At 39.3% G+C, this 55,228-nt stretch overlaps 4 protein-coding genes and 4 long non-coding RNA genes across 12 annotated transcripts; 6 read left to right on the top strand and 2 right to left on the bottom strand.

Moving 5' to 3' along the window:
- Nucleotides 1-57: 57 nt before the first annotated feature.
- On the bottom strand, nt 58-2,227 carry LOC147751855 (uncharacterized). The gene is made up of 3 exons (XR_015315748.1): nt 2,055-2,227; nt 1,168-1,294; nt 58-469 (listed from the first exon to the last, which is right to left on the bottom strand). It is a non-coding gene; the product is annotated as an uncharacterized LOC147751855 (long non-coding RNA).
- A 9,924-nt stretch (nt 2,228-12,151) lies between these two features.
- Nucleotides 12,152-27,059, top strand: LOC111272475 (uncharacterized). Of its 3 annotated transcripts, none has more exons than XM_022853943.2 (5): nt 12,152-13,149; nt 16,595-16,773; nt 20,166-20,390; nt 21,991-22,217; nt 25,656-27,059. In XM_022853943.2, the coding sequence occupies exons 1-5, from the start codon at nt 12,860-12,862 to the stop codon at nt 25,902-25,904; spliced, it is 1,170 nt and encodes a 389-aa protein (XP_022709678.1). In that variant the 5' UTR covers nt 12,152-12,859; the 3' UTR covers nt 25,905-27,059. The 3 variants fall into 3 exon arrangements, with proteins under 3 accessions (XP_022709678.1, XP_022709679.1, XP_022709680.1); XM_022853944.1 differs by having other exon boundaries at nt 13,056-13,437; XM_022853945.1 differs by lacking the exon at nt 12,152-13,149 and adding an exon at nt 13,352-13,873.
- Nucleotides 27,060-32,424: 5,365 nt separating this feature from the next.
- Nucleotides 32,425-36,104, top strand: LOC111272476 (uncharacterized). Of its 3 annotated transcripts, XM_086973295.1 has the most exons (4): nt 32,425-32,641; nt 33,025-33,324; nt 33,968-34,190; nt 34,461-36,104. In XM_086973295.1, the coding sequence occupies exons 2-4, from the start codon at nt 33,300-33,302 to the stop codon at nt 34,633-34,635; spliced, it is 423 nt and encodes a 140-aa protein (XP_086829421.1). In that variant the 5' UTR covers nt 32,425-32,641; nt 33,025-33,299; the 3' UTR covers nt 34,636-36,104. The 3 variants fall into 3 exon arrangements, with proteins under 3 accessions (XP_086829421.1, XP_022709684.1, XP_022709683.1); XM_022853949.2 differs by having other exon boundaries at nt 32,425-33,324; nt 34,577-36,104; XM_022853948.2 differs by having other exon boundaries at nt 32,425-33,324.
- Nucleotides 36,105-37,508: 1,404 nt separating this feature from the next.
- LOC111272474 (uncharacterized) lies at nt 37,509-41,311 on the bottom strand. Its single transcript, XR_002687530.2, has 2 exons — nt 41,095-41,311; nt 37,509-38,243 (listed from the first exon to the last, which is right to left on the bottom strand). It is a non-coding gene; the product is annotated as an uncharacterized LOC111272474 (long non-coding RNA).
- Nucleotides 39,430-39,947, top strand: LOC147751854 (uncharacterized). Its single transcript, XM_086973294.1, has one exon. The coding sequence runs from the start codon at nt 39,693-39,695 to the stop codon at nt 39,945-39,947; it is 255 nt and encodes an 84-aa protein (XP_086829420.1). The 5' UTR covers nt 39,430-39,692.
- Nucleotides 39,901-43,185, top strand: Mocs2B (Molybdenum cofactor synthesis 2B). The gene is made up of 3 exons (XM_022853942.2): nt 39,901-40,041; nt 41,318-41,508; nt 41,729-43,185. The coding sequence occupies exons 1-3, from the start codon at nt 40,038-40,040 to the stop codon at nt 41,987-41,989; spliced, it is 456 nt and encodes a 151-aa protein (XP_022709677.1). The 5' UTR covers nt 39,901-40,037; the 3' UTR covers nt 41,990-43,185.
- A 2,192-nt stretch (nt 43,186-45,377) lies between these two features.
- Nucleotides 45,378-49,827, top strand: LOC111272472 (uncharacterized). The gene is made up of 2 exons (XR_002687529.2): nt 45,378-47,264; nt 47,651-49,827. It is a non-coding gene; the product is annotated as an uncharacterized LOC111272472 (long non-coding RNA).
- Nucleotides 49,828-53,124: 3,297 nt separating this feature from the next.
- Nucleotides 53,125-54,900, top strand: LOC111272471 (uncharacterized). Its single transcript, XR_002687528.2, has 2 exons — nt 53,125-53,567; nt 54,590-54,900. It is a non-coding gene; the product is annotated as an uncharacterized LOC111272471 (long non-coding RNA).
- Nucleotides 54,901-55,228: the final 328 nt, after the last annotated feature.

Below are 55,228 nucleotides of genomic sequence, written 5' to 3'. Positions count from 1 at the left end.
CAGAAATTCTGTGCATGACTCCCATTTATTTGGTTTGAGAGCGCTAATAATCTTCTGGGTTTGCCATAACTATCCGATGAAAATAAATAGGTCGCTTTAGTCGGGCCACGTGATTTTTCAGCCTTTTTTAGCCAAGGCCATGTGCCTTGAAGGATACCTAAAAAAAAGGGAGTGCTATGACAGTCATAAGAGTGACAGGAACAAGGTTTACGCAAGATCGGCACGTTTATAAACCGAAGCCAGATTTCCTTTTTGGAATTAAATATAACAAGAACCGTGTGTTAAACTAATGTTGACGATTTTGTGGAGCGGTGCGGAATCCACGACAGCGTCGAATCAATGAGAAGTGCCCATCGTGCTGCCTGCTCTGTAAGATACGTCTACGTACATGCGCCTGATTTCCAGCAAGCCTACGATATCGGCTACGCGAGCGCCCATGCACGATGACTGAATGGTAAAATTGTAGCGGCTTTTTGAAACACACAGACAGAAAGAATCGAAATTGGTTAGTTAGTTTTATAATCAGATCGTATGAAGACATGCCTTAACTTAGTTCAGCTTGGATTCAAACCAATCAATTAGTATGGGTTGATCACAAACCTGATTATGATTACGCATGCCTTCACCTAATCAGTGCCAATCTGAAGTTAGAAAAACATGGCTGAAGGTAGATAGATGTACATTTTCCGTAGGCACGATGAGCGAAAATTATTTTCCGTATAGTATAAAACAAAAAGCATCGAAATCATCATGGCCGATGGGTTAAGCCAGCTGCTCTCTCATAGTCATATATTGAAGAGCTAACCTTTAATTAAGACCTCTCACGTAATAAAGCTACTAATTCCATCATAAAACTACGAAGACTATCGCTTTAACGATCCCTCTTACACACGAGGGCTAGTGACTACCTATAACTGTGAATTTCGAGCAATCTACTACAGCTGCTTCCTATCAGTGTGGATAGTAGTAGGCTATTTCTAGTGCTATTCCATCACGAATTAAAAAAAAAAAAAGCTATCTATCAATTACGTTCATCTAATATCTCTAGTAAAAAAAACAGAGAATGTGTGAAGATGACGCACTTTATACCTGATCCACGCCAGATCAAATATATTTACGATAGCTGGGCTACACTTTGAACGAATTCAATACCGAGATTATACAAACACAGGGGATCAGACGAATTCATCCGCTTCCTAACGATCTCGTTAATGACTACATTGACCGTAACGTTTAATGCTGCCCCTCGTGGAAGTCCACGATCGTAGACCAAATCTTGTCGAAACAAGAACACCTAGAAACCACAGTTCAACGGGCGATAAGCAAATAAACTAGCGTGCACCTTTACATTGGATTCACAACTTTGCTCTTACATGTATATATATATGTGTATATATACACATGTGTATATATATACATGTACATATATATCTATCGAGTGTGGTCAACATCTCGAATAAGATCGCTCGACATTGTCGAGAGGTTGTATTTTGCACCTGCTAGAGTAGCAAAAAGTAACATGTAGTAACAGCACGAGCACGATTAAAAGGATACAAAGGGATGCTTCAAATTGTCGAGGTCAGCAGAACTGCTGTGCTTGTATAATCAGGTCGGCGCGAAAGGGCAAATTCAAAGCTGGACGCCGAATAACATACTACGTGTCGTCGAGTTATGGAACGCTCGAATTAGTTATAAACGGCGTCTCTTACGTATCTCGAGGACAGTGGACAAATGGAAGTGATCTGGCTGATACGTACGCCCGTACGTATCACCACTTGTCTAGAAACCATCGTCTGCAAAGCCCTGATTGTGTTGTGACAACGATACAAATCTTCCTTTTATTTTTATTATCGTCCGTAAAGAGGGCGTTTAAGAATAACTCGATTCTATGATGTGATTCAAATCCAAATCATATTGTAGTTCCAGAACATTTGGGGAACAGAAGGCTAAAAAACGTTGTTTTTTTTCCAGTTTTACGCCATAGCATGCTTTAACGAAATATGTCTACGCCCAGATTTGTGTCTCTAAGTATAGCAAGCAAACGCGTTACCTACAACGACTTTGTCGAATCCTAACGAGCGCTTCTTATAGAGGCGCCAGCAGGGATTTCAACGGTTGTTAAACAAACGGCAGCAAAGACGTTCGTCGTTTCGGCTTCTATACGTAGAACTGCGTCTTACGGGCGAACAGCTTACACACGAACACATCGTTATTTCGTGTTGTATGTGTAAACAAACGAGACTTTGCAGGGAATAAGGTCGAGGTATAATTTCGTTGTATCATGCGATTTTTTTTAACGAAAAGCGAACGACTTTGCCTTTTGCGACAGTGCCGATATGTGACCGCCAATTGTCAGTAATAAAAACGAAGGTGAACTAATATAGCTACAGCTAGATAAACGTAAGTTATAAAGAGTACTAAACTGCGGCACCCCGTGAATTGCTGGGTTACTCAGTCCGATCGCCAGCTCGGACCCCACTGGGCTTGTGGCGTTAGCATAATGAACATTTTCCAGGCGCTAAGTTTGTACGAAACGTGTTGTCAGACATTAAAATCAATCGGACATGGAAAGTCAATGAAATACTTCAAGCCGTTTCATTAGTCAAATACTTGTTAGTATATTGTCTTCGAATGCTACGTAGGCAGGTTCCTCAGCGACCTAACCAGGTCAGCTACTGCTGTTATTTATTAATTTCTAAATCGAGAGGAACCTAGGAGAAATTAAGGCTCTTCGACATTGGAATTTTTCGATGCATATTTTTAAAAATTAGAAACTGGAAAATTTCCTCATCAGACCTTCGTGAGCTCGCCTTCGTTCGTTAAGGCAAGGAGGGGGCGGTTAAGGGTTCGCGTTGCCAGGCGCGGTACAATATACGATAACAGGATTTTTTTATACGGGCTGACACGTCTCGCCACCTTTTCAATGGACCCTTTCATATGAAGTGATGGAGACTTACTCTTGATACATTACAGACTACGATTTGTTCTATTTATGAGTCTGTCGTCATATCAGAGTGTCCTGAAGATGCTTACTATACACGTCCATTGATCTATTTACATTGTTAGGCTACAATTTAGCTGCACAACCACTACCCTTTGTCAGAAAATCGATACGAATGGCCGACATTATGGACGGTAAACGTAGTCTATTATACTGCACTATAATAGAGCTATGATTGTATGTACATTTAAAGTTATGACACGATGTAGATTTGCCAATAAAGTTAGTTTATTAGAAATAGTAAGGGAACATGCTTTTGACTTTTTTTTTGCCTTGGAACAGGAGAATCAAATAAAAAAAGAGGCGTCCCGTATGATTTGCGAGTACATGGTCCGCTTGATTTTTTTTTGCGACTTCATTCAACACCAGATCTGTTGAATATTCCTCTATAATCGCAATACTATAAAAAAACCGACTAGGCGGATCAAGTCACAAAAGACTGTTTCCGAATTATGTTGCACGCACGCTTGCCGCTTTGACAACCCTTTAGGTTCGCGTATTATTATTAGGAGATTTATATGTTTGCCCTCAGTCTGTCTGCTTGATATTGAAACGTATGCTAACCATGCATTTTTACGACATTTCATTTCGTTTTCGTACGTTTTTTTGCCCGTTCATAGTCAGCGCTTCAGAAAACATGTTCAGCATGAGTTTACCGAAAATCTCACCCCGAATAAGAAGACGTCGGGTTGCCCCACACAATACCTTATGAACACTTCTTATAAGCACTAGTACATCTCCACTTTTGCGATTTCCTCTTTACATATATATCGTCTAGTACTTTTGTTATTATCGCAAATGACTATGGCATCAAGTATTCATATGTATGTTAGTACCCGTCGCACAGATGCTTTGTAATGGTCGTCAATGGCCGTGTCGAACAATCGCCGGTCAGCTCGAAGTGCAATATGGCGAAACACGATTGTTCTGAGCTGAATTTTCTAATTGGAGAAGTGTGAAGCAATAAATGCTATTGATTTCTAGCAAAGCGGTCACTCACTCAATCCCTCCCAAAAACCAGTAGTCGGTACGACATTCTAAGTCGATAGAGCGCAACCATTAGACAGACTGAAATATGGTTTAGTGCCTATTCCTAGAACAGTTGGCCGTAAGGTAGGCCTCTGACGATAAACCTTGGTAGCGGTATTTGGCACTGTCTTTGAACCTATCGGTGTACGGGGGTTTAATGCAAGCAATCTGAAAAAAATGAAAAGTAAAAGGACTACTATCGACATCGTGTTTGCTTAGTTTACAACTCTGAGATAAATATCTATCTCAAATTCGTACACACACCGCTTCTGCATCGTTTCTATTGATGAACAAACATATTTCCACTACGAATTCAATGGCCGACAATTATAACTACCTCCTTAGAAAAACTATCGATATATCTAAACTATCGACTTGAAATACAGGCAGAATAAGATGCGTGTTTTATGCTCAGTACTGAAACAAGAAAATTAAACATTAAAAAGGCAGTATGTTAATCCATCATCCCCATTGCCTTAGCTATAAAACAAAATATATGTTTGATAATATGAGAGCTCGGTGCAAAGTTTTCTGGATCAGCGCTAGTTGCACAATCGATATACCATGATGTTATCAAACGTGGGAAAAAGTACCCCAGGGAATGGTACTATGAAGTTATATGCTTTGCCATTTTTTAGAGCCTTTTTGGGCTGGGACTGGACACTGGGCATATTACGTTATTTGTTTGTGTGACCGCGTAACACATTCGCTCGTACATTTGGCAAACTAACCATGTTCAAAGGCCGGCCATCCTGCTTAGTTCATAAAGCTCCACAACTCAATTCTAATAAAAAAGCGGAGCATGTCTAAGGAAACTCATCTATATCATGAGCTAACAGATAACAGCCCGGTATAGATGCACTAGATGTCTTGCTGCTTCTTTTTTTTTTGCTAAATCAAAATTTCGACTATGGCGTAATTGAGACATCCATTCATTAATATGAAATACAATTTATTTAACTGTATAACTAATTGGTATTCTGTGTTATATTGCTTGTGCAGTACGTCGACGAATGGGGCAAGGCCCACTGAACTAACAGGGCAAACCAACTTGATTTAGCCGCGCATGCAACTTTGTATAAGCTTAATTTTGTCCTATATATCTAAGATCATTTGATTTTCCAAGCTTCATGTACGCCTTACGTAAAAATGTTTTTCTAGTTCTACTCTGCTCCGTCTCCATTTTATGTTCGTTGCGGGCAATTCTGCAGTGTCCAAGCAAAGTTAGTCAGCCGGTCACGCTTTCATTCGTTTGTGATGAGAAAATTGCGTTCAAATTTCTAGAACGTGACGGTTATAGGCAAACGCCGATGATGATAATAATAATAATAATAATGACAGGGACGGCCAGCGACCCATCAGTGATATCAGCTGCGTATACATACATCCGTCTAGAGCGTTCGGCCGCGTCACTGGGTTTGCCGCAGCCGGCAATTTCTCAAGCAAACGCATCTTTTGACGTGCAGGATGCCGAGACGGGCAGATAGGCAGATTTGTCGACGGGTAAAGAGTTTAATGGACGGTGTAGATGTTTCGTCTTGAGCCACCAATAGCTTCGGACACGCAATGAATAATAATAGTAACAAGGTCCACAGCATGTCCTAGGCACGGTATCGACAGGCACGATGATGTCATGCTATAAGACAATCGCGGATGAAAGATAGCAACAACCTCTAGGTTCACTCAGAGAGCTGATTGAGTTATAAGATTTACTTTTTGAGCTTCATAAACGGGAACAAAGGCGTAACGACTTGCATTCGTTGACGTTCGTCCTTTACCAAAAAAATAGACAATCCAATTTGATAACGTTACAAAATCGAAAACGTTCACTGTTTCACGAAGCCTGAACAACGCAAACTCTCCAGCCGAAAAAAAAAAAAAGCCTTATTACATTGTTTCTAATTCTGCATCAGACACATAAATACCCTAATGTTGTTTTATTTAGTCATCCTGTATAAATCGATAAATTAGTTTATCCACATTCGCAGTGACCTTCTTTAAAAAAATATGTTTGCTTTAACAACAACAACTCAGCCGACTTTGGTCTTCTGCTTCGCTTGAAGAAGTTACACAAATACTACCGTTCTGAGTGTACTTTTTCCAACAACAACAACAAAATACTTACGTATAAGTTATTTTCATACCTCTTGCTAAACTACGTGCAGTGAAGCTGGGCTCTAACTAGTTCAGTTGACCAAAGCCAGACGGCACAAAAATGGCCGCGGACACAGCTGTCATTTCAATCTGCAAATCACTTCTAGAATACGATGGAATTTTCTTCAATTTTACATCACTGTCATGCCCGTGGTGGACATTGCCATCCATAAGTTTCGCTACCGTAATTATAAAAAAAAAAAAAACTACTCAATAGCATCTCCTTAATAGTTTACCACAACACTCGACTGATCATAACATGAAAAGAGCTACAAATGCACACAGGCAATGAGACTCCTTATTTATACCTTTCTATTGAAAAAATGTTGTTCGTTCGCTTCAAAAGCCATTTTTTAGTAGTGGCCATGAGAAGATATCAGGTTTTTTTTTTGTTTGTTTACACTGGTCCATTTGGAAAGCGTTCGTCAAAGGTGTATTTGAGCCTCATGCAGAGCCAGAGGGTGAATCCGTAAAATATCTGTTTATGCCCGTGTTGTTTTCCAAGCTCAATTTATTTATCTAACAATAATGTTTCTATGGAAAGTCTAATCGCACAAAACCAATAAGATACACGTAAATAAGGATAAGTAACCTTTAACCAGGATAGTTAGCGTTTGTGCCTCCTTCACTAGAGCTGCGGTATAGCGTGGGTACTGTTGTGCTCTAACATTGTAATCAAAGTCCAGCAGTACTATAGAAAAACCGAAGCACAAACTTACGACTTTTATCATAATCCAATAAGATCCTTTTCTCTATCGGAATTCAGCTGGCTATTGATCGTTACTCTATTCAAACTACTGGAGATCGCTAATCTATTTGGTGACATATAACGATAAATTGAACATTGGTTCGAATAGCGCGAGAAATAACTTAATAAGTAATAAGCTAACGCTATCCGTTGAGGCTCATCTGCATTTGAGGCGCAGATTGGGCATCGTGACAACAGCAAGCATTCACTCAGCTCTCTATAAACTACTTCGATTCTACTACTTGTCTATATCCTTCATACGTATGCACGTTTCAATAAGGACTTGGGCTCGATGTTATACTAGCTATGGGTCTCCGAATCGTCTTTGCCGCCTCAGCCGCTTATGGCGTAGGCGTCTGTTGACGAACGCGACGGAGCCATTTGTTCTGTCTTATCCTCTCGTGTGAGTCAAGGTTTTCTTGTATCGTTCTTCTTATCTTGAGTTATTTGCCACGGGGGCTGACGTCCGACGAAGCTGCCCGTACATCAATCGGTCTACCTTTTCGTTCATATCATTTCTGCCGTAGACTTTCATTTTTTTCGACAGTCGACGTTTTCTAGCTCCTGCGGATCACTCCGTCAACTGAAAATGGCATAATATTGGCACACTTTTTGCGCAATGTTTACACCCTCTTCTCCGCTCGTCGGGCCCCAGAACCTCAAAATGACACTACCCCAAAATAACGACAGCCATCAACTTGTCTCGGATAGCGTATGCCATAGCGAGAAATTAGTAGGTCACTGTAAAAGGTATCTTAAGGCGCTGGCGATGGGACTAGTTTCAGAATGAGTAAACAAGTACAATCCTAGCAACATTAAACATTGTCTTTTGTTGGCATTGATCCGCAGGACACTTTTGAATCGGCCATATTTACAGGGGTCTAGTTGCACGGCGGGCATTTAATGTTCCAACTGGAATACTAATCAGTAAACGAATAGCTACGACAGCGTACATCGAAGCAGCAACGACCGACGGCACCATGGTGCCCGGGTGCACCTGTGGGGTTTGGGCCCGTTGTGTCTGAAGCGGTGAAGTTCATGTCCATTTTCCGTCATTGCTCGTCAGTGTTTTTGTCGTTTTAGGGCTTTGTAGGCGAATCCCGTTGAACGCGCAACCTTCTCTTTGTCGGCCGCAGGACAATTTCTGGAAGCGTTGGCGAACACAGCGATAGCGGCAACGACAGGTCTGATGCCGGTACAGTGATTTATTTTTTTGTTTTGCCCAATCCGCTGCCTGCTAAACGTGCTACCTAAAACACAGGTAAGTAACAGATAGTCGTAATAGTCTAGTAAGGAAGGTGCGACCTTGTTTGAACATAATAGTAGTGGATGTTGTTTGTTGCGCAGTCAAGAAAATCTAGCCGTTAGTTTATCATTATATAACTGCTTTTCAACCGCTTTGGGCAGAATGGCGCTTTTTTTTGCCGTATTTATTCTAGAATTGGTAACCACATCAGCTCAAATATTGAGGCTGATAGAAAAAAGAATAAACGCGTTATTATCAAATGAACTACACCGAACAGTTCCTTGTCTCTTGGAGGCACAGTAAAAAGGCGTGGTTCAGTGTATTATACAATGTTAAAATTCAAGATTTTCTACAGGTATAATATTCTACAGTATAATACACGCCGCAACAGTAGACTGAATTAGCTACAATGAGCAACCACCAGTTTTTCTTCCCGAAAATTTCGCTTCGATATCGAAACTGAGGCCGAAAGCTTACGCTAACAGAGACGAAGATCCTCATTAAAAGAAGCGGACAGCACTATTTGACTTAAGCACGATGCCGGGAACTCTCAAATATCTCGAGACTGAGGAAGGCTAAGGTAGTTTTGAGCGTCTAACTATATAAATGTGAATTATTTCAAAGATCTTTGAGATGAATGTTTTAATCTTCGAGCTATACAAATCTAAATCTCCCCATATCGTTATACGCATTAGCCTTCTGAACAAAGGAATATCTTTTAAAGTTGACTGCCTACTACGTACGTATTCGATACTTCGCGCGTATACAGAGTTATAGGCAGCTATTTCTACTTGTCGGAGCAATAATACATTACCAATAAGCCGAACTTGCGTTAGCCCCTTTCTCCACGTAGTTACGATATGTATTCCTTAGTTTAGCGCTAGCGACGCCAGCAAAAATATCTGACTGATTGCTGTTGAACAGCTTTATCGCGCCCCTGTCGCGGGACACACGTACACTTGACCGTAAAAATTTTGATTTAAATTTCGGCGATCCGGGTTTGTCTTCACCTCTCTAGGTAACCACTCTGGCCCATCACTCTCTACCGTTGTTCCGTTACGCGATATGGGTATACATAATCATACGGGCAATAAACGACGATATGATCTAGGTGGCTCGTGTTTACTACTTACCTAATCTAGCTTAGTGTGCTACTGCGGATCCATGCAGTTCTACGGAGTACCGGGTCACGGTTAGTAGTGCCGATAGCAGGCGGCCGTATCAAGTTAGCTAAAGGCCAGTCAGTCTTTAGTTAACCTAGACTGGATATCTCCATTCGTCTGTGCATCGCGTAAAACCCCGCAGACTCTGACGACGGTATTACCATACCGCACTGAACGTTCCCGTTTTTCATACGCAATTATATATATGTAAACAAGCGGACGCATGCCTACATCTACGTTGAACGTTTTTCTAGCTTATCTCAAATTATATGTTGGCTCGGTGTCATTTGAACGTAAATGCCCTAAAATGTTTAGAACGACTTAATTCAGATTTGAACATTATTATAGCGTGCTTTGAAGATAGGCGAAATTCGCAATATTTTACGACTTGATTACAATAAAGGCACAAATGCTGCCCAAGACCATAAAAAAATATGGGCTGTTTATGATGCGTTATTGGGCGAAACGGCCAAAAATGGTTCTGTCGCCTTCGTTCTGGAGATTTCAATATGAAAGATACTCCTCGTAGTAATCGGCCGCGATTGTGAAAGTTAAGCAATAAAATCTTATAATTATCCATAGTATTGCCAAGGAACTAAACATCCACAACGAGACAGTATTGAACCGTTTAAAGAAAGCTGCCGCAAAAAAATCGGTGTTACATGAAGAAACGCAAAAAAAAATAATCAACCATATCTCGATCTGCGAAACCCTACCGAAATGAACAGTGAAAAGTCGATCACATGCAGAAATAATGCAGAAACAGATAAATAATAAAAAAAAAACACAGGCACTTTAAAATCTGTCGCAAAGATTAGAACCTTATGCTATTTGTTTAGCGAAACTAGAAAGGGCCAATTGTGCATAACTAATTTATGCTTTCACGTAGAACGACTGATTTGGGTTCCTATTGTCAACACCTAACAAAATCATGGCAAGCTGTTCAAATAATAAAAATTAGTGACAGACAAAGCGCCATCATCCACCATGCAAGTATCAAATCAATATATATATTTGCCTGCTCGACAAACTTCGATGGAAAATTCTATCGTATCCGCCGTATGGCCCAGATTTTGCACCGTCAGGCTATGATCTGTTTCGACTTATGTTTTTCCCTTAATTTCCCTATTCCTAAATTTCCTTAATGATGTTAATTTGGTTTTAATAAAGGTAGGCAAAAACTTCTAGTCAGCTTTCCTCTTAGAAACGGCAAACGATCTACAGTAATAGAATTATGATGTTGCCAATAAATGTTCGAAGGTCACTGGGCGAAATTTTGCATGTTTTTTTTTGGCAATATCATGCTGAAATTTGAAAATGTTCGCTTATATCTAAAACGGCATATATATATATATATGGTATAGTATATATATATATACTATACCATATATAAACTTATTTATTTCATCTGTAAGCTTCAGTGATTCGTTTTACGTTAAATCATAACGTAGGGCTTTGAGCGCAGCAAGGCTATTGGCGTACAAGCTGCGGTTCGGGTCCACTCGCAGTTCTAATTAAGTTTACCACTTACCCTTGATAAAAAAAAAAAAATAATATTTCCAATTTTAACTTAAACTACGGTGTAGAGTGCAAAACCAAAATAGTATTAGTTTGACTGCACAATAAGGAAGGATAGGAAAAAATCGACAATTGGTCCTACCCGCGACTGGAATCAGCGAGGCGATAGACATTGTTGAGGATGCTGTCTTCCAGAATCTTTCTGTTGATACATACACGAAACGACAAATTTGTAAGAGTAGAATATCTCATATTATATACGTAACATCATACATTTGTTCTTCCAATGTGTGCTTTCGACAGCTTAGTCAGGTCCGAACCCTCAGAAATTGACTATAGCGTTTCCGGTATCAGCTCTCTAGCAAAATTCCGAGCGGAGAGGGGAGTGGCCGGGTCAAATATAGTATCCTGCTTGAAACTGACGGTGCTCTTTGCCACAACAACGACACGCATCCTTAAATACCATTTGTATATTACGTTACGCAAAATTCAGTGTGGGCTCTATGGTGGAGTATGATGTAAGCGTCTAACAAGATGGCACACAAAAGCGTTTTCTCCTTAGGACGGCTTCGTTGAGTAACTGGATATATTTTTAATTTACTCGGTTGTATTAACTTACGGCTGATATTTACCGCTATATGCTGTTGAGCCCCTAAATCGCGAAACCTCTTCCGACCTTGTGCCGCATGAACTAGAACTATTGCTATTTCTCAACCAAAAACACGAACTCTATGCACCGTGAGCCTCGGTGCACTTTTTCGATGATAAACTATTCATATTAACTTCACCGGCGATACAGATAGCAACTACGTACTGAGAAGTTTTCCTTCGAACAGCAAAACGGAACCGACCTAACGGTAAAGCGATATCGAATTCCTTGGGCCCTTGTGTCCTGGAGAACAAATCTGAGTCGTCTATTGGCCATAATTTTCAGATTTTTCACAAATCGTTGCCTAGTGTTTTAACAGCGTGCTAAGTTTTTCGGTACAAGATCTCTTAGTAGAATTTCATCGAGCAGTACAATTTAAACTCACTTTCGTGCCCGTTACCCCCAACCGATTTACCTTTGTTGATGAGAAGCACTCCTGGTCACCTGTGCAACAAATCAACGTATTACATTTTCATTGAAGACTAGTCAAACCCATTATCCATATCATTGAATCTACCATTTCCGCGCAGCTTAATAATCTACTACGCTCGTTTGCCCTATCTAAAATTGCCGATTGACTCGCTGATAAGTTTACAAACTGTCAGTGTTGTAATTATATTATATCTCTATTCTTTCACGTTATTAGTTAAAGCTGCTTTTTTTCACGCTATTCATTATAGAACACATGTTTCGTCGACAAAATTTCCCTTGCATTTTCTTTCCGACATTGATTTTTATTCGCGCTCTTCAGTATACGATAAACGATTCGCTGTTCCTGCTGGCGGGGCCGTTACGTATAAGATGTCATAGGTTGTCCCGGTTACCTCGATATGCCTTGTCCTTGCCATTGTCTGGTTTTACAGCAGGTTTTTTCGTATTGTCACAGATAAACACAAACAATACACACATACATATAAACAGTGGCCCAAACGTCTGTACTCTTTTTGCAGCAAAGCGTTAATCGTAGCTCGGAGTTGTGGTTACTGCAGATAGGGGCGATCGAACAACACGTAGCATATAGCAACGTCTTTCTGAACAGCTGATCCAATGGACGACCTTGAGATCCTCTCAATAACAGCTGCACCGTTTACCCGACGCCACCAGAAGTCACTAGCGGCGTGGCTGGAGCCGTGTGACTGCTTGCGGTGATGGTGGCGCACGCGACGCAGTACCACGCGGAACTGTCGTGAGCGCGTCGCGATCCTTCGGACGGCTCGCGACTTCTACACGTTCTCCTATTGCTGTTAATGCTGGAAGCGAAAGCGGTAGACTAGTACTGGAACAGAATCAGATGCAGAAGAATCGCGTCGTAATCTCCTTACGTTGTTCGATAAGTAAATGAAATTACACAATGGATAAATCAGACTCGAAAAATGTGACACAGTGTAATTTCAACAATAACTATAGGAATACCAACAGCAGTAATGAACAACGAAAACAACCGCATGACGTGATAGTGAATATTGACTCTGTTAATCTTGGACCTAGAGAGGACGTTGCCTTCTCTAGAAAAAGCTTCGAAGACTTCCAGAAAGGCCTGTACGAGGCCGGTGACTGTGGAAATAGTTTCGAAAAGCCGTCGTGGCTCAATGCCGAACTTTACGAGAGGGGAAGAAAAGTACTTTGGGATAACTTATTTGTGTGAGTCCGTTTGTGCATGCAGAACCTTGTTCCGTGTTAACGCTAAGTTCATTGTATTGATTGCTGCCCTTCAATATCACTCTCGAATTGGATATTTCTACCGAACCTATGCCGCCGAAATTCTCTGCTGGATCATTCATTGATAGGCTGTGCTACGTAAAAACCTAGAACATAATAACAGTGTTCAGTGAAAACACTTCCGAAAGACATGGGGGCCAGTGCGACTTGCTGGCGCTGGAGACACGCACATGGATTATGTCCGGTTCGGCTCGATTTTTACATGCAAACGTACGGCAGAAGTAACACTTGAAATGTACAGGGCGGGTTTTATTCGAGAAACCCAAAAATTGATTGTACGCAGAGATGTGCAGGCTGATTTTATTAGGCCAGTCTGTAACAAATAATCCATTGGTAAATTCATGGTCACTCTGTTCTAAAATGTTCATGAACGCCATCTCATCGAAAGCCAGTGACTTTCCGACTCTGTCGAATATTATTCCCACAGCAACAGAACAGTAGCTTCTGGACCATCACATCTTGTTGATATATATCCAATGCCTGAAAGAAGTGTACTCCTCTTCCAGACAAGCTAAACTGAACTAACCGCAAAACATCCGAACGGAATGCTCTGCAGTGCCTCCGTTTCTGTACTGGTGAACTCGTATTCAACCACAGTACGATCCTAAAAACCTAAACGACGATAAAAACCTAAACATTGCCGTCGGTAATAGTTGAATTCGTTTACTAAACCAAAAGACAGTTTTTTTTTTTTTTTTTTTTAATCAAAATAACCGATAAGCGACGAAAAAAAAATTAATAAATTATCTGGGTAAATCATGGCATAGATTAAGGTTTGTGAATAGTCTTCAAGACCATAGTTATAGCCTCAACAAGGTGGTGTACGTTTGTACGGGTGCTGTTGTCACCTAATCAGTGATCTTATTTGAAACTCGATGAGAGGCAATTTTGAGCATCTTGTGATATGTTGAATATCGTCCACACCGGTGAACGTACCGGCGCGCCGAGCTGACTCTATTTCATAATGCACAATCTACCACCAATACATGCTCTGGGAAAATTCAGAGAAAATAAACGTACACTTTTATTATTGCGGAAATGCCCCGAAAAAAAACCTCAAGTTTACTCCTGTTACGCCATGCACGCTTTAAGGATAGTTAGGCATTGATATCTTCGATGTGCAGGTCCATGAAATACCTATTTGCGTTGCTACAAGCCCTTCTCCCGAATCTGTCCTAGAACTATCCTATTATCTGTTGCTTGGAAGCGGCCTGAATTAAATATCGATATCTAACATTAACCGCAATTTTGAATATCCGGCATCCTTTCTGGGCAACGCCACCATAGCCTGTTTTCCGGACACCAAACATACTGTGTGTATTTTGCAAACGGAACAGAACTAAAATATTTCTTCGTTAATTTATTCAAACCGACCACCGATTTCTATTAATTATTACGCTGCCTTCTTTGTAACGAGTGAGGTACGTTAAAGATTATGACGAGTCACACGAATGAGACGAGCTAGGCAGGCTGTCGTGAAGTTTCGTTTGGAAAGTCTGGGTTGAGTTGATTTGAAAATGGCCTAGACATACCTAAATACATTAATTATAATTTATGACCCGATTATTTCGCATAAAACACTATTTCCATGCTATCGTATGCTACTTTTATGAGTTCTACCAATTTCGAAGGGTCCCCAACCAGCGTCAAAAGGCTTGCAGGCACTGCAGGCGCCTCACTCATTTTCTAAAGGCTATATAATATGCAGAAATCACACAATACCGTTTACGATGCGGTATTTCGAGGTTAAGCTGCAGCCGACCTGTTGACGACTGTAATTTTATGTTCCGGTGGTTTACGATAGTTTATTAATAACTATATATATTACATTATAATATTACGTAAGTTCTTTGCTTTCAATAGGGTTTCTGGGACGTAGAATCGTTTGCTTCTATCGGCAAATAGATTCCTGCAATAGTGGAACACAGAATAACACTGATCTGAAAACTATCGTACGTAACGGACGCTTACGTGCTTTTTGACGCTTACGTAATAGACAAATTGCTTGCAATTGAACCTCAAAGGGACAGCAAATGCAGTAGGGCAATACCAGAGTTTAATTGGTAGTCTAGTTTTGTACCATCTTTACAATAAGTACTCGGATTTTTACGTCTAGAGCTGCCGTTAAGAATCACCTCGAACACCAATAGGCGTTTGAGGTTTTTCGTCCGACGCTGCTGTCTACCACGGTTTCAAACACACGTTCGTTCCCAACATGAAACGACGTGTGTCTACGCCATTTTAGACGCCTGCCATAATCAATTTGTCTAAATAGGATTGTGGGCGTTCAAACTGATATATTGTTCTTTCCGGTCGACTCTTAGCCTGCTTCCACATTGATTGGCTCGTACGATTTGTGGTTAGACTAAGCAAAAAGCTGAAACTTAAGTTACGTTAACTTTAGAGACTGCATTTGCGTTTATTTTAGGGGTTTTACGTTGCCTTTGTTCTTGACACATTTAATACGCGACTTGAGTCAGGAATGAGTTGAAAATATTGGCCTGAGAAGGCCTTATATCTACGAATTTGCGTAAATCGTTTCGCGGCTCTAAATTAAAACGTAGATTTTTCCGTCATGCCTAAATATATAATAAGCATTACCTGTGCGAATGGGCTGTATAATGGTCACATTATAGATAAACGTGACGAGTGCACGCTTAGTGTTCATGGGGCCACGTATAGTGGGTTCCTGACAGTGGCCAAGGGTAATTGTCCACAACGGCTTACCCGTTACCACTCAGAGGTAATTTTCGTCTATTTCATTCGTGCTCGGATCTTTAAATTGACAGAAGATCTATTTACACCATGTTCAGACATTTATTGATTCAAGATTTCTATGTCTATAGTTTTAGTGTCTCACAGTTTTTTAGTTGATTGTGACAACAACTAACATAAGTAGAAGACTTTAGAATGTTTGCTTATCCATGTGTTAGTAACTACTGATAGAAATGTCATCATGTGGTATTTGTGATTTGTATATGCACCAGTCAGGATTATCATCTGGAAATTTTGAAGAAGTTACCGTAACTTCAATTGTTAAAGAGAATTTTCAAGGAACTGAAGACTACTCACTAAAAATGAATAGGCAACTCAATTTTGCCGCTTAGCGCAGATACATTAGCCGGTATTGTATAGACAAATAGACGTAAATAGCAAACGCGGCTACGTATCTGTATCGAACGCTCCGCTTATGTAAGTAAGATTCAGCTACTTCGCATTAGTTAGTCACACGGGTGCATAGAAATATATCGTTTAACTGAATGAAGGCAAATAACTTTTCGGTATATTTTGTCTCTTTCTCGTTTGGTTCGTTCTGTGGTCGTTGTTAATGGGGTTGTTGCTATCATCATCGTCGCCACCTACGCAGGGCATTGTTCTGCCACCTGGCGAGTTTGGTATTGGGCATGTCCAGCGAGGTCCCATACAAAGTGCTCCTTCACAATGGACAGCATTTCACTTTGAGGGCACTGGCCTGCCGCTACGTCTCAACTACGAAGCAGGTGCTGTCCTGGTATCGGACCGATGTTTTCGACCCATCATCAGAAGGTATCATTAGGTTAAATCATTGATGCTTGTACACGGCTGCAATTGTTGGACTTAATGGCCGAAATCAGTAGTCTAAACTCTGGATGTTTGTCTAGCGCGAATAGCGTTACTACTGCAATGGAATACGAGCGCTCATTATCTCAAAGGAACCACTATAGCGTTTAGGTTCTAGAAAAAAAATAAATGTGAACTGAACGACATAGTAACCCTTTACGTAACAGAGAAGCTTTAATTTTACTGTATTTAACGATACACCGTTGTGTAATGGCAAGACGCATTACGGCTTTTGGCCACAGCAGTACAGCGCTTGAAGGTATAGGGCTCTCAGTAGAAGTAAAGCAATATTTCGTTGGCGTTCTTTGTAGAAAGACGACAAAAAAAAAGTGCCTTTGATACCATTTTGTAAAAAAAAAATTAAAAAGTATTGACCGTTTCTCTAGATGGATGGCTTCAAAGTCAGATAGCTTAGGTATTATAAGTCCCGCTGGGTCAGCGTTGCTATCGTCTGAAAGTTGACATAAGCGGTTGCAGATATGCTCGAATCGCTGGAATGCACTTCTTTAAACGCAGGATAGACAGCCTTGAAGGTGCGTAAAAGCTCTGTAAGCATTCTCTGTATCTTACAATTTGATTACAATAGTGGCATGAACGCTGCCAAGCCCATAAAAAAAATTATGTTGCTCAGAATGAACTATAGGAAGAATTGGCCCAAAAATGGTTCTGTTGCTTTCGATCTGAGAATTTCCATGTGAACAATGTTCCAACAAAATGGTCGACCAATTACAAACAAAGTTTGTGAGATCATTGCGAAAGATAAGCAAAAGCGACACGTGACTGTCCCTGGTATTGACAAGATGTCGAGCACTTACTACTAACTCCGTTTGAAAGAGGCTGGTTGAAAAGAAGCTCGCTGCTGCTTAGGTGCCACACGAATTGACGCAAGAAAATGAACTGCGAACCTGCGAAGTTCTATAAAAAAAAAAAAAAGATAAGATCATCGAGCTACCTCTAAAGCGCTTGATTACGGGTGATAATTTTAGTGTCTCAAATGGGACAAGAAAGTACAAATTAAGAAAAGAAAAGAAAATACTCACTCCAACCCGTTAACGAAGCCCAGCCTCATGCTGCAGAAGGTAACGGCATGTATTTGATGCATTATGAGTTGCTGCCGCCTGGCAAAACAGTTAACTCGAGCATATCCTGTCAGCAATTAAGTAGACTACAATAGGTCATTGAAGAAAATCAACTGGTCCTAGTGGAGAAGGGACGTTGTATTTCATCACAACAATTCATCCACTGTCATGCTATGATCTGTTTCGGTCTTTGCAAAGTTCCCTTAATGGTGCTAAGTTTAATGAAGGGATTCAAAAATTATTGTTAAAAACAATTGTTCGCCCAGAAACCACAGGACCCCTACACTGATGGACTTATGCAGAAAAATGCAAGAGTCATCGATCAAAAAAAAATGCCTATTTTCCGTAGCAATATTACCTTAACATATGAAAAATATTTTTCTCAATTTTAATATAAAACGGTCAATACTTTTTCGACGATATAGCCCTATTGGATGTAACATGTCTATTTCGTAGCTATTATTTATTTAGTATTTTATTTGACAATGTGCCCAGTTTCTGTTAGAACGTAGTACCCCTATAACAACAGTGCGGTATTATCAATTTAAAATAAAATCGTCACGTAATTAATGATGACAATATATAGATAAGATAATACTGCCAGTGTCTTTTAGCCGTTATAAAATTGAAGTATGAATGTTCAGATTTTTCTGCTTGCTTATCCGTATCCCACACATCGTTGATCTTTTTTGACATTTTTTCTAATGCGTTTACCTAAGCCAAAATCAGCTAAAGACAAACATATGTTATTATTGACTTTTATTAGGCCTTTGATAAATGTCACAGCGCACCCCGATGCTTCTTTTCAGTACAATAGATAATTGATAAGGAACACTTTACCACCAACCTCAGCTTTAGCAGCCATCGGTAAACGCCATTAAAATAGCAAGAAGACTGTGCATTTCGACGGTCGTTACAAATAAATATCTAAACGTTATTGCAACACTTAAAAACAAACACGAAACAACGAAAGCACAGAGTACAGACACGGTACTACACTTTCATGCGCTTTTTTTTCTGCCCGAGTTTGCACACTTTCCCTATTATTTAGCAATCGCCCTAAGTAAAAATGATTCCACAATGCATAGGCACACTCAATATTTGCAAAAAAAAAAAAAAAAAAAAAAAAAAAACCTATTGTCAAATAACGTAAGAGTGGCGCTCAGCACTTAAAGCGGTCCGTAGTGTTCCTCCAGTAGTAATTACATTGCGAAAGACTAGAGATTGAGCTCGAAATCGAGTTAGTCTATGGCACATGTAAGCAGTGTGCATACGTTTATCGGAAACCAGTGAATTCGCTGATCATTTGTACAGCGGAATTCTATAGACTTCAGAAGCTAAAATGACTTAGTACCTATAAAGTAAGACGCTGAGTACGCAAGCTTCCAGATTACTCGAGATTAAATTTCTAATGATTTTTCGTTCTCTCCGAACGACGAAGTCCACTGCAAGTCTTCTTGAACCTTCAACCCTCCGTTGGATCATGGCATCAAGAGGACATTTTTATTCAATTCCTTTTACCTAATTTGCAACCTACGGTATGCGCCCATTTTTTTTTTTTTTTGATAGATTAAATTTACAGTTACAGCTATCGATCTAATCATGATAAATAAAAAAAAAAAAAAAAAACACAGGCAATGCTTGGACAGTAACAAGATGTTTGCTATTTTATATAGGCTATTATTATCATTATACAGTGAACTTTCATTCCGAACAATCCGAAGAAAGCGCAACGCTAAATGTCACAACTTCGAAGTGCCGTTAAAAGATGGATGGAACGTAAACTTTGTTTTGTTTGATAAAAGATTGATTTTTCCTAGATTAAATAAATGTCACATCGATGTTCAGTATTATGCTCTATATGAACTGCTCTTAGATTGTTCCAAACGAACATTTTTGTACCAGAGGAAGCTGGTGCAAGAATGTTCGTAGTCCATTGATATAAGAGTATTATACGGCCCACTACATTACAAATAAAGTATACCATGGAATGATCGATTAAGAAAAGCAGCATTAGCTTCAACAGATGCAGACCCTAAAACAATACCCGGTACAGCTTCCCGGCGCAGAAACGAAAACAGCAGGTCACTTCTATCCAAGCGGATCAGCTTTTATCTTGTTCCATTCAGCAATACATCTTAAAAGTATCAGCTTATAAATGGTCTAAACCCATCCCATCCACCATCCCAAGAGTAGAAGGGGGAGGAGTCGGTATTTCACGAGAATAAAATATAAATCAGTCAATATGACATTCTTCAGGACACCAGAGCGTCAAGCGAGTTCGCAAGATGCACCTCGCTGCCAACCGTTACATGGAGCGATTGGAAACACGGCCCAATGGGGAGCGGTGGATCAGTCAATATTGGATGGCGTGCACGCAGAGCAGCTTCATTCGGTTGATGGTCATGTACCCTCGCAAGGTTGGGCTTGGCCATCTCAAAGAGAAGGACTTCGAGGGTATTGTACACTATTGGCGATGTATAGGTAAGCATGACAATTCACCCTGCATTGATCTGTTACTACAAAGGAGGTTGCCATTATATAGTCTAGCCTCTAGCCAACGGTTGAGAGGCACTTTTTACTTCGACTATTTGGCTATTGTTGAAAACGGCATAATGGGTAATCTTATGACTGCATCTACGTGCGCTGAATATTGTGCGAAAGCTAATTAATACGATTGAGTGTCAAGATGTCATTTGTCACTACCTTGCAGAGCTCTTGTACAGACAACATATTCTATGAAATCGATAATTCTTCAAACGTTAGTCTACATCTTCATCTCACTGGCTCTCTATTTTCGTGGGGGAGTCAGTTGTTTTTGAAGACCGAGTGCTGCCACTCGGAATACTCTGTTCGTCATAGCTTTGTTCGATCACACAGTTATTATATTATCATAGAAATAGTATAGCAATAAGATGCTTCTTTAACCTGAAGGATGCGGTGAAACAAGGCTCAACAATCTAAGACACAAGGCCTCATATAAACGATTTCTGATTTTGTTTGAGAGACGCTTGCGCGGATAACGCTTTCTGATCTTGTTTCGACGCTAGAAGCTAAATCAGCATAGGTAACTAGAGTCGTGCCTTAACACGCTTGAAGTTGGACGCTTAGATAATAGCAACCCAAATCTCAAATAGTGTCTATGAGTGTGAGAAAGATTCGAGGCTGAGAATACTTAGTACAAGAAAAAGTACTTCCGTACTGGTCGTTTTAGGTTGCAGACTCGAGCTTACGACTTCATGCTCCACTCACATAGTGACTATGCTACTGAATCAAAAACTCCTACAAATAGCGACCGCTTCGTTTACCTAAAACAGAACCGAATGGTCACGACTCTACCAGAAATTCCGACTGGAATTGGTTGGTTCTGAAAGATCAATTCTATCCAAATGTAAACACATGACTTGGTCGATTCAAAGCGTCTTATGGAACGCTTCCGATCATGTAGTACAAATGATGGGGCGAGATGAGCGATGCGTTCGATCTCTTCATGTAGACAGCAAAAAAACACGAATACGACAACGTTCAATAGCGATCTTATTAAACATTTGCTTGATATAAAAATCTTCTGAATTTGAAAAATGACTGAAAATCACATAGGATATAGTACGGATAGGCGTATCTGTCTGAGTTCGGTGAATTTCGTAACGAGCACACGTTAGCATAGCTCTGTATTTGGTTTGCCTATTCCGCAGCTCATGAAAGTAAATGTAAAGCTACAGCAGCCATACATTTTATCTAGTTCCCGTAAATGATGACGGCCCCTGAAAAGGTTCCAGAAAGATTCTTTGGGAGGGCAATAAATTTTAGATCCACGCATCTAATTGCTCACGTAGTAGGCTCGTAATAGGCCGCCTTTAATTTGTCCGATTCGAATAAGAAACATTCGCTACGCTTAATGTTATCAATAGGCATTTTCAGAAAACTATTGGCTATACAAGTTAGCATAAGGTTCCCGTGTCCTAAACAGATACGAAGCAGTAATAAGATCAGGTAGATTTATGGTTATGAAGATGATTTGGTCATATGTAAAATATTAGAACAATTTAAGCTTTCGTTTTTCAATCGTTTATTCCATGTTCAGGCTACCTAATGGGTATCTCTGATGAATACAACACCTGCTCGGAGGGCCTTAAGGCATTTCGTATCTTCAACTCAAATTTGTCCGAACGCGAGGTGATACCGGCACTGCTTTCCTGCACTCGAGGGCAGATGAAGCTGGGAGAAAGCGTCATCGAAGCTTTACTCGCGGCGGCCCCAGGCCGCCTTATTCCACTCACTTATCCAGCATTCATCACGTTTTTTGCGCAAGTACGTGTATTGCTCGTATTCATTGATGTCAATTTATCAAGAGTTGAGTTTGCTTTCGTTTTGCATACTATAGTTGTCTAGTATAACTTATCGGTAATACTGGCACAAGAGAAAATATACGAACGGCGAAAAAGGGCCCAGTGAAAGAAATGTTCTGTGATAAGTTACGGTTGATATCGGAAGCTACTCGGCCTCGGTGGCAACGAACGACGCATCGGTGCACTCGTAGCGGCTCTGAACACGTATCGTACTAAACGTTCATTTAACTGCATAATTTATACTGTTCGGTAATTTATTTTGATTGAACGTAAAGCGAACTCTGTTAAGTCGCCGATTTACGACTAGCGAGTTCTAATTATGCTTCTTATTCCTTTGTAGCGATTTCATTACAGCTCCAGCTTCACTTAATTCAGCTTTTTCCTTTTCCAGTCATTCCGCCCGCTATTTTAGCGTGGTCATTCCAGCAGCTTAATTTAGCAATCCGGTTTTATAATGACAACAATTTCTATTTATCTTATTTCGCCTATTCAGTTACCCTCATATAGATACTCGTAACCATTCCAACTTCTCTATCAGTTGCCCAATTGAGGATGCGCCATTACCGCACTGTAGTTGTGTAGTTATTTTAGAATATGGCTGACACCCACACCCAACATTATACGCAATGATAACCCAACTCTCACAAATGAGCAATATACACATCATTCGGTAATGCTGGACCGTTTTGGGAAAAAATACAAAGAGCCCATTCAATTTATGGTCACTATTTGGCCTCTGATAAACTAGATACGTTGTGGACAGGATCAATTCTCGAGCCAAAACTCCCCCTCGTTCATCCGACAAAACTATAAGGATAAGATCATGTTTTCGCCTAATCAACATACTGCATAGGAACTGTTGCAAAAATCGCTAAACATTGAATTGAAACAAGATCATATTTGCCGTTATTTCTATATATTTTTTTATTCTACATATTTCTATATTAATATTCTACTTTGTCCCCTCATTTGGGAGCATTATGTTTTTAATCGGACATACACTTTGTCGCTGGCACCAATTTTTCAAAAGCTGGTTTATTAACAGACGAAGCTCAGTTTTACTTTACAATATTCACCCTTTATATTATAGGTTTCCTCACTCATTCAGACTAGTATGTGACGCAAACGAAACTAGAAGCAGTTTACTTTCTCTTTTTCCATTCAGAAGCTGGACCGTCTAAGCCACCGCGTCGATAATATATATATATATGTTTTTTATACAAACTTCTGCCCGCATTAAGTAATTTATGGGATATAAGATATTAGTCGATATGGAAACACTTGATTTTAAATTTACTAGGTAGATAAACGATCAACCATTCACAGAATTCATTTTTAAAGATACATCATCATACGGGCTATATTGAATTGGTAAATAACGGCCCAACTATTTCTAAAAAATGTGCGCCAAAACATGTACGCAACAATCCTTCCTAATAACTTAATTCGTGTCTAATGTCTAAAACGTGTTATTATAGACAACTGCTATTGCGCGTGAAGTGCATGACGATAAGATATGGGTCAGACAGAGCAAGTCAGAGTTCTTCTTAAAGGAGAACAATTAGTTCCTCGTAGATAACAGAAAAAAAAATTAATGGATTTCTTTTTGTACGTTTAAACATGAGCGTCCCCGCATCCAATATTATCGGGTTAAAATAGAAATTACAGTTCGGGACTTTTGCAAAAATAGTTTCAGTATAAACTTCTCTATCTATAAACATGATTAAATTTGGATCCACTTCAACTTCAATTCACATTTTTAAAGTATAAAGTTAAATAAAGTAACTTTGAAATAATGTTGTCAAACTAAATATTATATATATATATATATATATATATATATATATATATATATAAAATTAAATAGATGGTCCTATACAGGACCATCTATTTAACCATATATAGTCCATGCACCGAAAATTTCCATTCGATTCATATATCCACTCATTATGCGTATATGTGGGATAACCCTATTTATATAGATATATTATTTATATAAAATTGCTTCATGGTGGCATTTCGTTTTTTATCCAGTGCGGTGCAAATGCCGAATTGCGGGATGTATGACGTAAGTTTTGAAAATTCTGCACAACAAAGGTAGATCATTACGGCCAATATGGATAATATGGCTAGAGCTGGCTTGTGTGAAGCTGTCTGAAGGCTCACAAGGCTTGTTTTTGTGTAGAGTTGCAGACTTCAGCCAGTTTTCCTTTTGATTTTAAAATTTGATACATTCGTCCGATTCAACGTGATAGCTTATTCTAGTAGGAGCATTTTATGAGGCTCATCGTTTGCTAACATGCCAGCAATACATACACTTCGATTTCTGATAACTTTATAACCAGAAACCTTTTATCTTACTCCGTTGAACTTTGAAGTGGCCTACTTTTTTTTTAAATTTATGAAAATTTTCTTTGCTTTGAATTACTGAATGACTAATAACATGGTAGGCAAAGCTTGCCCTTAATGATTTGATACAACTATTTGTATTTTCAAGCTTAAAAATGAATTTTCCAGATATTTAAGTGTTTAACATTAACCTACACAAATAAATGAGCCTAACACTAACGTTAATTTGTGTATAAGCTTGATACAATCAAGAGTATCTGTTTGTATCATTTTATTTTGCGTTAGATAAAAAGGGAAATTACTCAAAGGGTAACAAATCACCTCGATTACAAAGCAAAAGGACGTTTATGTACAGTAATGGCACTAATATTCGCTAATTACGAAATGTCTTTTCCTTATATGAACATGTACATACATTTATAATGGCTGAATAGCTTATATTCAGTGGTAGAATTTATGACATGGGCGGGCCATGGATATGCGGGAAAACTTTTGTGTGAAGCTCGCAAACAAGTTATACGATTGCGTCGGAGCAGCTCCGTATGTTTAGGTATTAGGTTCCGCGGCAGTGTGTATGTGGAAAATTAAAATGCTTTGCAAAAACAACTTACGCTCTGTTTTCGTTTTTTGTCTAGCGAACTTCAGGTGACCGCAGGCTTCTGCTTATGAAGCTCAAGCACATACAAGAACAAACTCCCATACACGAATACTATGTATACAAACGCACGGTGTTTGTGGTTCCTTTTAACTAGACCTCCCCTGCAATGCAGCCTCATAACCGTTTCAGTTCGGACAAGCGCTTAGCACGCCCGTAACGATCCTATGTAACCGATATCTGTACTTACACTGGACCCGTGACTCGTATCACCCGAGCCATAGATAATGGGGGTTCGCTACAATGACGACACAACTCGGTAACCACAGATTCCCTCTTAAGCTATCGGTTGCGATGCCAAGAATAGTAGAAAGAGTAAAAATACAGCAGCATGTTAGTTTTTTTCCAACAAACCGAAATCATTATGATGTTATCTTATATTTTATTGATTAACAGGTCTGCGGAATCGACGGTAGCTATCGTCTGACAAACGCTGACCGATTTTGCTTGTGGGTTCTCAAGGCCGTCTTCCAAAGCTCACTACTAGGTTTCTCATTCATTCGTCATCTAATTCGTAAACGGATTCTCGAACGATTTGAGAGCGCTCAGGCAGCCAATGTCAACGGAATCTGCGATGATTTCATTGAAGGCCTTGACGACCAGCAAAAGCCAGTATGTCCCTTCATCACAAAGCGACGTCAGTAATATGCGCGAACATTTCAGTGATCAATGTAGAAGCGGGGATAGAGAACCGGCGAACGGGGCGCAAAGCAATTACTGTAACTTCGGCGAGCAGACGCACGCCTCCTCATCTGTCATCCCAGTTAGGGTTTATATAAAAACTTATGTATGCATACCCGTAAAGCTAACGTACTTATTCCATCAGTCATAGTCCGATACTGTTTCTACAAAAGGTCCTACAAAGTAAGGGTGGATGGACATTGGTCGAAAAAGAAACTCACTACTGGTTACTTTTCAAGTCGTTTAAGGGCCTTAAACAAACAGTCGACGAGGTTCTACAATAGTTCAATTACCCGTAGAGCTCTCTTGTAACCACAAAATGGTGATAAGTTAAAGAAGGTCAACTAGAGAACAGTTTGTATGTTTGGTTGTTGTTCTATTATTATCTAGCATTGCTGTAAATAATAATATCATACTGACTGAAATGACTTCCTATACATATATATATATATATATATATATAAAATGTACCTGCGTACACATTGGATGCTGCGTGTGCATCTAGGAGACTATTCAAAATAGAACGACATTACGCTGTTTACTGCTATTTCTAGTATTTTTACGACGAGCCGTGACTGTATCATCGCGTCATAGAGTCTTTTGTGGTTATATTTGTTATACGGTTACTCATTTTCACTTGAGTGAAGTCTCGCTGAATTTAGAAATTCGTATTTGGCACAAGACGCATCTGATGAGTACAATTGCTTTGACGTTTCGCGACTGTCGAACAGTGTACATACGAGATATAGTATGTGTATCATCTCTTATTATGTGTATGAATGAAATATTAAGTTATCATAAGTTGAACATGTAATCGAGGCATCGGTATATGCCATGGCGGAAAACCGATTTGTCCCACGTTACGAGTACTAGGTAATATTTAAACGAACCTGTACAAAACGAATTGCACCTGTATTCATAATTTGTTTGCTTTTCTATTTAATTGTACCGACAGTAGATTGAATTGGTTTTGGGACCATAACCGCGTAGGTATCGCATTAGAGTACGGCGCGACCGACAAAATTGGTCTGTAACAAAATCTATATATATTCTTCATAAATTCAATGAGGTTACGAATAAAGCTAAACTGCGTTAAAATGGTTTAGAACGTATACGAAACGTGAACGTATCATTATTATACGCCCTTACCAATGCTGCCAATCCTTGAGGATGTGCTCAAATCCTCCTTTATCGGCATAAATTAGTAACCGATAAAAGGATATTTGCCAGCACCTTTATACGAACTAGCAAGATGAATCACTTGAACTATTACTATCGCGCACTGAAAAGTTTCCTTCTTGCGACGTGACGCGATAAGACCCTGGTTACTTCTCTGTGTAAGTTTAGCTCGTGTACGGAAGCTTGAAGGGCGTTGTTTTTATCTCTTTGAGTTACGTCTTCTTGGGTGTCTAGCTTTTTTGATGAAGTTATGCTCTGGGGGAAGGGCGAGGCCGAGATACCTCAGCAGCGTCCAGCCTGCATGAACAACTTTAATCTAACGGGCTCAAACCAAGAAAAAGGCTGAAGGCCTCCGGCTTTCGCAGTTTAAACCAACGCTATAGCTCAGGTTTGAGGCTCTATGATAAATGCTACTTACCTTCTGGCCTTAAGTTCATGCCTTCAGTTGAATGGCTTTGCTAATTACTAACTACACTGTTGATTAATATATGTACACTAGAACTACTATGAATATATGTACATATTGCTTAAAATAACATAGTAAAGTTTTGCCATTCTTGCTAATAGCAAGAAGTTATGGCACTTATATCCTTATGAAGAATACTATTATTATTAACTTCATAGCCAGCAACAGCTATATACTAGCAATCTCTATGACTAATTTGATCCTCATTTAGAAGTCTAAGTTTGCGCGTAACTTTCGTGCGCTTTATATGCTTGCATTTGCAAAACAGACAATTACACATTCGCCGTTTGGAAAGTTTATTCTGTGTCATTCTATAAGAACCGTAACGTGTACATGTTTATAACACGTATGTCCAGAGGGCGAATCCACTTCGTTGAGAAATGGCCAGCAAAAACGACGTGAAACACGCAAGTTAGAGCTGCGGTGGCTGGGCAGGACTTGGCCTAGTTTACCAAACAGCTGTCCAAAATTCCGGTACGCGTTATTTAGTTTTTCTATCAATTCCGCCCTGAAGCAACCCGAAGTGGCCACATTTCTAGTTCATTTTGACCCAGATGCTATCGGCTAGTAATGAGTCCAGTTACGATTTATTGGGCTTGCATTTTTATCACCTTATGTAATACGTCGATCTACTAGTCGTATAGATTATCTATTAGTGCATGTCTGCGAAACGATTTCACTAGACACTTTATCACGCTAGACTTATTATTACCTGTTTCGTCACTTTAACAGATCGATCAAAATGAGCTTTCTATCTCTGATATGTCCAGCATGTTTGATTTGTGCTTTTTAACTTATTCAGCCAAAGTTACGTAGCAGCCGGGTCCGTATGCATCCACCAAGCTCATTCTAAGTAATCTTATTTTTTTAAGGTGATAACGTACACATTCTCAAATACGTCTTATTTATATCAATACACAGTATAGAATCGGGGATATCGATGTGATAAAAGTACAGGTATTGATGCCATTTCGGATATTATCCACTGTCCTCAGAGACTTCAATGTAGCATACGAAAGATGAATACGGTATATAGGCAGTGCATGCAAATGAAGGAAATTATTTCTATACGTGTATGTTTTCGGAAGTTAGTACATAAATGATTCCTATATAACGCGGCCTGAGAAAAATTACAGACGTGACGCTGGCTTCTTAATCGGTACGAGATTGAGGCACCTATGGAAGTATATTTTGTTTAACGCGTGAGGAAACAATGAAAACAAACGGAGAGACGTTCGAAGCAGTCAGCCGTTTCCGGCTAGATACACCAGAGGTGAATGGTCTAACTATCTATACCATAGATATATTATGATCGTTTCGACCAGAGATAACGGATGTGTAATCCGAAAATATATTACGAAGTACCCAAATCCAGCGCTTTGTATTTGGATCGGGATGTGGTGCGTGATCCCCTAGCGTTTCCAGTCACGTGAAGGTCTTTGGTCCGCTTTAATGCCGTAGCAATACGCAAGATGGAATTTTTTTTCTTAAAAGCGTACTTTTCTGTAAATTATTATCAGGGCTCAATTGAAAGTATATATGACAACCAATCGAACAGTGACAAGACAAATTCATTTTTCAGCAACATACGAACGTAATAGAGAATCTGAGATCAGTTTCCTTAATAAAAATGATCGCAGATCGTATTGATGAACTTATTTGTGACAACGGCCAATTGTGCTGGTATGAAAAAAAGAAGTTTCGCGATTTCCGCATAAATAACATTGCATTGTCGAAAGCTTCATGATAATGGATTTAGCGGACATTCATAAAGTGATCTGATCGGGAAGAACTAGGCGAGCTAAACTGTGGACTTACCGTTATAGGATAAACCATTAAAATATTTACGCGTATCTCTGCTCAATGTACGAGTATAACACAGCTTAGCTAATAATAACGCAAAATACGTATTACGGAACGCCTCTTCGAAGGAAGCAACACGGCTATCGGGTGCAAAAAAAAGATAGCGCCATTAGAAGTATTCCGCCTTAAAGCCTCACCTGGGACAATACCATTGGCCATACGCAGAAGTAATGAAGTCGTTATCTATTCGTAAAACCTGGAAAATCACATGTCAAGCTGCAGATATCGACGATAAGTGCAACATATCACCTCCCGAGGACATAATTCTACTCTTGCATAAAACATCAATACATAAATGGCCTTACGCAACCTAAGTGTGCGAAATACGGCCATGAAAGGACATACGATTTAATATTTCTGCCTGTGTTAGTACCATCGGATTCCTCACCAGAACGATTTTTTGCTTGTCGTATTACCTTACCCAACCAGGTAAAACTATGGAAAGATAGCTGTGTTAGTACATAGCACATAGCAGGTCTCAGTTTAACGAGCTATGATATCTACTTCGTTTGTCGCAGAATGGGCACCCCCAACGTCGGACAATGATCCTTTGTTGCCAGAGTTTAGCAGTGCTTATATGAAGCCTGCGAGTCGGGAAATTAATTGTTCACCATATGTTATTGGCGAGGCTAAATATTAAACGTACCTCTGAGGCAAAACTATGGCAATTAAAGCTAAAAAAAAAAAACACGTTTACCTTAAATTACAGTTCGGGCCTCCAACGACTGCGTCTGCGTTAGCGGTTAGCAAGTCGGCATTCTTCATTAACCTAAAGAGGCAGCGGACTTTGTTAGATCCTTTAGACGGCGCAAAGCATCCGTCGCCAAGTGTTCTCTCTTGATTAGAAACCCACTTTTCTCCCAATTGCGTCCTTGTTAAAGTTCAAATTTCACCATGCTCTTGTACTTGGTCGCCTGATTCCTATTCCCAGTTACACAGTATTATTTGCATGAATATATTGCGAAACGAAGCGTTAGCACCAATCCCTTTGTCGCTAATAATTATACGGCCTGCAAAAATAAGTCGGCGGTTGTGCAACATCTAATTATACAAATCGTAAAGGTCTAAGTCAGACCTACCATTCGCTTTAGAATATATAGCAAGTAAAACACCCCAAGGCTAAAATACTCCAGGAACAAACGTACACTGAGATAAAATATACTATGAAACATTTTGATGTTTTTATAGAAAAAAAAAATGGTTCTAAAGATGCACTACATAAAGTCATGACGACCGAAATCGACACTTGAATGCATTTGGGACACACAACCGTAAATATTTGATGAAATTCCGTGACTTTGGGGTTGCTCATAGATGCAAAATGGCCGTACGCTGATGTGATCGTAGCAAATCAGGATCTACAGATGTATTGCAAAACATTAGCGTGATCGATATGGTGAATGGCAGTGTCCAACTAACAGAAACGTCTTGGACGTAAAAGAACTGCTATTCGGCATCTATTGTAGATATAATGGTCTCGCCCTGACGACAATCCGACAAGGCTATCGCTGCACAAGCCGGCAGAAACGACCTGCCCTAACGACAAACAGCGCTACAACAAGTTGCGTAACGAGCAAACGACCATCTCGACCCGCTTCCCGAAGTTTGTCCACCCCCGTAAACAACAGCCGGCATCAGTAGTTGAGCAGCGTCTGATTCACTGCAGTGTAGCTAAATGCTAGATCCTTCATTGTGTCAGCACTATGTAAATAGGAAGTCTGATAGGCGAATATATAGATAATGAAATAAATTATGGAATATGCATTATTTTCATATTTGTTTATATATGTTATGATATGGTATAAAGGCCTGGAAGTATTGTCTGAGGCATCGAGGCGTCAGAAAAAAGGCAGCCTTTAGATAACAATGGCGGTGGTCGTAACAAGAATATTTACGACGCTACATCAGGCGCACACGAAAATGTTTAGAAGGTGACTGAACCGAACTATTTGACCATTGTTGCCATGCGCCCAAGACGCTACTGCAGCTGCTGTTAATGTCGCTGTCATTGTTGCTGTCTACGTGTTTGGCCGACAACGCTACGGAAAGTAGCAGACGGACAAAGAGTGAACAGGGACAGGGGAGACAGACGCAGGCAAAAATCAGGTAACCAAAAAAGTAGTCAAAACAATTGTCTGAGTTAGCGTAAGGCCAGGGAAGGAGAAGGTTTAAATCCAAGTAAACTTATCATTGCACAGGCACGGCACCAAATGTTCGAAAAGAAATTCTGCCTCGGCCACTTCGCTTAAAGCATAATTCTATAAGGACAACATATCGAAAGCTTTTTCGCGCAAAAGAGACAGTTCCTTGCCGAGTCTTACGACAGTACAATGGCCTCAACTACAGCGTGGAGTATGAGCTTCATAAAGCACTTACTCAGCTAGTTACAGAAATGCATATGCGTTGATTTAGTTATCGGTGTTGAGATACAGAAGTTTACGCAATCTGACAGGCCGGCTTCGTGTTGTGCGATATAGACAGATGGGATCCTCCAGTCAGTCTCTTTTTTGTTTCTCTCGTTATTAACAGAAATGCGTCATTTAGGGTGATGCAAGACGACGGCGTCTACGATCGTCGGAGCTTAACACACAGTTAACTTCGTTGTGCCTCGATCGAAGTCGCGTATGTGTTTGTTGAAAATCTGTCCAGTATAAAGGGCACGTTTTCTGCAAATTTTTTGAAGTACGCTAAAGTCTTCTGTTGCTGAGCACGGATCAAAGTGCAAGATACAGAGCACGGCTCAGTACGTCGTAAAAATACCGTTACAGTATTTTGCTATCGCAACGGCTTCTGATAGATCAAGTGACTCCAAATTGGCATCATAAAATGGTACAGGATGTTTTGCTTTTATAACCCAAGTGAAATATATTAGATGTATGTATATTAGAGTACATTGTTTTTTCTGATTTAAGCTCTTGCAGGGTAGGTTCTCACCATAACGCTGGCTGTTCAACTGCGCTGTATTCTATACTTTGATAAAACAACCACATTAAAGGTAAATTCTGCTGATACTGCTGACTTTGTACACTTGTATTGGGAAAGCATGGGATTCAAGGCAATGGCGTTACCCCCGTAGGCTGACAAACACGCTTCACTCAGACTGCCGGCGTGGGTGAGAGGAATTTCCTATCCTTGAAAGCATGAGCAGTTAAGGAGCTTCGTAGGCAGTCTTGATCAGCATCACTACGTTGCTGTGAGTACCAGCCATTTCCGCAAATATCAGACAATTCCACGGTGGCCAAAACGGTACTTTTTCGGGTAAGTAAGTATATGCCCACAGACGGCAATATACCGGCCTATAAACGGACTAGTACCCACATGACCCACGTGCGGAAGAAGGAATCAAAAGTTTAAATAACACAGTTATTACATTGATAACAGTAATGGATCAATTCAGGCTGAAGCCTATAGTAATCGGATTTTAGCTGTTTATAAGTTGTAAATCTGTTATCGCTTGTGAAGTGGTCAAGATTAAGATGACAGTGAAACGTTTTTAAGTTTAAACCACGAAGGTCGTGAAACTCGTGGAACAAGGCTGCACATCGTTCCGTGTCTCCTAACAAGAGCTGTCTTCAGGTTGATGTCAACGGGTTTCTTTAGGTGGAGATCTATGAGGTCGTAATGCATATCGTTCATCTGAAGGTACCGTACAGGCATCTGTGTTTCTACCAAACAGAATCAGTGTTGCCGCAATGCGCAGACAAGGAGTCAATGGCAAGATCGAAGCGGCTATTGGCAGAACGGAGCTGACATGAAAGAAATTACTAGAGGGTCGTTTTTGGGGGTGGAGACTTGGAGTTCACCGACAAAGCCGCAATAGTTCGACGAAGAAGAATACTTCCACGGACAAAATGTGCTGCGTGCCAATATTCTCAGGTAAGAGTATAAGTTTAAACTTAAGAAGGAAAATTGCCATTCCATGATGGACTCCATAGGTCAATTTCGAGTAGCAAGCATCGAAAAAGCAGGCTACCATTTACTAAAGACAACAGCTATAATTGCTGCATGAAAGAAGAAAAATGACCTTAACAAGCTAAAAAGGTATAAAATCTGGGTAAATAATAAAATCTGAATGTATCAAGCGATAGCGTACCGTCCGATTATGTCGGTTGTATGTCTTGTCGCCTGGCATTTGGAGTGGCTATTGAGTTGGCGTATACAGTGTTGACGACGACCAGCCATCACGGAAGCTTGAAGCAGTCAGGTATTCGTTACATCGAAAAAACCATCTCGTACTACACAACTGATAACTTTGGTCCTGACTGTGAATATACACCCCGAATCTAAAACGTAGATTGACGCATTTCAATCAAATTGCTATTAAATGACTTATGAACGCTGGCATTAGCCATGTGTACGTTCGTGGTTACTCAGCTACTTTTTATTAGACTATCAATGCTAAACGTAATACGAATGAGCTAGCGGAGTCTTTCCGAAAATTCAGAAGTTTAAGGCAAACTTCTGAATTTTCGGGAGTAATGGATCGCGATATAAGTTGCAATTGTCAAAATGTTTACAGGTGCCAAAAACATCGTCCTAGTTCGGCAAATGCATGGATCCGTTCACGCTACGGTGAAGCGCTGTCATCCTCGGCACGCAAACGATCCCGAACTTTGGATGTCACAGTTTTATATGGCAGATTTCGTTCGCCGGTTTAACGATGTTCGTCCCTCGTGCAGTCGGCCTGGGGCATCTGACCCACGAAAACAAACAGGCTGTGCTCCACTGCTGGAGATGCATTGGTGAGGATCTATTTAACTCAGCTCTTCCTCAAAGAGCTAACTTTCAATTTACCGTGTTGTAGAAATGTAAGAGTTGATACCTTGATGATTAGATAACATCGTCTTATTGTTGTTAACGTGGTCTCAAAAGAGGAACAAACGTCCTTGTTTACGCAAACGTTTAGTAAGCACTTTCTGTAATAGAACTTCTCTTTATAATTTTCATATGAATTATAATTGGCGAAATCTCTTAACAAGGCTTAGTCTGAAATTGTTTAGTTCTAATTGTAGGTCACCTTGTCGGTATGTCGGACACATACAATGTCTGTGCCACAGACTTTGTCGAAGATGTTCATTGATGAAATCCTTCGTCCAGCCATGTTCAGCACAAATTTTCAACGTTTCAGGTTGGCCAATAGTGTTGTGGAATCTATCCTTGTCTCTGCGAACAATAAAACCTGTATAGTCAGCGCATTCCACTTACTGGTGCTACGTAAGTTCATGTTTATCTTGGTTTAGGCCTTATAATTAAACCCAATACAATTTTTCTTTTAAATTTACCTGATCTCTAACTGGTAACAATAATTTACAAACGCTGCGGTGACTTGGGGGTACGGCCGGCTAAATGGGAACGCCTGGTTCGAAAAAAACAAGTAGATCAACGTAGCCAACAAGAACATATATATTTAATATTAGTGAACCCGACTCTAGAGTGAGTATATATAGACAGATACCATCTATATTGTTATATTTTCGCAATAATATTAATAACAATACGCTCGGTCACAGTGTTTAGATGTTGTACTAGTGAGGATACAGTTATTCTTTTACTTTATTGTTAGTTAGTAACAATAAAATAAAAGAATTTGCTAGTATTGTTAGTTAATTCGAGCTCTCAGTACTTTTCAGTTTTTTTCTGAACGTTAATAAACATCGACTACTCCCGAAACACTTTATTATGACCGTAGTAGGGACCGATTATCCCTATACTCGATATATTTCATCTATCGTTCATCGTTATTGAGTTACTCACTCGTCTGAAGAATACTTCATCTTCGCAAATAACCCACTGAGGATAGTGCATGCAGCGGCCAGCTTTCGGATGATCCCCTACGACGATTTTATGGCTTGCCCTTATACAGCACCGACGAACGACATTGAAAAACTTTTAACTTGCATTTAAGTAGGAGCGTAGGGTATACGTATATACTATAAACGATAGCCAGATAGATGTAAATAAATTTTTTTAGGTCGAACATTATAGCAACGTGGTCAGTTCATAAGCTCGTAAGGTTTAGCAGGGCCGTAACGGACATAACGATTACTAGTTGAATCTTAAGCCGACTAGTAGCTGCTCCTTCAGCCATTTGCCGCAAAATGTTTTTTTTTTTTTTTTTTAAATAAACAGCTTAAAATAGCGTTATAACAACCTCGTAGCTTGTTACTGCTATGCAACACGTAAAATGCTCACAGATGGCCAAGGTTATTGTGACATAAAACGACGAGGCCATAATTACTCATGTAAAAGGCCAACAAGTATAACTAAGGTAATGCTGTAGCCATTTGTAAACGGCTTCGTCCCTAAGAGCTGTCATAATGAGACCGAACGAATGTGTTGGCAAATTGCATGACAAGATGCCCAAAAAACATGGAATTAACAGAATAGAAACTGTGTCTCATGAAGAAATGGCACTGTTACATACTTTACATTTTTATGTTGCATGTATGTAGATATTGATTCAATTGGGATCGATAGATGTATAAATCTAGATTGTCACATTGTAATTTACGTTAATAAACTTACTATGTTCAAGAAGATGATAACATTAAATAAATGGCGCCAGTCAAATAGATCAATCGTTAAATTATAAGGAAGTGTAATAGTCGAGTGGGGAAAAACGGTATGTAACGATTGCACTGATGAAGCGATCTTAGGCAGGATGGAAGTCTCTCGTCACACTGTAGTTTAGGGGACACCTGGGTCAAACTAGATTATTTTTTGTTATATAAGTATTAATCAATATTGGCACACGATAATCCTGCATGGGACTCGGGAAAAACCTCTAAGTAACATAGCGGCCCATTCTTAGGTCGAGTAAAAAAATCGATTTCAACACTATAAGATCAATCTTTTTAGAAGATTTAGATTAATATATAACTGTATTCGTCGATAAATGAAGCGTTAGTGGTTGGTAAAAGGTTTACCTAAATTACTCACGTCTGAGGGCCAATTTTGGGGCTACATTGTAAAGTAGAACAAAAAGACATACGTTTTGAAAAAAACATTGGAGTTAGCTCAGGAATGACCCATCTTCCTTTGACAGAATCCAAATAGACATTTCGAGCCGTCTACTATAATAAATATAATAACTCCGTTCACTTCAGAGCTCGATCTAACTAAACTAAGGTCACTTAAAGCTCAAGAACGTGATACATCACAACATTTCATTTTTAACCTGAATGAACCGAGTTTCATCGCACACCGGAAGATAGTCGAGTCACTTTTCGAAGCAGTGTTGACGTGAAAGTCTGGCACGCGTATGAGGTAAGCGTCTGTAATTGAAGTGCTTCTCGAACACTTCAGGCGTAACTCAAAAAGGTAGTCAGACAATCTATTTGCTGTCAACTGTTTAAGTGGTGCCTTTTGACTATGAGACGTTATCCTTTCCGGGCTGCGTCAAAAATAACCGCATCATAGGCATTCTACCGATTCATTACGCAGGTGTCGTCAATTTGATAAACCAGTGTTGAATTTGATTTTGGCCTTTTTTTTTATGTCCACATTTGCTCAATTAGTGTTCGTGTTTACGTCCTGTTTTGGATAGCAGATAGATATTTTGGACATGCTGCGGTGTTATTTTCTATTCTCATTGACGATGGGCTGAATCTTTCCTTTAATAAAATGAACTAGTCTATCCTACTCTTGTAACACCGTTATCTATTAGTGTCCATCGTGGCCTCCGTGATAACTACGTATAGTCTTATGGTATTTAAGCTTAGCGTATACAGAGCGTCTTCGAAAATAATAATAAAAACAAATGTTTGACCCTTACTGTCAAGTTCGCGCGGTCGCGTTGCTGTTTTCTGCCCGCTTTATCAAATATTCATGAATTAAATGAAGCTTTAAATGAAATAATGCTAGATTAAATTGGTCTAGAAATCCAATAGGTATCCATCGGAGTGTTTTCTTTACCACAGACGTTTTTAATTGATTTGAAAGCGTAGAAGTACTAATTTCTCGTCGATGAGCTCGAACAATTGTATTGCTGCGAACAATTTCAGAATCTATATTATTAGGTTCATACAATTATAGATCTTGATGAAACAAAAACAAAAGCGTTTCTCGAAGTTTGAAAGCATACTTTGATAAATTTATTGTTAGCCATGATTGGTATTTAAGCATCATCGGCGTAGATTAGGCTATATGTATGATTACAAACGCAACTTTTCAGTGTTGGCTACTGCCATAAGTATTTCAAAGCACAGTACCTAATCTAAGTAGTAGTTGATCTGACTGTCCAGTTTATAATTGAATCGCTGATCTTCCCTTGAACTTCCCAATCTCAAGCCGAGTTTCGTTTTTAAAAGCAACACGCTCACAGCTTCGCTCGCCATTTATAGACGTACGAATCCTAGCTTTCAACATAAACACAATGGCTTAACAAAAAGACAAATATCGTTTAAAGCCAATCGTTCTGTCGGGTTTGTTGCTATGACGTACGTTCCCGTATATGTGCTAGGCCTGTGAAGATGAAACTCATCCGGTTTTTTCGAACACAAGCCATGTTTGTCACATTCTAATAGCTAGCAATCTGATGCATCAGCACACTTACAAAACAAGATGCCTCCATTTGAAGTAAACGTGCGCCGCTGGTTGGCGCTAGTAGCATACAAATGAAGCTAGCGCCTGCGAAACGTACCTGAACAACGCGCGCTGGTACCCGTCAGGGCGCGTGGGTCGAAAAATACGCTTAACTCTCGGACACGACATATGATTAGTAGGGGCCACTCTACGATTGCAATGAAGGGGATCATGGAGTTCTATAGAGGGTGCTTACCGAAAAGAACGAAATACTGAAAAGAACATAGAAACAAACCTACTGTTAAGAGCCTCTGCTGTGACCAACGGCGCGTGATGATGACAAAAGTAACCCAAGAAACCGAAAGTACCCCGGATCTAAATAGGTCTCTATTTGATCTCATATTATTACTATTATTACAACTATTGTTATTATTATCTCTAAAGCGATTTAAAACACGAAAGTTATATTCTGCACGCAGTTGAGACATACATCTATCATATGGTATATTGCAGCTTCGTATGACACAAAAGCCATTCAGATAAAAAGCATTATCTCATTAAGGGATATATAAACAATTAGGACTGACCTTCTCGTACCAATAATCAAAGCATTTTGTGGGTACACATATACATATATATATATATATATATATATATATAAAATGCTAGCCCTCTGTGGGACATAGTGGAATATAGCATATTGTGTAGATACTATACGAAACCTATGTATGCTAAATCTGTATCGTAACTAAACCATATTCTATCCTAAACTAAATGATCTCCTTGGAAATTGTACAAAGATATTTCTGCATTTTTACAAACATTGGGCGTGACTGCAAAATTTTGCAGTCACGCCCAATGTTCGTCGCCCAACGCGACCTGAAAGCATCGGTGAAGTGACGGTGTTAGTTCAATTTAGAATGGATCTAATAAGTAGGTTTGTCTAAGTTACTACTGTATTTCTATTTGTACTATGATTCTGTTCAGTTCTGAACATAGTGCAGTCTTCAAACGATTCATTTCTCGAGGCGTATGAGATACAATTTAGATCAAAGCAAACACTTTTTATATAATCCATGGAAGGTGATATTTTTTTTCCACTTTTCAAGTTCCTTACAATGACAAAGGAAGTTCTAAAGCTGCTCCGACCCTGCTGATCCCTGATGGTGCGCTGGAACTCGAATGCATGCTAACTGTTTAATATTCATTCAGCAACTATGATTCATCATCGAAAAGACGGCCCGTTGATTTACGTACTAACGAATCTCGTTCGTATTTATTTATCTAAGTATATGCAGCTTAGCACTTTTCTACAAAAAGAAGTACACGCGCCTCCCCACTTGAACCACAGATTCGACTGTGCTGCGCGCCATCTAGTGCTAATGTCGCCCTAGTCAATATATTGAATGAAAGAACTAGTCAGCTGAGTGATGCTAGGAGCGGTCTTTTTCCTGCAGCTAAGACTGGCAAACAGTCGACGGACGGAACAGGTCGTAGACGTCAAGGGCGTTCATTAGCATGTCGTAAATAGATATAACGTTGACAGTATATGCGGTGTATTTTTGTTTTGACCTCAGCATCTCATCGAAATTGCAACATTCTATCCTACATACACACGTGCACTATGGTTTCGGCAAATGTTTGAACGTCGTTTACTAGTGGTGAATGAGTGTGAGCGTTTTTTTGGTTAAAAGTAGTTAGGACCAGCCGATACGGTCCTAATGGTGTTAGTCAAGCTGTTATTTTTCGCAAAGGCTCGTGACCTAACCGGCATTTCTGAGCGATCGCTTAAGTTAGCTGATGGAGAGGTCTCGCTGGAAAATCTAAAAGCGATTATAGCTGAAGCGGAACCTTCAGTGAAGCCAGTCCTGGATTCATCGATCGTAGCCGTTAATCTCGAGTATGTAACGGACAGCATTCAGATTGGAACGTGGACAACTGAAGTAGCTGTAATTCCGCCAGTTAGCGGAGGATAAACATTTTACGTGTTCAACTGAAGGTCGCACCGCTCACAATACAAATAGCAGCACCCAGATTAAGAAGTAAACCAAGTATACGCACTAGACATGGGTTCGTATCTTAAAAATACGTATACCGAAATAATGTGTTAACACAATAAACGTTCGAGCAGTAATATGAAAGACGTATCAGCTATAAATCGCATCGAAAATATACTGTAATATACTGGTGGACCACAAGAACTAACAACGTAATTTCAGTTTGACTTTCTGCGGTCGTTTATTTAGGTGCAAAACTGCGTTCCGATGATTTTGACAGGGCAAACTGTTAGATATAAATCGATGATAGTTTTTTCTAATATATATGCATTACAACTGGGGACGGTCTGTTAGATACCTTAGATAACAACCAACTTTAGTAACAATAGTGTAAATAGAGCTTAGCGAAAGTTGAGGATTTTTATTTAAGTTCATTAAGAGACTCAATTAAAAGATGACATAATTGAAACGCTCCATTCGATTAGCAATAGTAACTTGAATCGATTGTATCGTTCTATAGGCCTATCTTGTCGGATGGTTTATGCTTCGGTGTACGGGAAAGAAGAACTTTGTCCAGCTTGGACCTGTTCGCTCTACTGCAACGCGCACAAAACTCATTTTGTTTAGAACCAATTTCGTGAGTTATTAAATGAGAGCGCCTGCCGATACTCTAAAACAAGCCATCTTCCAGTCAGTTTTTAAGGAGGCCTTTTATAGCAGCGCCTCGTGCTCTAAAGCCGCATAGATGTTATAAAATTGTCAAAAAAAGGCCCGATTTGCGTAGGCAAAATTTAAACAAAAGAAAAATAACCACTATTTTTTATTTGTCAAATGCGCTCGGTGTGTGTCGTTACTTCTATATCGGTGTAGAGCAACTGGTAAAGGTCCAAGATGCAGAGAAGGCCATTACTTCGATTTCGAGATACATGCATTGTCCAAATTATCTACATTCTATACAAATTACTAAATTCTATCTCCGAAGCACACAGTCTGAATATCTCGGAGGTTAGTTAAATTATGTGGTCCCCATCTAAGACCACTTCAATACATAAAAGCTGTTGATATCTGTCAGAGCCCCTGCATACTTCTTTCACAAAAAATAACTTAGATAAAAAGCCCAGCTCACCTTCACTATTAGTTCTAGCCGGTGCAAAAATCGAGCAAATAGAATCCTGTCGTCCAAATAAATTCGAGTCGTTTTGTGCGGAAACACTTCATTTTCACATATATAGATAAGTATAATGTTCTGAATAGGCAGGTAGCTTTACTGGGAATGTTCTGTTTCAATGACTAGATAAATTTTGATATCAGGTAATTACTATTTTTGTTCCTTGGTCCTATGTGCACAGGCCACAGTGAAGGAAAGACCGTTGTCAAATTAACTCGGGATTCATTGGATATCTCTGAGGGATTGGCCCAGGTGACTGCAGTGGACTGTGGGGCGGTATCGATGTTTCTTGGGACGACACGTTCCGATGTTATCGACGGAGACATTGTGTCGTCTCTGATCTATGAAGCGTATGATGCTATGGCACTGAAGGTAATTTGTCATTTTTAGCTGTTTGCGGGTTTCCCCTAAACTCATATTCTATACGTCCGTGAATGACTTCCGGTAATAGGAATACGATCGCGCCTCGTAAAAGACGATTTATATCATGGGTTATTGTGTATGACGCCGACAAGCTATGAGCGCATGTAATAATGTTTTTAACTGAGTCGGTACTTACCCTTTCTTCTTTTCTGTGCCAATTTGACTGAAGGAGATGCAGAAATTATGCGAGGAGGTTCGTAACACTTACTCAATAAAGCACATCGTATTACTTCATCGTCTAGGCCGTATACCCGTGAAGGAAGCCAGTGTGATGATCGTTTGCTCAGGTAGACACCGGCAGGATACGCTTCGATCAACCGAATGGCTCATTAATAAATTAAAATCGAGAGTGCCAATTTGGAAGCGGGAAGTGTTTGCTGGCGGATCGGAAGCTTGGAAGGAAAATAAAGAAGCCTTTTGGAGGCAATAGTTTCGTTCATTAATTGAATGATGTCCTAAATATAAGAAGTCATTTCTGTTATGTAATATGCCATAGACTGAACACAATACGCAATCTTGTATTAAAATGAACCAGCCGTCATTCAATTATAATGGTACATAGCGTCAAACAAAATTGTAATTTACGTGTCCTATGTAGATTGGGGCTACTTACGTAGGTAAGATTTTGTCCACCCTATACGTATCCAAATTGCCCTGTCTCAACTTGGATTGTACCACCATATACAAACTGAACGAAATGATTTGTGTTGATCTGTGTAGCACTACAATTTCAATAGTACAAAATGGCCTACAAGTTGTTTTTTAAACGGAACAAAATTTTTGATAACAAAAAAAGTGTTGAAGCCTAGCTGCGAAGCCAGAAAACGTGTTTTTTTCTTTTAAGCCAAACTCAGAAACCGGATATAAATTTTAGATGGCCAGTTACGCGCAGTTTTCATTGGATCTTGCCTAAAAAAAAATAGAAAAACTGTTATAATATCTATTCCTTAAGAAATCTATGAGCTGTATAAAAGTTTTAGCAAAGAATGAGTGAACAACTGCGGCGAGCACTTAGTCTTTTCGACGCTTAAGGCAATGAGCGATAAGCGGATGAAGAGCTTCACTAGGAACAAATTGCATATGAGGAAATTATATCGAACCGCCACTCAAATTCATCTCAGCTATTTACAGCCATGGCACTGCTCCTATAAAATAGGAACGCGACTCAACAATGATGCTTGTTGTCCTGACGTTCGTTCAAAATTTGATATACGGAGCCCCTTATTTCATATACGAGAGTTTATTTATTTTACTTAAATAGCACGTTGTTATTTATTTATTTAGCTTCGTTATACAGTTTGAGGATTAAGCAGGCGAATGGAATTTTGAGAACTTAGTCAAGTAGCACCATTTAATAGCTCGAACTAAAGTCGCTATGTTGCAATGAGGCCGAAGCTTACACAGATTATAATTGCCTTAATGTCATACACGCACTTAAACCCTCGATCTTTATCTGTTTAAAAGCTAAAAAAATCCCGATCAACAAATATTGTCCATCTAAATAAATACATGATGCCTAACGGAAATGTTTCTCTTTGAAAGTTGACACTATCTTGATTCACAAGTTTTTGTCGAGTTGCTAAAATAAAAAAGGCTAACTTGACGTTAGGCCTCCTTATATCAGTATATTAGAGATGATATTCATCATTTCATCAATATGAGAACTGCGTCGCAAAAATTGTGACACAAATATTATTTTTAACATATTATATATATAGAATACGCAATATAACAATAGATAGTATGGGAAATCAGCCCATATGGATGTTATTCCTGATCTGAGTATTGGTTATGCTGTATTCTGTAACACCAATCTATCATCAGCTCACTTAACGAGGAACCTACTTTCTCAACTACTCCAGTCTATTTGCCACGAAGGCTGGCAAATCTTCCAGCTAGTTGTCTGCTACAGTACTGAAAAATCCTTAGCTGGTCATATTTTAAAAAACAGCGAAAGTACGACTTATAAAATGAGGTCCATATAGCAGCTGAGAGCTGCGTAGAGTCACGTAATACAGTGTATAAAACGTTTGTACTCTCGTAACCAAATTTGTATTTGTGGAAGCGTAGAAAATACTATACATGCCTTACGTCCGCGTTTAATACTTGTTTCATACCGAGCTAAATGAAAACGATCAGTCCTTCAAAGTGTTATTGTTTTCTACACGAACGGAACTTCTCCGTTGGGTTCTCTTTGCAGCACTAAGTTGATGGTAACGCGATAGCATTAAAGTATGTGAAGATGTAAAAAAATGTTGCAAATAGTTTAGTTGACCGGTAACACATTATCTATCTGCTTGCACATCACATAAGTCCTTGCTTGTGATTAAAAGTACTTTGCTTTTTTTTATTTTAGAAAAGGCACATCTTACAAACCATGTCCGGTGCAGAATATGATTCTATTTATACTTGGCGTCAGTTTCCTTCCATATCGCCTTATAAAACAAACCAATAGTTAGTGGTAAACTTAAAGAATGAAAATATCTCCAATCAAAAGAGAAAATCCTCCTAAAAATACTCAGCAACTCAATGGGTCCCAGTGAAACGCACGCATAAATTATCGCCAACCAACTGCTTCTCGTTATGGCTAAAATATAACGGTCTACTAATAAGATTATTTAAATAATGCGCAGCTATCGACTCTGTGACCTCGCATCTGTCCTCTGATGGTTTGACTGAAACTAGCTACATTAGCTACGACGTCATGTGATGCGAATGTATTTGCTTATCTACTTCTTACATCTAAGACTGAAGCTAGACGATGCTCGATAATAACCCCGTGATGGGCATTTATTGAATGGTATATAAATAGTAGGTAAAACTAGATAAAAATGAACTGTTGCACCATTCAGCGAATATAGCTCACGGAAATCCGGCGGATAAGTTAAGTTCTCGATTTCGGTGAACATTATCACAATATTAAGATATCAATGATCACTACTACTTATAGTGACAGCCACTGCAGTTATGGTCCTCATTATCATAACCAAAATAGCAGATCGTACTGCTAATTTTCGTCTGCTAATGACGAAATCCACAAGCAGCCCTTTGCTTCCATCCTTGCCTAGCCCTATTGATCCTAATTAGCAGAAAAACGATACCGACAGCTAGGTTATCGATATTAACAGCAAATGCGCCGTAAATGTATGTTTAAAAAATCCCTCGAACAGAAAAAACTCTTGAAAAAATACATTTTCAAGTGTATTATGTACATATAGTGAACTACGCTAATATCAATACAAGTAACACTAACCCTTTACTGCTGTCAATGAAAATAACGTATCTTCGGTACAAGACTAGAAACCACCAGAAAGTATGAGGCGTCAACAATGGTTTAGTGTTTTACATAAACAGGCAAAAAATAACGTTGTCCATCGATAAAATTCATTGCGCCAACTGCGAACACTGTTATTACTTTAGTGAGATCATAATATGGCCACTCCCTAAAGCGTCTTGACCACTTATCACTTACCAGCACTACATAAGCTAGTATATATCGTACTATTTATTTAGACCGAAACCTCTCGTTCAGTTAATTTTTAATCTAACTGGATTCGTGCTATGCTTTCACAACGTATGTATGTTCCTGTCGTACTCCTGTTGCTAATTTTCGCCTGCTAGAAATTAAAAAGGATCATTCGAGCAGTTAACACCCCCTCACTAGGCAAGGATTCACGGCTAATACCTATTACTGATAGATAGTTTGTTACATGTGACATTTCGAAGAACCGAATTTAATTTGAAGCTCGATAGCAGTACTGTAGGTACAAAGTCAGTGTTATTAGTAGAATTTTTGTATCTTACTGACGAATTGTTCTATGTGCTATTGAGAAGACTGTGAATCTCTTTTGGCAGCCTAAGGCAGAAAGCAGACACGTCAAAACTAACGCGATAAAGCGTTACTGATGTGAATTCTTCGTCAGATTTATTAAACTACGAGCGAATGTTTATATGACAAGATATATCACTGACTTATCCGTGAGACACCTTTCCGCGGAAAATTCGCCTATTTTCATACCATTGCCAAGAAATATAGACGTTTGTCAATCTTTCCCACCGTGTAAGTTTGCATATTTCTGGGTCATCATCTCATCCACGATCGTCGTGGGTTCATAATTTGATGATCTGTATCGACGAAAAGCAACATCAGTGCATCCGGTAGCAGCAGTTCAAGGCTTCTCAACAGTCGGATTTGACAGCGATCCGCCGAACTACTACAGGCTGGACGTTGTTAGCTTCACGAAACTGTTAGCCCTTACGTTTGGTGTACGAGAAATTCGTTTTCGCATATTATGAAATGGACACAAATTTATCACTACAAACATACAGTTGTTTCTGCAAAGAAAAGTTTTTGTTCGAGTTTTGATAGTATCACCGATATTTTTAGGTAGACGTCTAGAGAAACCCAGTGTTGCGCGTATTTATTGCCGCGTGTCTTCAATTTTACTTAATATTCGAGCTTCTTTGACAGCGTGGAAGCTGCCGAAAAATCCTTCAGAGTTCATGGGTCATTGTACGCTGTTTTTGATCGGTAACGAATTATTATAAATTTGTTGTTCGAAATTCCAACTATTGACCATTCTTAGCACCAACAAGTTCCAGTTTGCATCGAGCGTCTCCTGTAAAACTTCCGGAACCTATTACCTCATCGTATATTGCATCCTACGCGTTTCACACTGTTCAAAAAGAAATGTCAGAAAAGATCAAATTGTGACCTTAAAATAGTGGAACCTTTATATGATACAACTAGATTTGTCACTGTTTAGTGAAGTATTTATTGGATTAGCGTTCCTAGGAAAGAGCCGGCCGCTGAATTGATATTCTCTTCCTTTACGTCAATCACAAGATCACAGAGATTATAGAACATTGCTAGGTGAAAAAAAAAGAATGTGGCTTTTGTATGACTAGCTTTTGTTGTCTAGGAGATATCTAGGCAGTCCTTAAAGGTTCAGAGTATTTTCGACTGCAAGCATATTGGACGTTTTGGGGGTAGTTGCGTGCAGGGGCATCGTTCACAATAAAGCTGACGCAACGGTTAGTGAATGTAGCTGGTCGTCCAATGATCGATGCCACAGCCCCTGCAATCCTCGTTTTTTGCTGTTTGCCCAGTTACCGTTTGGCTTTCGATTACGTATCACACATGGTGCTCTGTTCGATGCACGTAGCAGACTACATCCCATGTCAATATTTTTGTTTCCATGACTATGCCCGGCAGTAGTAAGGCTCATAGTATGGTGGTTCGGGAAGGTAGCATTTGCTGTTCATTAAGAAAGTAAAGAACGTAACATCTTGCTAGTGGATTGGCTAACGAAGTGCATATGAACAGAGTCGAGCTTTTAACCTGACTAGGTCATCGCTCGAAGCCTTATACAGTTAGCTGTGAGTTGAGGTCACAGCCGATCATCCCCTAACGGCTTCCATGATCCGCCCGCGTATTTAGAAGCTTTAAAGTGTCTGCCCACAATAATAAATCTAACATATGGCTGGTTGTATTTGTTTCGTAATGGATAAAACGTTCTCCGGGGAACGCATATTTCGAAATTGCTGCTACTCGCACCCGTGTGACTGCATGGCTTTGCGATTTTCGTGTTAAAAGCGTCATGTGTGCTATAGGTCACAATACCATTGATCACAGTAGCCATTTTTTTAGAAAATGCTGATTGTATTGTTCACGATTACAAATGATCTTCTAAGTCAAGACTAAGGTAGGCAAAATATAAATATTTCACGGTGTACTCCTCATGTATAAAGCACTAACTTAACGGTAGATAAAAGCTAGATAAAAGGAACTAACATTATTTCAAAATGATCACCCAGCCAATTCAGTATGATGATCTGAAGGTCACCAAAACAACACAACGAGCTAAAATTCAAGGATAGAGTATAAACGAGAATGTAGAAGAAGAGCACATCTTGAAAAGATAACCAATGTAAATTAACAATCATTATAATGATTACCTTCCAATTTCGGATTCGTTTCCTGACGAATGGCAAATATGAGAAAAACTCGACATAAGGGTTACATATTAGATGTTGCAGTGTCCTATTATCAAGCATTATTAGTAATAGCATGCATTTGTGTCATTTGCAGGCTCAGCTAGATAAGAATTGTTTGTCATATCATCAACCAACGTTACAGTGTCGGATCTCTGTCTTCATCATGATTATGATTCAGTCAGATCTATACAACCGAGAACATAAGAGCTGATGTGGCACTCAGATATTTGATTCCAGAAATCGACTACTAGAGTATCCGGACTATTTTATAGCCTTAGTGAAAGACAGAGATGGTTCAAAGAGCAGACTTCTAACATTAATAGTATCGAAATTCAGCACTATTTTTATTCTTAAGCATAGCTATTCTACGCTTTTTAATTGTGTTGCAGGTCTGAGAATTTGTTCTAGTAAGACGTTATTATTAGGATATACAGTTTGGTTCGTCGATACGATTTTCATGCAAGCAAAGGATGTTCGGCGATATAGTCTACTGGTGGCAGGCGTGCATCTATCTGCAATTTTTAGTACTATAAGGAAATTAGTTAATTCTATTATAAATGAATCGAACTACAAACTTGTTAGGACGGATGCAGAACGTCCGTAACTGAAGTATGAGTGGAAAAACAACAGCATAAAAATTATAAAGTTCGTTAATTACCGGAAACTAATGAGCTCTACACTGTTGCCAGAAGAGACAAAAAGATTGCCATGAAACAAAAAGGAAAACTCAACGCTTCGCCTTTTTTATGCATGGTCCTTTCTGCACTTCGGTTTGTTGGGCCTTTTTGTTTATTATCAACTGCAAGTTTAAGTCAATGAATTTTTTTCGTGTCTGGTATATTTCTTCGATGTTGCGCTACTCACACTTACTACTAAAGAGGTTATTTGCGAGTTCAGGGAAGAAATTTGAAGATGATTGTAATAGAATTGGATAGCTGTTACATCGAATAGGCGTACTCGTGCGGCCGTTCAAGTCAGCATCCACAAAAAGTTCCTTCTAGACGTTGCCAATTTCGACCTAGTTCATTCTGGATTCTACGCGCATAAATTTCATTAGCTCTATCGTTTGCTATATCGACCGTCTATCCGAATTTACAGAAAGAGCTCTAATTGTTTACATATATACGTATTGAATAATCGAGCTAGAATCATAATTTATTACTTTTTGGTTGTCATTGAACGGTCGTCAACAGGGGCCAACTTGGAAATAACCAAGGCCATTATATTCTGATGTATAGTAATAGCCTTAAAAAAGGCACTCTGATACCTATGACATTTGAGCAAATAGCAAAATAACACATTTTCGGTTTGTGATTTCAATCATTGATGGCTAACTGTTGATACGACCGCTGTCGATTGCGGCCTTCGAGAAGACTGCGTAAATAGCCGCAAGAGCAATTTTGCATGAGAAAAAACGTGAACGGGATAAAAGCGCTTAGTTACATCTCATACGCCTCCGAGTGGAAACGTTGAGTTGTAAACTGTACTAGAAATGTTCCTATACTTATGACGTTCGTACAGCTTCGACAGCCAAAAATACTATTAGAAATAACGGAAAGTCTATTTGCTTTGACTAAGGATTTACCCATTAACATATATATATGAGTACCGTACGAATTAAGCATCCTTTGATTCAAGCACGCAGTTGACTTTGTTTTGTGCAAGAAAGGGTGAATACCAACGATTTGTGTAGTAATGAAGAACATCTTCAAATGGCATATGTATTGGTCTATACGAGTACAAGAGTCTGGATTATGAAACAGGCGTTCATCGCGGTTGGATAACGTCGTATTATGAAGCAGTATTTCGAAGGTAGCAATTCTGCAAGGGAACATCGAGCTATCATCTCCATAACATCCCTCATTAGCGGTCGAAGTGACCAGCTGTTCAGGAGGTCAAATGACGTTGTTCATAAGAGACTATTCAATCTCTTGTGCATCTCAATCTCTTGATCTCAATCTAGGGATCTCTCAATTAGCCATAGTGGCTCTAAATTAACGATTAGATTAACTTAAAGAAAAAAACGTGTTCGACTGCTTTGTGTAATAACTATCTCGAGGGCATCGTATATTCCGTATCGCAATGCGGATACCCACCAGGTATAGCCCTAGCATAGAAGGGAACTACCCTATCACTGTATTATTTCTTTACGAGAGAGAGAGAGCTGGGTAACCTTTACGAGAACAAATAGCCATTTACCAGATTCCTATAAACAATGGGATGATGTTGTTTTCGGAATAACATTTTATAGTTGTCCATCGTTTTCTGAGGCTCATTTGTGTTTTTCTTTAGGTACCGAAACGTTATGCTAAATATGACTGCGCCCAGCAAACGAAATGTTTTGTGAGGAAGTTGCCACTTGCGGTTTTCAGCGTGTATTTACGTCCATCTCCCGCCTATGTTCATGGTTATCACAAAATCTTAATTATAACAGGTTTTACGTCTACCGGCTTTTTTTTTCTAAGCAAATAGTGCTTGTTGCTAGCTGTGTTAAATCGAAACTAAACGACAGCGTATTTGTTACGGCATGCATAGCATTGGTAATAAATACTTTTTGAAAACATTACATTACTTAATAATAATATTTGTACGATATCGTCAGAAGAAGGTGAGAATTCATATTTGTAAAGATTTTTTTCCAGCAATGTACTGTGATTTGTGTGGGACTAGCTAGATATCACGTAAGACCAACGACTGCTTTCTACGTTTCGGTTAGACAGGTTTTTTCAGTAGCAATCGTAGTGTAAGTCGAAAAAGATGATATATCTTACATGAAATTCATGCCAACGCTTCGTACGATATTTACAATAGTCCACTCTATCGCATACGCTGTGAAGCGGCAAAAGTCGTTAACAAAAAAAAGCCCTTAGTACTTACTTCTTAGTACGATCTGGTAGCTTCGCATATGCTACGCCATACCGACAGAAGCTAGTATTGGACAAGGATTCGTGGTTTTTTATTTTAGTGAATCTGCTTAATGATGGAAAAACCTGACGCATAGTCGATTTGATCGCTGGGCGTGGTATCAGCCAAGGTCGATGTTGGCCTCACATAGTGTACCTATTTATAGCACACCGTCGACAAAAATGTCCGCGTTGAATGTTCCCAAGCCGATTTACAAAACTTCGCTGAAGAGCAACCCATTGAAAATGGGAATCTGCTCTGTAATATTTTGTTTCGCATTTTTTTTTAATAATATTAGATTTTGTGTGCGATAATTGCATTTATCCACGGTCAGAGTTAGTGGTACTTACAAGGAATGCAGTTTTATACGAAATATGATTGCAGTATCAGCGCCGATCAGACCGAGCCAGTGTAAAATTGTCTGCTATTCCCGGACGTGTGAGGCCAAGACAAGTTTTGCACGGATAGTAGACAATGTACCGCCAGAAACTCGAGCATTTAATTTTCGATATTCGATTTTCGAAAATGTCGCTTGTTGTGCTAGAACAGCGATAGAACCACGTAGTTATTTTGCCGGTATCTAGAACTTTCTGTGCTTGCTGTATGGGATATATGGGGCTATGCATGGTAAACTGTAGGCCTTAAGAATGGATTCGTTATGTTCACCGGTTTCCATAGCTTTAACATAACGATTGAGATGGTGAGGTAAAACCATTCGTTTTAGTTGTTGTGAACCATTTTAGTTACTGGAGCCGTCGTAAGGAGCATAAAAGCAAGGTTACACTAGTGACTGAGCTCTGCCGTAATTACGCAACAGTACAGCTTTACAAACGACCGAGTTTTTTTTTCAATAGGTATTTATTAATGCAGACGTCAACGATTTTTCTCCCCTTATTGAAACGTCGATTCTGATATAAAAATCAGTTTTATGTCGCTTTCAAATCGGGCCGTATATATATATATATATATATATATATACCTGTAGCTGCTTTATTTAAGTGTTTAGGACTTATTGCCAGACGTATGGAAAATACGCGCTTAACAAGCGGATGACTAATGCAGGCCCAAAAGCTTTGACGGGGCGACGTGAGAAATAATGAACAGAATATCTACAGAAAGCAATTGTTTGCAGTTCAATTCAAAACTGCGTAATTAAAGACATACCATACGTTCTGATGTCACATTCTAAATAACTAACTGAAAAACTCAAAAAAAGTTTATATGAGGTAGAATAAATTATGTGATTTTGCCTAGTCGCGTTTTCTCTTCAACACACAATAGTAACTAGAAGATTATTACCGCGGAAATTAAAATAATCCACTTGCAACTTGAAATTTCAGAAGTTATCATAGTGATTCAAAGCTTGTTTTACTTTCATAAGATTGATGACCATTTGTTTATTACGCTTAGCCAGCTCTGGGAGAACGAAATGGAGCGTAGTTTCTAAAAATGGAAGGTAAATTCTTTGCTCTAGTCCATTCTGGAAAACCCGTCACACATTTTGCCTGTGACAAAAATTCTGCAGGATTCAGCTAAATCATCTGAGCGTCCGATATGTGAGCTTGTATGGCAGTTGTCAGCTGATAGAGTTTCGTGTAGAACGCTTCAATAAAATCCAATGCATTCAGAATGCTCTCCTATCGCGCTTCGGTGAGCTTTCACCGAACCACACACGAGCGTACGAATTAGTCTCGTGCCCAGATTTGTATTTTAGTTCTTACGCTATATACTCGTGCCAATGATCGTTCGAAAAGAGAATCGCTTCTCACATAGAAGAACACATTTCAAGATAGGTTTTTCAAGGATATTTTCAGATCATAACTAAATAAATGCACTATAACTGTTCAGTCGTTTTAACAGCGTTACGTTAGAGATTTTTGCCCACAGTCTACGGTATTTATTGCATTATTTTTTCGCACCTGTTGCTTCTTCTGTAATCGATATATTTGATAGTTCTCAATGTGCAAATGACAATTTTAAGCGTTGCAGAAACTATCAACAAAATCTGTAAGGTAATATTTATGGAAATTCTCCCTACATATGTGAAGTCATCTTTTTTTCTTGTTTGATCAAACATGGACCCAAAAACTAAAAATAATATTGTTATTGAAATTATTACGTTGGTAGTGCGCATTCTAACCTAACCTATTTCATTCTACTACATACATAAAGTCTAATGGCGTAAATAGTGGCAAAACCAGTCGTGGCACAATGGTTGTGTACAGTTTGCATGCAAAAAATTCTTTCTTATCAGCGACTGACCGAAAAGAAAAACTTCAATTGGAGATAGGATCTTGAGTGCAGGGTAGAATTACGCTTCTGGACAGCCACGCTATTTTGGCCTCATCAAAGATACGTATTTCGTGACATCATTGCAATAAAGCAGTGTGGCCATGGCAGGCAACTGGCAAGGTGGCCAATGCTCTTGTTTACGTCAAATCTAAGAATACATCTAGGCGCAGTACGTAGGCGTACTTAACCTACTATATTCTTTCCCTAGTTATCTGAGACTTGCATTGTTTAATGATACATTTCACGTTGAATGATTGATAGAGCAATCTATCATTTACAGTGTTGGCTAGAAAAGAATCCGAACGAAAATTATTCTTGGCCTTGCCTATGGGCCATAAGAAAACGACGAACGCAGAGTGAGTGAACCACTAAATCAGCTTGTTTCTTAGTATATCTTCATGTAACCTCAAATCATGATTTGTCCAAATACAAACTGAGAGAACTGATAAGCTACTCAGCTGTTTCGAGCATAACACGCGCGATGCGTATGTACGTGCAGCGAATCCTGACGAAATTTTCACGCTGATTGCAAGCGTCACTGCTTCACTTTTACCTATAACGAGCTTCGTCTTCAAGCTAAACCGAGAACTATGATCACGGTAAAATCCAACCATAAATGCGCAAGGACAATATGATCGTCCAATATCTGATATATACATACGATACCTAGTCGCATTGAGACTCGCTTCAGGAAATAAAAACCTGTTCAACTATCAATCAGCGGACTTGTTTCACAATTGGAAATCAACGATAGTTTAATGAATGGGCTCACGTCGGCCGTATCTATCATCAATCTAGATGCTAATTCAGCACGGGTATATTACTTGTACTACAGTGAACTCGAAAGGCTGCATTTACGTTGTTGACTGTTTAATATTTAGTGTCATTGGAAAACTGGTTTCGCTAAGCCATCGGAAAATACGTGACAAGATATATTTCTTTAATTTAATACGTGTACCCTGCGGGCGTTTGCGCCTGGACGTCGGATGGACATTCGTTTTTCATTAACCGCTGTTTGCCTTTTTATAAAAAAAAATTGCCTCTCCTTTTTATCCACGTGAGCATTTGCTGTTGTTTGCACGGCTTTCCGCGTCTGCGATGCTTGATAATTCTCGCGAAGCCACAAGACAGCGGTCTGATAGTTTATACTCCGACGTCTGACCTATCGGCTTCAGAGGGGCCTTTGTACGGAATCCTCCGATCGTTGAACAATTGGCGGGCAGCTTAATCTACATTAAATTAGTTAAATAAGATTGGCACTTTCTTGATAGAAGTTATTTCAAACCCTTCGTTCCATTTGGCGTAGTGAAGTCCATTCATTCTTCCATTATTTGGTATAGTAGTTCGTATCTAATAATACTATAATTGCTATCAACCTCGAACGAAAATTCGAAAAAAAACAGAACGCTTGTTTTCTAAAGGAATTTGTCTTACCTCTAGATATTTGCGTTTGTTCTGTAAAGCTTTAGTGAGAGTTTTCTGTCTGCAACATTAGTGAACTTTCTTTTTTAGTTTTACGTTGGTACATAATTACTTATAGTCTAGGAGGAACTAAACAGGATCCCAATGCCGAAAAATGTTCTATACGAGTTGTGTTCAAGTAAGAGATGCACGAAGCAATCTAGTATAGGCCATCGATGATAGACGGTTGCAAACACTTAACTTCATAGAGCTGTTAGAATAGAAAATAATAATGAGACATATGCAAATATGTGTATCCAGTAATTTACATAATTTCACTTGTGTATTTATAAACTGTTACGTGTTACTATAACGAACAAATAATATTGTATGCAATTTTATTTTTATTGCTTTATTTTTTTGTATGACTTTTTAGGAAAACTTGATTAAAAAAAAATGCTCAAAGAAGACATAAGTAGACGCGCCGTTTCCTGAAGGACAACAATCACAATGTGTAATAAAACAGTTCCAACTCCATAACGCCGATCGATACCGTTTTCGGAAGCCTTTAAATTTATACACCCATCTATAAGTAACAATCGATAAACATTGAATTAAATGCCGTTTTGGCGCGGGGATATTCCCAGAGGCTACAAGGAACCTTCGGATTCATGACCCTCGCGGATATAGTGAACGTATATTACAATCAAAGCGTTTAAATAAAGATATCTTCAGATTGTTTGTTTACCCTTTGACTGTTAGTTTTTGTCATGATCTACGACCAGATAGTCCGCCATGACAAACGGCATTGGACTGAGGGAACAGTTTCTTTCTTTGTTGAATTTTCGTGCCGATATTGCGGTATCTCTATGAAACGACTACTGCACCGATTTATATATAACATTACTATAAATAATGCTTTATTGTATATCTAGCACTTTTAATGCCCAATCTCGTTAAAAATTCTTAGAATTCTAGAAAATATCCTTTACAAATGTTGAAAACAACAGGAACAACGCTGACGACGGCGACTCGATAGCGACGACTGAAATGATGTAACCCAACCGGATGGTAG

Source organism: Varroa jacobsoni, unplaced genomic scaffold (assembly GCF_002532875.2).
Source record: "Varroa jacobsoni isolate VJ856 unplaced genomic scaffold, vjacob_1.0 contig02344, whole genome shotgun sequence".
Lineage (NCBI taxonomy): Eukaryota > Metazoa > Arthropoda > Arachnida > Mesostigmata > Varroidae > Varroa > Varroa jacobsoni.
This window is presented reverse-complemented; position numbering and strand designations above follow the sequence as displayed.

What these genes read in the sequence shown, in the direction of transcription:
- LOC111272475 (XM_022853943.2), top strand. Translation starts at nt 12,860, where the DNA reads ATGGATAAATCAGACTCGAAAAATGTGACACAGTGTAATTTCAACAAT. An exon ending in TTTCGACCCATCATCAGAAG is followed by an intron (nt 16,774 to 20,165) that starts GTATCATTAGGT and finishes GACATTCTTCAG; the next exon opens with GACACCAGAGCGTCAAGCGA. An exon ending in TCATCACGTTTTTTGCGCAA is followed by an intron (nt 22,218 to 25,655) that starts GTACGTGTATTG and finishes ATTGATTAACAG; the next exon opens with GTCTGCGGAATCGACGGTAG.
- LOC111272476 (XM_086973295.1), top strand. Translation starts at nt 33,300, where the DNA reads ATGTGCTGCGTGCCAATATTCTCAG. An exon ending in CTGCGTGCCAATATTCTCAG is followed by an intron (nt 33,325 to 33,967) that starts GTAAGAGTATAA and finishes AAATGTTTACAG; the next exon opens with GTGCCAAAAACATCGTCCTA. An exon ending in CCACTGCTGGAGATGCATTG is followed by an intron (nt 34,191 to 34,460) that starts GTGAGGATCTAT and finishes TTCTAATTGTAG; the next exon opens with GTCACCTTGTCGGTATGTCG.
- LOC147751854 (XM_086973294.1), top strand. Translation starts at nt 39,693, where the DNA reads ATGGTGTTAGTCAAGCTGTTATTTTTCGCAAAGGCTCGTGACCTAACC.
- Mocs2B (XM_022853942.2), top strand. An exon ending in ATGATGCTATGGCACTGAAG is followed by an intron (nt 41,509 to 41,728) that starts GTAATTTGTCAT and finishes ATTTGACTGAAG; the next exon opens with GAGATGCAGAAATTATGCGA.